General features: G+C 48.5%; 4 gene segments (V, D, J or C); all 4 read right to left on the bottom strand.

Moving 5' to 3' along the window:
* Window positions 1–11161: 11161 nt before the first annotated feature.
* LOC124098406 (immunoglobulin heavy variable 3-74-like) lies at window positions 11162–11604 on the bottom strand. The segment is given in 2 exon segments: window positions 11162–11385; window positions 11490–11604. Coding segments are annotated over 2 exon segments (258 nt in total).
* An 8078-nt stretch (window positions 11605–19682) lies between these two features.
* On the bottom strand, window positions 19683–20210 carry LOC131424491 (immunoglobulin heavy variable 4-61-like; the record flags this gene model as incomplete). The annotated part of the segment is given in 2 exon segments: window positions 19683–19999; window positions 20085–20210. Coding segments are annotated over 2 exon segments (363 nt in total), but the record flags the coding sequence as incomplete, so codon positions are not given.
* Window positions 20211–21769: 1559 nt separating this feature from the next.
* Window positions 21770–27363, bottom strand: LOC124098420 (Ig heavy chain V region 1B43-like). The segment is given in 3 exon segments: window positions 21770–21882; window positions 26906–27232; window positions 27318–27363. Coding segments are annotated over 3 exon segments (486 nt in total).
* Window positions 27364–42657: 15294 nt separating this feature from the next.
* Window positions 42658–43205, bottom strand: LOC124098422 (immunoglobulin heavy variable 3-23-like). The segment is given in 2 exon segments: window positions 42658–42995; window positions 43100–43205. Coding segments are annotated over 2 exon segments (384 nt in total).
* Window positions 43206–71387: the final 28182 nt, after the last annotated feature.

A 71387-nucleotide genomic window follows, 5' to 3' on the forward strand; every position in this document is an offset into this window, starting at 1 on the left:
CTGAACTTTGGGTAACCCTGGGGCTGTTAAGACAGGGGTGACTCTTGAATGTGGCCTCAGTGCATTTTGAAATGTGAGATGTGCCTGAACATTGGGGGCCTGGGGAAGAACACTAAGGTTTAGAAATGGAGTGTCCCCAAGAGATCGTGTGTGGCAATGCAATGATTTGTAGAGGTGGAAAGATTAGATCCTGAGCATTGGATCCTAATAAGTGGACTCATGCACTGATGTGGATCACCTGGGTGGTAACCAAATATGGTAAGGCTGTGTTGGTTGAGGTAGGTCACTGGGGTGTGCTTTTGGAGTTGTGATTATGTCCCTGGTGAGCAGAGCTCTCTCTAAGCTTCCTTGTTACCATATCCTGAGCTGGTTACCCTTCTGCCATGATGGTCTCCCTCACCTAGGACCAGAGCTGTGCAGTCAGCTGACTGTGCACTGAGACCTCTGAAACTGTGAGTCTGAATAAATGTTTCCTCTTTACTGTGGTGAGCTGCTTCTGCCGTTTCTGCAGACTATGGTCACCATTACAAGATGGCGCTGGCTCCGCTGTGGTCTGTGACAAACAACTCCTTATTTGGGAGAGTTGGCGCATGGTTATTCACCACCCTATGAGAAAGCTCCACGTGGCAGCTTCGCATTGGGGCTTGAGATGCTTTATTAAGGCTGGGAGGGGCATCCGAGGGAGAGAAGAAGAAATATCAAGGGCCTGAATAAACTGCTGAAAGAAGATTCCTGAGTTGTGTCTTCCTTGCGGGCAAGGGGTCGCGACAAGTGGTGCCGAAACCCGGGAACCAGAACTTTCAGCAGTCAGGGGTGGTGCACCGGTTAGTCCCAGGTAAGTGGGATCCGCGACCAAAGCGGGGTTAGTCCCAATAAGTGGGATCCATGATCAAAGCGGGGTTAGTCCCAGGTAAGTGGGATCCGCGACAAAAGCAGGGCAGCTCCTCTGTAAAGAAAGAGAGAGCATTACATTTTATTGCAGCTGCACTGTGTACTTTCGCTTTTGTTTTCTGTGTTTCTTTTGTTGTGTCATTTCGCTTTTGTTTTTTGTGCTTCTTTTGTTGTTGTGTCATGGGTGCCGCATCTTCAAGTCCGCTTCTCCTGGCCCTAGATGGCCTGTTACGTTCCAAGGGCCTGGAAGTGAAACATAGTACTTTACAGAGATTTTTACAGAAGATAGATATCGCTGCACCGTGGTTTGCATTTTCGGGCAGCCTTACTGTACCTAGTTGGGATAAATTAGGCAAAGATCTTGACTTTGCTTCTGAGCAGGGCATATTAGAGGGTGGGGTGATACCCCTTTGGAAAATGGTCCGTAGTTGCCTTACAGATGGCAGATGTCAGGAAGCACTTACTAAAGGACAGGAAGTTCTAGAGCAATTACATGAGGAGAAATCGGAGACGGCAGGAAGTGAGGTGCCTCAGGAGGATGGGAGTGTGCGGAACGTGAAACAGGGGAGGAGACGATTGTATCCAGATCTCAGTACGCTGCGCACACCCCCATGTGAAAGTGGGTCAGAGGAAGAGGAGGATGAGGAGGAAGAGCTCAGGAGGCTGTCTCATCAGCTAGAGAGTTTAGCTATAGGAGAAGGGAACAGAAATAAACAGGGGCTTAAGAAAAGCGATCCCCCGGATCCACCGCCGTATGGTGGGGGTGTTTCGGGGAGAGCTTTCCATGCCCAAACATGGAGGGCTGTTAACGCTGAGATGGGTCTTGCTTATCCAGTTTTTCAGGATGACAATAGGGGAAGATTCCATGAACCCTTAGATTTTAAAATTGTGAAGACCCTGGCGGAGTCTGTGCGCACTTATGGGGTGGATGCCGCCTTCACACTAAGTCAGGTGGAGAGTCTGTCTAGATACTGCATGACTCCCTCTGATTGGGCTAGCCTTGTTCGGGCTTGTGTTTCCCCGGGTAAATATTTGGACTGGAGAGCATTTGTGCTAGAGGGCGCAATAGAGCAGGCCGCCCAAAACCATGCGGCGGGACACCCCCATTGGGACAAGGATATGCTTTTGGGGCAGGGTAGATTTGCAAATCAACAGACAGGATTTCCTCTTGAGGCATATGATCAAATTAACAACATTTGCATTCGGGCATGGAAGTCGCTTCCAAATAGAGGAGAGGTGTCTGGTAATTTGACCAAGATTCTACAAGGCCCTACAGAACCCTTTTCAAATTTTGTAGCAAGGATGGTGGATGCCACTGGAAAGATTTTTGGGGATCCTGATAGAGCCATGCCCCTTATCAAGCAATTGGTCTTTGAGCAATGCACCAAGGAATGTAAAGCGGCAATCACTCCTTATAAAAATAAGGGCATAGAAGCATGGATGAAAGTGTGTAGAGAGATTGGAGGACCTTTAACTAACGCAGGTCTTGCAGCTGCTGTCCTTCGGATTGCAAAAGGGGGCAGTCCTGGTGCCGGAACATGCTTCCATTGTGGTCAACCCGGTCATTTCAGACGTGAATGTCCCAAAAAAGACAATTTTACTGGACCTCCTCACGGTGGCCCTTCCAATGGCCTTCGTCAACCGGGGCTGTGTCCAAAATGTAAAAAGGGGAAGCATTGGGCAAAAGAGTGTAGATCAGTGAGGGACATCCATGGACAGCCTATTTCAGCTGGGCCAAAAAGCGGCCGAAGGGGCCCCCGACCCCAGGGCCCACAAATATATGGGGCAGTGGAGAATGTCACACCCGAACCTGAGACACGGCCATCTCTACGCCATCCCATGAGATGCGGAGAGCCACTACAGGTGCCGCGGGATTGGACCTCTGTTCCGCCTCCAGACTCGTATTAACACCTAAGATGGGAGTCCAATTGGTGGAAACTGAGTTCAAAGGGCCTTTACCACCTGGCACTGTAGGTTTGCTAATTGGACGTGCATCCTCTATCTTACAAGGTCTTCATGTCTTTCCCGGAGTCATTAGCCCTGATACTGTAGGGGCAGTGAAGGTTATGGTGGAGGCTCCAAGGGGCATTGTGTCTATCTCCCCAGGGGATCGGATTGCTCAATTACTAATTTTGCCTAGCTTACATAATCACTTCCCTGCTGACTCAAGGTCACGGACGGGAAGTGAGATTGGTACCACCGGAGGGAATTGTGCCTATTTGTCACTAGATATGAGCAATCGCCCCACTTTGGAATTAAGCATAGAAGGTAAATCTATTGTGGGATTGCTGGATACAGGAGCAGACCGTAGTATCATAGCCCTTAAGGACTGGTCTAAGGGATGGCCAGTGCAGACTTCTGATCAATCCCTGAGAGGACTTGGATATGCCCAAGCCCCTCAAATCAGCTGTAGACATCTATCTTGGAAGGACCCGGAAGGACACAATGGCACCTTTCAGCCTTATGTACTTGATTTACCTATCTCTTTATGGGGCCGTGATCTGATGAAAGACATGGGGTTCACTCTTAGTAATGACTATTCCCCAGTGTCTCAACAAATTATGCAAAATATGGGGTATAGGCCAGGTCTAGGACTAGGAAAACACCTACAGGGGCGTAGGCATCCTGTGCAAGGTCATCAAAAGCTTAACAGATTTGGTCTGGGTTTTTCCTAGGGGCCACTGGGGCTCAAATACCCATGACATGGCTCACCGAGGAGCCTGTTTGGGTGCCTCAGTGGCCTCTTCCCTCGGTTAAATTGGCAGCAGCCCATGATCTAGTCAAAGAACAACTTGACTTGGGTCACATCCAACCTTCTACTTCTCCATGGAATACTGCCATATTTGTTATTAAGAAAAAATCAGGAAAGTGGCGCCTACTGCATGATCTATGAGCAGTTAATGCTCAAACGCAACTTATGGGGCCCATTCAAAGAGGGCTGCCTCTGCTCTCCTCTGTTCCTCAGGGCTGGCATATTATTGCTATTGACATTAAAGACTGTTTCTTTTCTATTCCTTTGCATCCTAAAGACTCACAGCATTTTGCCTTCACCCTTCCCTCGTGTAACCACGAGGAACCAGATCAAAGGTTTGAGTGGGTAGTGTTGCCACAGGGAATGGCTAATAGTCCCACAATGTGCCAGATGTATGTGGGGAAGGCACTCACACCTCTCAGACATAAGTATTCCTCCATCAAGATCATTCATTATATGGATGATGTGTTATTGGCCGCTAAGTTAGAGCAGACAGTTAATGAGGCCTATAAAGAATTAGTAAAGCTGTTAGCTCAATATGGGCTACATATCACACCTGAAAAGGTTCAAACGGGGAATTCTATTGAGTATTTGGGAGCGATAATTGGGTATGACAAATTAAAACCACAAAAAATCACCATAAGAACTCAGGATCTCCAAACTCTAAATGATTTTCAAAAACTGCTGGGAGATATTAATTGGATAAGGGGATATTTACATATTCCTAATGGTGTGCTCCAGCCTTTGTATGCTACCCTTAAGGGTGATCCAGATCTTGCTTCTCCTCGTAGCCTCACCAAAGAGGCTAGAGCGGCCCTTATAACAGTAGAAGAAGCTATACAACATGCTACTCTATGCAGGCTCCAGAGTGATAAACCTTTCCAGTTATGTGTGCTTGCCACTATGCGGCAGCCTACTGGAGTACTGTGGCAAGATGGGCCTTTACTACGGATCCACCCACATGTATCCCCAGGAAAATCCTTAGACTACTATCCTGATGCTGTTTGCAGCGTTAGCACTTAAAGGGATTCAACAAAGCATTCAATTTTTCGGACAATCACCTTCTTCTCTTATTATACCCTATACTAAAGCTCAATTTAATGTTTTGTGTGCTACTCTAGACAACTGGGCTATTCTATGTTGCTCGTTTCAAGGGGATATTGATAATCATTACCCTTCCCATCCATTATTCCATTTTTTTAAAGAACATCCCATCATTTTCCCTAAGGTAACCTCACCCAATCCAATTCCGGGGGCTGTTAATATTTTTACTGATGGTTCCAAGTCTGGAATGGGAGCTTATGTAATTAATGATTCTCCCCCTGTTCAGCATCAATTTGCTCCTGGAAATCCACAATGTGTGGAACTGCAAATTGTTATTGAGGTTTTTAAACAGTGTTCTTTTCCTTTTAATCTTATTTCGGACTCCATCTATGTGGTACAAGCACTAAAAGTCCTGGAGGCCGTGGGAGCTATTAGTAATGCCCATAATGTATCTGCTTACTTTAATCAGCTTCAACAGCTTATCTGTAGCCGCACTGCTCCTTTTTATCCAATGCACATCAGGGCTCACACCTCTTTTCCTGGTCCGTTATCACAGGGTAATGCCTGTGCGGACTCAGCCACTAGAGGTCAGTTGATATGCTTGGCTTCCTCCTTAGAGGGGGCTAAATTATTTCACCAGAATTTCCATGTTAATGCTTTAATGCTGCACAGGCGTTTTTCCATTTCAAGAGCGGATGCTCGTCAGATAGTATTACAATGTCCCCATTGTGTCACATTTCTTCATCCCCCTAATTATGGAGTGAACCCAAGGGGATTGAAGCCATTGGTTGTCTGGCAAATGGATGTGACACACATACCTGACTTTGGTAACCTCAAGTATGTGCATGTTTCTGTTGATACGTGCTCTGGAGTTATTCATGCTTCTGCTTTATCAGGAGAAAAGGCACGTAATGTTATTACTCATTGCCTAGAAGCATGGGCAGCATGGGGTGCTCCTGCATCCCTTAAGACTGATAATGGACCTGCTTATACTGGCAGACAATTTACATCCTTTTGTTCTATCATGGGAGTGCAACTTACTCATGGTCTGCCTTACAATCCTCAAGGACAAGGCATTGTTGAGCGTGCTCATCGCACCTTAAAGGAAACTTTACAAAAACAAAAAGGGGGAATAGGAGCTGAACACACTCCTAAAGAACGCCTGTCCTTAGCTCTCTTTACCATTAATTTTTTGAATTTGGATATTCATGGTCACTCTGTGGCTGATAGACATGTGTCCCCTCAGCCCTCTGTGATTGGTTATGTTAAGTGGAAGGATGTTCTTACAGGCCAATGGAACGGCCCCGACCCTGTGCTGACATGGACGCGAGGATCTGTATGTGTTTTTCCCCAGGATCGCACGGAACCGTTGTGGGTCCCTGAACGCCTGACAAGAAGAGTCTTGACATCAACCGACCAGCAACAAGAGATACCACAGCAATCCCGTGATGAGGATCTTCACTCTGCTACGTGCTCTGGTTCTGGTGCTGGTGCCGATGGCACAGACGACACCAATGCAGTGGTGGGCAGTGGCACGGGCTTGGCCAATGCCGATGCCGGTTCATAGTAATTCTAGTGTCCTCCCCACTCTTTTCTCTACCTCATGTGAGATGTCTGCTCCCTGTGCCTCTCCTAGAGGGGACATGGAGAGCATTTTTAATCAATCTCAAGTTAATCTCACAGGAGTTTTTTGTTTCAGCCTTGGAAACGCTAATTGCATCAGCCTTAAGACCAAAAATTTGACTAACTGGGAGGACCCATTGCGGTCCAGTCAGGTCTCAGGGAGCATTATCAGTGCCGTACTGAGCCAAGTAGTTTCGGGGAAGCAATCAGGCTCAGGGACCCCCGCAAATAGCTCTGCTTTTAACATAACTACCTTGGCTATTATCTCCAAGGTACTAATCCCAGTGCCTCCTTCTTCTAATAGTACTTACAATGCCACTCATTTCAAGGCCTCCCCTTACTGTACCCCTAATCTTGGTTTCCCCCCAACATTTACGCCTTGTCAGGATCATTCTTGGGAGAAACATCAAGTTGCTAAAGGTTTCTCCCTTTCCCCCTCTCTTAAGAGGCATGTTTATAACTTTAACAACAGTGCCAACTCCTCTACAGGAGTAGGTTCGTCCTGGTTTCAATGGCTGATTTCCAATGAGAAGGGGGCTTCAGCCGATATTTCTGCATTAGCTCAATTGCTGGGAGCCAAAAGCTGGCTGGCTAATGTTTCTGGCACTGTTAGGGAGAGTGAACGAGGTAATAGACTTACATCTGTTTCGTTCAACTCTCTGCTATATAATGCCACATTGCCCCCTGCAATGGTCTGTGTCCAATCCCCGTTCTTGCTCCTTTTGGATAATGACACCTCGTTGGGGATGCTGGATTGTTCTAATGTTACCTGTCTCTTATCTGAGTGTTGGAATGGTTCTTGGAGTGTAGCAGTGGTTATGAAAATTCCAACTTTTGTCCCAATCCCAGTCACTGCGGACCCAGATAAATTCCCCATTGTTGAGCTACTTAGAGTCCGCAGGGATTTTGGAATTACGGCAGCTATAGTGACAGCTGTGGCAGTGTCTGCTGCTGCAGCGGTTACGGCCGGAGTGGCCATGGCCAGTCAAGTACAAACTGCTGCCACCATTAATCAAGTTGTTCAACAAACTTCCACCATACTTGAATCCCAAAATACAATTAATCAACATATATTGTCAGGGATTTTAGCTGCCAACCAAAGAATAGATTTACTCCAAGCTCAGGTAGAAGAATTGGCTGACTTGGTGCTTTTGGGTTGTGTTGACCAACGTGCACATTTATGCATAACCTCTGTCAGATTTAATGATTCCAGGAATGCCTCCCGCATCATTGGCGAATATTTGGCCGGAAATTGGTCCATGGCAGCGGAAGACATGATCCAGTCTCAACTAACCCAGATAGCTGTCTTGAACAGTACCCGTGTCGATCCCGTGACTTTGGGTCAATTCACCGATTGGATATCTTCTGCTTTTTCCTTCTTCAAAGAGTGGGTGGGGGTAGGCATTTTTGGTGCAATGCGTTGCTTCGGTATGTTCCTCTGTTTGTGGTTTCTCTGTCGCCTTAAGGCCCGCAGTGCTCACAATAAGGCTATGATCATACAAGCTCTTGCAGCTTTAGAAAATGGCAACTCACCTCAGGTCTGGCTTGCGCATCTTAAACAGTAAACCTTTGACATGGTCGTTACACCCCAAGTTATTATAACATTGCACTGGGATCGACATGACTTTCCTTGTTATTCTCTTAGTGTTGGAAAGCCCTTGCACTCTGCCGGTCTTACTGCCATTGCACGCAGATGGGTTTCCACACTAGTGCTTTTCTATCGCCTTAAAGTCCGTGCCTTTCTTTCAGGGTGCTGTCAACTTGTTTGTCATTATAAACAGCCACAGTTCAGCCTCAGCTATCCCCCTTCGTCCACCATCGTCACGATACAGGATGCGAGGCAAGGCACTGCACTTGAGTGATCCTTGACGTGGACCTCAAGGAGAGCATGTCCTATTGCATGCGGGTTAGACGCGTCCACGCCCCGCTCCATGAAAAAAGGCGTCGGCTGATATGGCCTCAGATCTGGGGAAGGGCCCTCCTTAGGACTGAGCCATACTATGCAGCCACTTCTGCACAGTGGAATAGGACCTCTACTCTTTCCTGTATTGTTTTAAGAAAACAGAAAGGGGGAACTGTGGTGAGCCGCTTCTGCCGTTTCTGCAGACTATGGTCGCCATTACAAGATGGCGCTGGCTCCGCTGTGGTCTGTGACAAACAACTCCTTATTTGGGAGAGTTGGCGCATGGTTTTTCACCACCCTATGAGAAAGCTCCACGTGGCAGCTTCGCATTGGGGCTTGAGATGCTTTATTAAGGCTGGGAGGGGCATCCGAGAGTGAGAAGAAGAAATATCAAGGGCCTGAATAAACTGCTAAAAGAAGATTCCTGAGTTGCGTCTTCCTTGCGGGCAAGGGGTCGCGACATGTAGGCAGCTATTTTCATATGTTTTTCACACATTGACTATTTTATAGCTTCTTAAAGCAATTCCCCATGTGAAAAGACACAAATAATTTTCATAAAATTGTCTTTAACAGAAAATAAAAACTACAAATTTTCATGTTAAAAAAGAATGCTTCATGATCTGATAAACATCTTTATCACTGAAGCTGAATACATCATGCACACATAAATAAACCACTTTGCTATATTTATTGGAGTGAGCCTGCTGAGAAAGAAATCAGGAAAATGGTCCCATTCTAAATAACCTTAAAAGTACTTTGAAAAAATCAGCTAAGAACATGAAAGATTTTGACATTGGAAATAAAGAACATCACAGGGAGAAACTGAAGACCTTAGATAAGCAAAGACCCACCATGCTCTTGTACAGTCAGAATGAATATGATCATAGACCAAACCAACCCAAATGTCACCAGAGTCAATGAGATCTCCAACAAATACCAAAAACGTTCAGAAAGGAATCAGAAAAAAAATGTCTTTATATTTGTGTGGAGAAATTACAAACACACAATAGCCAAAGCAATCCTAAGCAGAGAGAGCAAACCTGGAGATGACAATATCTGACCTCAAATTATGTGACAGAGCTGCAGTAACAAAACCAGCATGGCACTGGTACCAAAGCAGAAGACCCATGGGATAGAGTAGAAGGTACAGGACAATCCAACCTAAGTGCAGTCATCTGGCACTGGACAAAGCTTCCAAAATCATGTTGAAGAAATGACAGCCTTTTCAAAACATAGAGTTGGAAAAACTCAATATAATCATGTAAAAGAATATAATAGGTCACTGTCCTTCACCTTAGAAAAAGTCACCTCAATGTTGATCAGAAATTGAAGAATTAGACTAGACACTCTGCAAGTGTTAAGAATCCAATATTGCACCAACCCTCCTCTGTACTGACACAGGCTCCCACTTCCTCAACCAGGTTACTAAAGTGCAAGAAATAAAAACTAAGAATCGGTAAGTTGGACAATATCACATGAAAAGCTTCAGCACAGCAAAGGAACAGCAAGAGTGTGAGGAGCAAGCTTGGGAATGGGAGACTGTGGTCACCTGCTCTGAAGTAGGGCACTGACATGCTGTGTATGTAAAGATCCCCAAACACTTAATGACCAGACCCAATAACCCAATGAGTAAATGGGAAAGAACACAACTGACTTCTCAAGGGAAGAAACACAAGTGGCCAACAAATACAGGAAAACATACTTAACAATTCTGGCCTTTGAGATACGCAAATTGAAGCTACACTGAGAATTTATCTCACACTAATTAGAAGGCAATCATCAAGAACACAAATAATAACAAATGTTGGCAAATGTGGGAAAGAGATGAACAGATGTACTGTTGGTGGGACTTCAAATTAGTGCTGCCATTGTAGGAAACAGAATGGACACTTCATGTGAGACCAGGAATGGAGCCATGATATAACCCAGCTCTCCCCTCCTCAGATTTATCCCAAAGAACAGAAGTCACACACCTCAGCTGTAGAGCCACATGAGTGTTTCCACCAGGGCTTCTCACAGCAGCTTTAATACGGAATGTTCCCAGATGCCACCAACAGATGGCGGATAGAGGAACAGGGGTGGGTAGACCGAACAGTGTCCCCCTCAGCCAGAAGGAAGAGTGCAGATGCAGCCTTTGCTGGTCAATCGATGGAACTGGAGAATCAAGGTAAGTTTAATAATCCAGATTCAGAGGGGGACATTTCAAGTGTTCTCTCCCAAATGCAAATTCCAAACCAAAAACAGAAGAAGGGCTGGGAGGAATCTCATGGAAACAGGAGAGGGAGGAGGGAGGAAAGGAAGGGGGTCAAGGATGAGGAAGGAGGAATTGAAATGGGAGGAGAAGGGGAAGGAAATTGACCAAACTCTCCTGTGCCCCTGTGTGAGGACACCACAGGGGATATTCCACCTGTGTCCTCTAAGAAGCACTAACGTAAACAATGTTATAAAAACATCTGTGGGGAAATGTAGAGGCAATGGGTAAGGAGGAAGAATGAAGAGAAGGGAGGGAAAGGGAAATGGCAGGGTGCTGCAGGGAAGGAAACCGTATTCCATGACCATTAGTAATGTCTAATTGAAGTGCAATATTATTTACAATTAGGATCCACTAATAAACATGGAAATGCAAATTAAAAACCACATTGTTTCATTCAGTGACATCACAGACTACTACAGTGAATATGTACATAAAGCTCCCTGGGAAGCTGGATAATGAGAGGTTCCGAGAATATAGAAACCAGCCCTCAACCCCCCTCTGCATCTGCTCCTGGCTGACCTGAGGTCCCTTTCTGCTGAGCGCCCCCTGCTGGCCCTGGGCGCCTGGCAGGAAGTTTCTGTCTGGGCTCACACTGAGGTCCCCTCCCTGTGTCTCTAGCACAGTAATAGATGGCAGTGTCTTCGACTCTCAGACTGCTCATTTGCAGGTACAGCGAATTCTTGGAGTTGTCTCTGGAAATGGTGAATCAGCCCTTCACAGAGTCTGGGTAGTAGGTGCTACCACCATTTTGGTTAATTTGGCCAACCCACTCCAGCCCCTTCCCCGGAGCCTGGTGGACCCAGTTCATCCAGTAATCACTGAAGGTGAATCCAGAGGCTGCACAGGAGAGTCGCAGGGAACCCCCAGGTTGCACCAGGCCTCCCCCGGACTCCACCAGCTGCACCTCACACTGGACACCTGCAAACACAGAGGCAGCCTGGTCAGGACACTGTCACTCATCCACTCTTCCTCTCACTCCTGTCCACTCACACACTCAGGATCTCTGGTTCTCCATTCATTACCTTTGAAAACAGCCACCAGGAAAACCCAGCTGAGCACACTCTCCATGGTGAGCAGCTGTGTTCAGTCCTGGTCACTGAGTGGGCTGAGCTGGGAGTCCAGGGCTGGGCTCCTGTGCAGAGCTGCAGGGTCAGGTGGGCTGGTTTTCATGAGCAGAGGGAGGCCCTATTTGCATGTCCTCCTGCGCTATAGCAGCTCTGGGTGGAGGCCCAGGTAGAGGAGCACTGAGGGCAGACGGGAGTGTTACGGGCAGCATGGTGGACAGAGGAACCTTCAGGAAGGTAGATTGATTTTTTTATTTTGATTTTATTGTCTTTTAATTTATTTAGTAATAACAACAAGATCATATAATGGAGGTATTAGTGATAACTCCCTGGTGCAAATGTAAAGTCACACAGAAGTCTGAGTGCTGGTTCTGTATCCTAGAGTTCATGTGTGGCAAGAGTGACTGGTGTGAGGTCCTCAGAACCATCCTGAACTGGAAATGTGCTGTGTGTCTTTTCCCCTCTTCTGCCACCTGCTATCCAGGGAGGCATCCAGCTGAGGGCCTCAGAGGCTCCCTGCAGGGGGAAGGCTGTTCCTCCCTGTGAGGGCCTCCGAAGCTCAGGAGCATCCAGTTGGCACAGAGCCCTCAGGTCCACATGCTGCTGCCATCTGTGGTGGGCACAGGGCACTAGTGTGGGCAGAGAGAAACCCAGGCTCTGTCCTCACTTTCAGTTGTCATGGGCTGACTCTATAGGGGGCCAGATATGAGGAGCCCCCCTGTTTTAAGGGCCTGGGAGAAGTCCCAGCGAACATCCCCATGGACTTGGTGCTGTGTCAAGGCACAGTTTTAATTTATCCTCTTTCACTCTCAGGTTCTATCTGGGTATCTATCATCCACCAAATAACTACCATCTCCTACCCATCTATATAAGATCTATTAACCGTTCTCTATCTATCTATCTATCTATCTATCTGTCTATCTATCTATCTATCCATCCATCCATCTATCTTCTGTGGTCTCATCCTCCATTTCTCCCCTGGGCACTGTAGGCTTGTGGGAAGCAGGGTCTCTCTCTGGAAGAACTGCCTTGGTGTCTTTCAGGAAAAACAGCCACCTGCCACCAATGTAGCTGTCCTGTCACTCTCAGCATGTCCATGAGGGTGGAGAGAATGGAGAGGACAGCTGACACCCTGGTCCTGGCCACCTGGGTTCCCCCAGGGCTGGTAGAGCCTTTCTGGCACCCTGAGCCCCAGTGGGACCCCAGAACCACTCAGGGGTCCAGCCCCATCTCCTCTCTTGGCCTCCTGCCTCCTGCCATGTGGTACTGCAGCCTCAGGAGCCCTGGTCAGGAGCAGCTACTGGGTGTTTGCACCCTGGTCTCCAGAACCTGCTGCAGCACAGCTCTCTCCTTGTGAACCCTCAGCCTCATGAGCTGGTCAGAGCAGCACAGACTGGACTCAGCCACACTGGTGCTGGGGCCTGAGGTGGTCATAGTGAGCATCTAAAGGTGTGGACACAGCCCTGGGACTGGGTAAAGGGTATGTCTGTGCCAACTCTGATTTGTTTCTAGAAAAGTCACCAAGCAGAAAACCTGGAGCACCATGGGACAACTCTGCAGTCCTACAGGGTGCCAGAGTGTAGAGGTGGGTCTTTGTCCACCTGCATTTCATAGAATGTCCTGGACTGAAGTTTTCTCAGGCAGAGCTTTGTCCCAGATGTGACCCATACACAGAGTTTTCCCACGACTAGAGGATCCTGGAAGCAAGTCCTCCTAAGACCCCTGCACTGTATGTCTACGAGCTGCAGGACCAGCTTGCATAGCAGTGGGCAGGAGAGTCCACCATATGCAGCCTGGTCAGAGACAGCAGAGACATGGGTTGAAACAACCTGAGGGTTTGGAGGGTGGGGGTGGGAAGGACCTCTGCCCAGGTTTCAAAGGAGATGGGATGTGGAGTCCAAGAGGCCTGTGCTTAACTCCTTAACTCCATGAGTGTTAAAGCACTTTCCCTGATCACCGTGTTGTCCCTTAATTAATAAGGGGAAAATATACTATCCACAGAGGATACATGTCATTCAGCCAACAAGAATCACATTCTGCCCTCCTGGCCCTGGGCATGGCCCTGGAGCACATGGACCTAGCTGAAATGGGTCAGGCAGAGGGAGACCATCACCACACCATCCCTCATGTGGGGAAGCTACTGCATCAGGTCCTGGAAAGAGAGAGGACAGTGGCCCCTGGAGATGGGAAGGTGCAGGGAGGGTGAGGGTGAGGGTGGGTGGTGAGGGCCATGTGCAGAGAGGGCCTTGTCCTGAGGGTTTGCAGCTCACAGGGCACCTGTGGCCCACAGCCAGGCTGTGCTTCACAGTGACTGGGGCAGAGCAGCTGGTGGCTCCCCACACCCAGGAGAGACAGGTGATGGACAGTTGGGTGTGCATAGTCTGGGACCCACCCATCATGGCACCTGGCACCCCTGTGTCAGGGTGCTGTCCTCTGCCTAACTAGGTCTAGGTTTCAGTGTGTGAAGATACAGCTGGAATGGCCAGCTGTTGTCTTTTGGAAAGAGATGCTGACATTCTTAGTGATGTGGATGTTGTAACACCCTCACATGAGAAAGACCACAGCATACAACATATCAATGCATATTCAGGTTTTTCAAAATATATTCAACTGTCAATTCCTAAATGTTTTTTTTTCTTAACTATGTACAAATGTCATAATCAGAAAAGTGATCTTAAGGAATCAGAGACAGAGTCTGTACAAGGGAGGGGCTTTATATTAAAGGAAAGTGACCCGAGCACCCCCCAGGCCTCAGGAGGGAGCTGATCAAGGCCCCCAGTGCAAGACCTGGGGTTTCACTGAGGCAAAGGAAACAGTCTGGACCACAGGGGAAAACAGACATTGGGACAATTCTGTCTATGTTTAGATGCAATATCTAATATTGTTCACTAAGGTAAAAAAATGTATAATGCTAAATTATCATTCTAGTATTTCTCGGGCCACAGAGTCATACAACAAATGAACATCATTGTTTTTATGTTTAATATGAAGAAAAATAGGTAATAACTCAAAGAGATGATACCAGGTAGGAATTATAGGCAGGAAGCAACGTCTCTGCTGTAAAATTGGCTAATGTATCCATGAATACATCAAAATGAACCACACATTTTGCATGATTATACTCACAAATTAAATACTGAAATAAAGAAGATGTTGGAAGTTTTATTGACAGAAATATAAGGAGCACAAGTGGTTATAAAACACAACACTGTAACATGGCAATGTACAGATGTATAATACAAAATCATGACTATAGCTCTAAAAACATATACTGAAAATATACAAATGTTTTCATTTTCAGGAATAAATCTGGTTTAACTTAGAATTACTTGGGATATAAAAATGGCCACTGCTCATCCTTGCCCAGACTGAAGATGCACTCTCAGGACAGGGTGGGCGCTGACCTGAGCAGGGACAGAGCCCAGGGCATCCCTGTCTGTGACCTGCAGTCCAGCCTCAGTGGCTGGAAACACAGGCAGGCACCAAGCTGCCTCCCCCAGTAGCCAGGTGTCCTGGGGCTTCTCAGGCTCAGGGTCACCTCTCAGCAAGATGAGGTTAGAGTGGACCTGGGCACAGCATGCCTTCAGGGTCCTGAGGCCAGTGGCAGAGCTGACCTGCAGTTTCCACAGTCCATGCTGAGCTGACCACCCTCGCTCCTGGGTCTTTGCCAAGGGAGCCCCTTTTCCTTCAGCACCTTGCTCAGGTCACCCCTGTCCCCAGGCCACACAAAGCTGCATGAGGGGTGGGCACCTCTGCCTTTGGGGCCTGGGTGTGGGTGTGGGCGTCACAGAGCCTCATCCTGAGAGAGACGGCTCACATCCACCAAAGTTCACTGTGACCATACACATTTCTGTGGGTTTAACAAGGTTTAAGGCTTTCTGTCAGTGTTCCTCAGCGCAGTCCATGGGCACTTGGGACAGAGAATCCCTAGCTGCCATGCTGTGCTCTGATGGCTGGAGGTGTGGCAGCCTCAATGACCTCTAACAACTGTTTTACTTGAACAACCCTGTTCCTAACATTGCCAAGGTCCCCATGGTGAAAGTTTCTCCCACTATTTGGGTTTCAGAATGGCATGTATATGATGACCTGATCTATCACAGGAAGACAGAGAGTGGACTGGGAATGGGAAGGAGTCATGGGAAGGATATAGGGGACCCACCTGAGCATGAGAGGATAAACATGGCAGCAGAGGTTCAGAAAACTGACCTGGACATGGTGGAGCTCACCTGCAACCCAGGTGCTCAGGAGGCCAAGGCAGGAGGACCACTATTTCAAGGGCAGTCTGGGCATCTTGGGGGAACATTGTGGTGAGCCGCTTCTGCCGTTTCTGCAGACTATGGTCACCATTACAAGATGGCGCTGGCTCCGCTGTGGTCTGTGACAAACAACTCCTTATTTGGGAGAGTTGGTGCATGGTTTTTCACCACCCTATGAGAAAGCTCCAAGTGGCAGCTTTGCATTGGGGCTTGAGATGCTTTATTAAGGCTGGGAGGGGCATCCGAGAGTGAGAAGAAGAAATATCAAGGGCCTGAATAAACTGCTGAAAGAAGATTCCCGAGTTGCGTCTTCCTTGCGGGCAAGGGGTCGCGACAAGTGGTGCCGAGACCCGGGAACCAGAACTTTCAGCAGTCAGGGGTGGTGCACCCGTTAGTCCCAGGTAAGTGGGATCCGCGACCAAAGCGGGGTTAGTCCCAGGTAAGTGGGATCCGCGACCAAAGCGGGGTTAGTCCCAGGTAAGTGGGATCCGCCACCAAAGCGGGGTAGCTCCTCTGTAATGAAAGAGAGAGCCTTACATTTTATTGCAGCTACACTGTGTACTTTCACTTTTGTTTTCTGTGTTTCTTTTGTTGTGTCATTTCGCTTTTGTTTTTTGTGCTTCTTTTGTTGTTGTGACGACACGGACGCTCCCCTGTAAAAGGAAGAGAGCGGGGACTTTTGTACTTTCACTTTCTTTATAGCTCTAAAAACATTATGGGCGTTGCTTCTTCAAGCCCAATTTTGTTGGCCCTAGATGGGTTGTTACATTCAAAAGGACTTAAGATAAAGCAGAGCACTTTGCAGATGTTTTTGAGAGAAGCTGATATAGCGGCTCCTTGGTTTGCTTTTTCAGGGAGTCTTAGGATTCCTAGCTGGGACAAATTAGGGAAAGATCTAGATTTCGCTCATGAGCAAGGCACCTTAGAGGGTGGCGTTATACCACTTTGGAAGTTAGTTAGAGGATGTATAACAGATGGTAAATGCCAGGAAGCTGTGAGTGAGGGTCAAGCTATTCTTGAGCAACTGCATGAGGAAAAATCTGAAGGATCATGTAGTGAAGTGGCGGAGAGTATTAAAAGTAACAGTAGTGAGAAGGCAAAAGAGCCTGAAGATAAAAATAGGAGAAGGCTCTACCCAGACTTGACCGAATTAAAAACGCCTGAGAACACAAGCGACTCAGAGAGTTCTGAGGACCTTGATATATTGTTACAACAACTACATAAGATAAAAATGAAACAGAAGAAAAAGGAGACACAGGGCACGCAGGCCTACTGTAAGAAGGGGAAGGGAGTTAACATTGGTCAACAAAACTCTGAGGAGGAAGAGGTAGAATATCTAGAAGAAGATATGGTGCCGATTGCCCCACCTCCGTATGTGGGGGGGAGCCAAGGTTCCGGGAGATCTTTTCATGCACAAGTTTGGAGGACAGTTAATACAGATATGGAACTTGCATACCCTGTATTTCAGGACAATAACAGGGGAAGATATCATGAGCCTTTAGACTTTAAGATAATTGAAACCTTGGCAGAATCTGTCCGCACTTATGGCATAGATGCCGCTTTCACTCTCACTCAGGTGGAGGGACTTACTAGATTTTGCATGACTCCCTCAGATTGGGCTAGTCTAGTCCGCGCTTGTGTTTCCCCAGGGAAATATTAGGAGTCCAAAGTTGGCTGTTTAATGTTTCTGGCAGTACCCAAGACTCGGAGCGAGGTAGGAGGCTTAAAATTTCTGCAAATAATTCACAATTATCTAATGCTACATTACCCTCCACAGCAGTCTGTCTCCAATCTCCGTTCCTGTTTCTTTTGGCTAATGTTACATTACAGGGGATGCTTAATTGTTCTAATATTACCTGTTATTTGTCTGAGTGTTGGAATGGATCCTGGCCTATGGCAATGGTTATGAAAATTCCAACTTTTGTCCCGATCCCGGTTACTGCAGATCCAGAGTCATTTCCTATTGTTGAACTGATTAGAGCCTGTAGAGATTTTGGAATTATGGCAGCCATAGTGACAGCTGTGGCGGTATCTGCTGCTACAGCAGTTATAGCTGGAGTAGCCATGGCCAGCCAGGTACAAACTGCTGCCACTATTAATCAGGTTATTCAACAAACATCCACCATACTTGAATCTCAAAGTAGAATTAATTAACACATTTTATCTGGGATTCTGGCTGCTAATCAAAGGATAGATCTGCTTCAAGCTCAAGTTGAGGAATTGTCTGACCTAGAACATTTGGGTTGTATTGATCAACGTGCACATTTATGTATAACCTCTGTCAGATTTTATGATTCCAGAAATGCCTCCCACATCATCGGGGAGTATCCATCCGGAACCTGGTCCATGGAAGCAGAAAACATGATCCAGTCTCAACTAACCCAGATAGCTGTCTTGAACAGTACCCGTGTTGATCCCGTGACTTTGGGTCAATTCACCGATTGGATATCTTCTGCTTTTTCCTTCTTCAAAGAGTGGGTGGGGGTAGGCATTTTTGGTGCAATGTGTTGCTTCGGTGTGTTCCTCTGTTTGTGGTTTCTCTGTCGCCTTAAGGCCTGCAGTGCTCATGATAAGGCTATGATCATACAAGCTCTTGCAGCTTTAGAAAATGGCAACTCACCTCAGGTCTGGCTTGCGCATCTTAAACAGTAAACCTTTAACATGGTCGTTACACCCCAAGTTATTATAACATTGCACTGGGATCGACATGACTTTCCTTGTTATTCTCTTAGTGTTGGAAAGCCCTTGCACTCTGCCAGTCTTACTGCCATTGCACGCAGATGGGTTTCCACACTAGTGCTTTTCTATCGCCTTAAAGTCCGTGCCTTTCTTTCAGGGTGCTGTCAACTTGTTTGTCGTTATAAACAGCCACAGTTCAGCCTCAGCTATCCCCCTTCGTCCACCATCGTCACGATACAGGATGCGAGGCAAGGCACTGCACTTGAGTGATCCTTGACGTGGACCTCAAGGAGAGCATGTCCTATTGCATGCGGGTTAGACGTGTCCACGCCCCGCTCCACGAAAAAAGGCGTCGGCTGATATGGCCTCAGATCTGGGGAAGGGCCCTCCTTAGGACTGAGCCATACTATGCAGCCACTTCTGCACAGTGGGATAGGACCTCTACTCTCGCCTGTATTGTTTTAAGAAAACAGAAAAGGGGGAACTGTGGTGAGCCGCTTCTGCCATTTCTGCAGACTATGGTCGCCATTACAAGATGGCGCTGGCTCCGCTGTGGTCTGTGACAAACAACTCCTTATTTGGGAGAGTTGGCGCATGGTTTTTCACCACCCTATGAGAAAGCTCCAAGTGGCAGCTTCGCATTGGGGCTTGAGATGCTTTATTAAGGCTGGGAGGGGCATCCGAGAGTGAGAAGAAGAAATATCAAGGGCCTGAATAAACTGCTGAAAGAAGATTCCCGAGTTGTGTCTTCCTTGCGGGCAAGGGGTGGCGACAGAACATGACTCAAACTAAGATACAAACAGGGATGGGAAGGAGGTCAGAGTTAGTGCACCTTGTGTTCAATCCACAGTACTAGAAAGATAAGTTTATAAAGTTCACTTAAAGGTCACTATGTGGGAAATGTCATTGTAAAATAATTAGCTTCACAAGGAAATATGGATGAGAAATCTGTGCTCAGAGTGAGAAATTCAGACAACCCTGACCCAGAGAAGGGGAAGCTTCAGAGGGTCTGGCAGAGGAGGGACCTCGAGAATCTGCAGGCAAGGTGGAGTCAGGGAAGTGCTGGCTGGGCAGGAACCTCAGGGCCTCAGGTGACAGCTCTCTCCTCCCTCTGCACCTGCTCAGGTGTGACCTGAGCTCCTGTGTGCTGAGCGCCCCCTGCTGGCCCTGGGCACCCTGCAGGAGGTTTGTGTCTGGGCTCACACTGAGGTCCCCTCACTGTGTCTCTGGCACAGTAATAGGTGGCTGTGTCCTCAGTGGTCAGGGAGCTCAGCTGCAGGGAGAACTGGTTCTTGGACGTGTCTCTGGAGATGGACACTCGGCTCTTGAGTGAAGGGCTGTAGTTAGTGTTACCACTATAACATATCTCCCCTATCCACTCCAGCCCCTTCCCTGGGGGCTGACGGATCCAGTGCCAACCATAACTACCAGTCGAGATGGAGAATCCAGAGACAGCACAGGTGAGGGATAAGGTCTGTGAGGGCTTCACCAGGCCAGGTCCTGACTCCTGTAGCTGCACTTGGCATAGGACACCTGGGGACAAGGACCATCACACTCTATTAGTCACCTGCAGTCACAATCTCCCCATGAACCCAAGTCTGACACTGGGGACACTCACCTTGGGGAGCTGTGACCAGGCACAGGACAAGACCCAGCAGCCTCATCTTCTAGACCACACCTGCCTTCCCAGAGACCTCAGCCCTGTGTGAGCAGAGAGCTGGGAGCTCCCACAGCCCAGAGGGCCTTTGAACCCAGAGCAGGAGGAGGGATTTGCATGTGGGTGAGGCTCTTCTGATATCTGGAGAGGCTGAGGTCAGGCTGCCCAGGTCCTCTGTGTTCCTGAGATGTGTCCCTGTCTTGAACCCAGGTGGAGCTTTACCTGTGAGAGGAGAGCAGGTGGTTTCAGGGGAGCTGGAAGGCTGTCAGAGGAGGATCCCACCCTCCTGAGCCCAGCCCCTTCCTCAGGACCCTGCTCCCTTCCTGGTGCCCAGTCTCACTCACCACATCCACTCAGGCTTTGGGTGCTGAGTGCTCAGTTCTGAGTCCAATACACTGCTTTGTCTCCCACTGTTTGCTACTGTGACATGGTCCTTCTGTTCCTGGAGAACTTGTGACACTGTCATGTTGGTTGTGTGACATAGGTACAGCCTTCCTCATCTTCTAAATGTCCTGTAATTGAGGACACTTCAGCACCAGCAGGGAGACTGGATGCAACATGCGATGGAGACCATTTGGGAAGAGGAGGAGACAGACTGTCTAAGTGGCTCTCGCCAGAGGAGCTGTGCACCTGACATGTGACTTCCTCTCTATGTCCAGCTCCCTATTCATCTGCAGAGTTTTCTGGGGATTCCAAGGGATCAGCTCAGCGTAGTTCCCAGGTGAGGAGAGCCATTAGTGAGGGAAGCCACCCTCAATGAACCTCCTTAAGTCCTGATGCTCCAGGTTCTGAACAGTTATTGCATTCAGTCAGGCAGTGTAGTGCCAGGTACAGTAACTTGGGTGCTCCCCCAGCTGGGATACCAGGGAGTGGCTCCAGGAGTAGGTGTCACCTGCTGGGGTTGTGTCACACTCACCTGTTCCTTTGTAATCCTACAATCCTACCCCTTCTGCTTTTTTAAGATAGAAAATTCTAAGGAACAGCATCACCCAAAATAAAAGCCCACTTCTGAACATGCCCCCTCTCTACTGTCAGCCTCTCTGACCTTCTCTTGTCCCCCCTTTGGGGAGCCTGAGGCTGGGAGATGGAGAAAGCCATCATGAAGCTTATAAAAGGTATTCTGTGTCTGTGTGGTACTTTGTGTCACCCCAAATTCACACAGTGACTTCAGTTCAGCTGCCTGTGCTGGACGGGGGTGGCAATGTAGAGCAGCCCAGGCCCAGGATGCTGCTGTCTGGACCCTCAGCAGTGACAGCCACCTGCCTGTCATATTCCAGCCCTATTGTCCCCACACGTCTCACTTGGAAATGTGTCTGCAGATCCAGGGGCCAGCCCTGCTCTGGTCCCAGGAGCAGTGCCCATTCTCCATCATCCTCAGGAGGGGGGGTGGAGGGAATGTGGGGAAACTCCTGCCCCAGGGAAGATGGGGTTCACAGCTGAGCAGTCCAAATGCTGCCAACAAAACCGAGGGTCCCTCTCAGCAGTGGGCTTAGGAGAAGACCCTGCTCTTTGGAGTAAGGGAACGTCTGACCAGCCGCAGTGCCCAGTCCTTGCCTTATCTCTGCACATCTCCATGGTACCTGTGGGGTCCTTTCCTGAGCAGCATGAGCCATGCTCCTGGTGCCCAGCCCGTTCCTGGGCAGAGCTCATTGTGCTGCCTGAGGAGGGTCCTCCTGCAGGTGGGCATCCACCTGGGGCCTGTCCTCTCCTGAGCCCCAGGTACGGCCCTCTGCTGGCTCACCCTGGTGCAGCAGAGCCACTGTGAAGGAGAAAGGCAGTTCCCCACCCTCCAGGACAGGTGGTCAGACAAGGGGATCCAGCTGTGTGTGGACCAACTCAGAAGCTGAGTGGCACTAAATAGAGAAGATAAATAAATAAATACCAGAAAACTAGGAGAGAAGAGGGAGGGGCGGGGGAGGGGAGGGTGGAGGAAGGAGGAAGCCCTGGGGAAAGAGTGCAGCCACCATGTCCCACCTGCTGTGACCATGTCAGAGGAGCCCCACTGTCCTGTGTGACCATTGGCACTGGAGAGTCCTCAGGAAGAGACCCAGGGAGTGTCAAGAAAAACCAATGTATCACAACAGCAGTAGGAGTGTGTGGGGCTGGGTTGAGGCCCAGTGCAGAGCCCTTGTGGGAGGCCTGGTCTGGTCCTCAGCACCCGGGAAACAAACCAGTAAAATAAGGCATTGTGCCCACCTACAGCTAAAAGTGTATTAAAATGAAAAGTAAAACGCCAGTGTGCTGACTGATGGTGTCCGTGCTGAAATCAAAGGGGACTGGTGGTTTCATGTCTTCCCACAGCTGCTGTGTTCTTAGGACCATCTGGGATGTAAACATTGCCACTGCTCATCCTCACCCAGACTGGAGCAGACCCTCAGGACAGGGTGGGCACTGATGTGAGCAGGGACAAAGCCCAGGTGTCCCTGTCTGTGACCCTGCAATGCAGCCACAGGGGCTGGAAACCCAGGCAAGCTCCACGCTGCCTCTCCCCAGCAGCCAGGTGTCCTGGGGCTTCTCAGCCTTTGGGTCACCTCACAGCAAGATGGGGTCAGTGTGGTTCTGGGCAGAGTGTCCTCAGGGTCCTGACCTGCAGCTCTCACCGTCCTTGCAGTGCTGACCAGTCCATTAGGTTTGAGAAAGGAGCCCCTGTCTCTCCAAAACCCTGCTCATGTCACCCCTGTCCACAGACCACATAGTGCTGCATTAGGGGTGGGTGTGTCTGTCCCTTGGAGCCCTGCGTGTGGGGTGTGGGTGTCACAGAGCCTCATCAGGAGGCGAGACAGCTCAATACACCAAAGTCCACTCTGAGCATACATGTTAATCTTCATTTTAAAAAGGTTCAGGATTTCTGTCACTGTTCCTCAGCTCACTCCATGAATATTTGGGTCAGATAATTGCTTGCTGTCAGTACTGTCCTGTGATGGCTGGAGGTTTGGCAGCCTCGTTGGTCTCTAAAAGCTGGATTCCAGGACAATTCCTCCTTAACATGTGAGAAAAACAGCTGCCTCCAGACACTGTCAAAGTCCCCCGGAGGGTAAGATGTGACACTAAGTGGGCTCCAGGGAGAAGTGTGCACTGTGAGCTGCTGCATCCCAGGAAGGACACTGGGTGGCCTGGAAGTGGGAAGAAGTCATGGGAAGAGGACGGGATCCCCCTGAACAGGCAGGAAGTAAGTCAGGGTGTCAGGATTTCATAAAGTTCAGGCAGGTGTGAACCAGGCCTTCTTCCTCCTGTGTGCAGTCAGAACTGGGGGAAGAAGGGCCTCTGTCTGGAACAAGTGTCTTGGAATCCTCCTGGAGGCACAGCCACATGCCCTCAGTACTGGTGCCCTGTCACTCTTCACATGTCCACCTGGTCCCAGAATGTAGAGGACAGCTGACACCCTGGTCCTGGTCACCTGGGTTCCCCCAGGGCTGATAGAGCCTTCCTGGCACCCTGAGCCGCAGTGGGACCCCAGCACCACTCAGAGGTCCAGCCCCATCTCCTCTCTCTGCCTCCTGCCTCCTGCCATGTGGTGCTGCAGCCTCAGGAGACCTGGTCAGGAGCAGCAACTGGGTGTTTGCACCCTGGTCTCCAGAACCTGCTGCAGCACAGCTCTCTCCTTGTGCACCGTCAGCCTCAGGAGCTGCTCAGAGCAGCACAGACTGGACTCAGCCACACTGGTGCTGGGGCCTGAGGTGGTCATAGTGAGCATCTAAAGGTGTGGACACAGCCCTGGGACTGGGTAAAGGGTTGGTCTGTGCTAACTCTGATCTGGGAGCTGGAATAGTCACCAAGGAGCCAACCTGGCAGCACCCATGGTGTTAACTCTGCAGGCACACAGGGTGCCAGAGTGTGGGGGTGTCTCTTCCTCTAGAGGATGTCTGCCACGCGACCAGTGCTGGCTTCATTAAAGAATGTTCAATTCATGAGTAAATTCTAGGGCATTTTAAATTAAAGGGACAAGACTCTCATTACCTTTAACACCAGCTCCAGGATGGCTCTTCCTAGCTCCCACCTCCAGCCACCTAATGCCCTGGCAAGGTTTACAGAAGAGACTATCAAGAGAGAGAGAGAATACGCCAAGGAGTGGACTTTTATTGGGGAACAAAAAATTCCAGGGAAAATCCCATCCACTGAAGGTTAAGGGGGGAGCAGCATCCCAAGGTCAGGGGTGATGATTGGCTCTTCGGGGAAGTGGCCAGACCCACCTCTGCATGGACAAGCCCTGGGACCTGGAAAAGGGTGGGGAAAGCTCTGACACAGCTGTGTCTAAGCGCCTCTCACCCAGCCAGGGAGGTAACGCAAATCAAGTTCGAGGATGGCCTCCCACAAGGGTGCATTACAGAGGATTCTCTGGGTAAGCTTTGGGCTCAGGCAGCGCTTGTCAGAGGTGTGGCCCCTACAGAGTCCCCTTATACATTGTAGGTCCACCAGCTAGAGGAACAGTTTGAAGGGTAGCAGGCAGGAGACCCCACCCTGTGCAGTATCACCTGAGGTCAGCAGAGACATTGGATGGGACATCCTAGGGCTTAGGGACAGGACTTCTAAGCAATATGCACGTCAGTTGGGACATGTGTCCAAGAAGCCTGTCCTTAACTCCAGTCCCATGAGTGTTGAAGCACTTTTCATGATCACCGTGTGTCTCTTAATGGAGATGTGGTTAATATACTATCCACAGAGGAAGAATGTGATTTGCCAACAAGAATGGCATCCTGCCCTGGTGGCCCTGGGCATGGCCCTGGAGCACATGGACCTAGCTGAAATGGGTCAGGCAGAGGGAGACCATAACCACACCATCACTCATGAGGGGAAGCTACTGCAGCAGGTCCTGGAAAGAGAGAGGACAGTGGCCCCTGGAGATGGGAAGATGCAGGGAGTGCGAGGGTGAGGGTGGGTGGTGAGGGCCACGTGCAGAGAGGGCCCTGTCCTGGGGCTCTGCAGCTCACAGGGCACCCATGGCCCACAGCCAGGCTGTGCTTCACAGTGACTGGGGCAGAGCAGCTGGTGGGCTCCCCACACCCAGGAGGGACAGGTGATGGACAGCTGGGTGTGCACAGCCTGGGACCCATCATGGTGCCTGGCACCCCTGTGTCAGGGTGCTGTCCTCTGCCTCACTAGAGCTGGGTTTCAGTGTAAGTGTGAAAATACAGCTGGAATGGCCAGCTGTTGTCTGATGGAGAGAGATGCTGACATTCTTAGTTGATCATCAAACACCATCAGGTGTGAAAGACAAGGACACAGAACACATCACTGCATATTCATGTCCTTCAAAACATATTCATATGTGGATGCCCAAAATCTAACTCACATAACTAAGTGTAAATTTAATAACCACAAAACATGCTTAAGCAGTAAAATACAGAGTCTGTGCAAATGGCAGGTGTCCTGTTTATGGAAAGTGATGCCAGCATCCACCAAGGCAGAGGAAGGAGTTGAGCAAGGCCCTCAGAGCAAGTAACGAGGCTTCAATGAGGCAAAGGAGACAAGGCTTAAAGCATTGGGTGAAATCCTCAGTTTTCAGATGGGATATCATTGTTTTGATTATAGGTTAAAAACATTGTAGTTTTTAATAATAAAATTGTTTTCCAGGCATGACCAGGCACCCCTCTGATCACAGTTCCTCAGGATTTGAGGCAGGAGGATTGCAGGTTTGAGACCAGCTGGGCTTCTTAGCAAGACCATGTTTCAAAAGCAAAGTCCCTTGTGAGGGACCTCGGGATGCAGCTCATTGTAAAGTGCTTCTGGATTCAATCTCAAGTAGCAGAAATAATCAGGGAATAACAGATGATAATTGTGGGTGTGATGGAGAGCTGAGACAATGGAGAAGAGTCACATTTATGTCACAGGAAGGAAAATGGGTAGTAGATTGAACAGCAAGATATCACCACCCAGTGAGGTCCCAAATGTACCTCTGTAGGAAGCACTTGCTCTACTCTGAGAATCTAGTTTATTGACATAAAACCAAAGAGCGTGAGTCCTCCTCTTGTTTGACTTTTACTGGGGACTGATCCAGAGTCCAGAACCACGTCTACAGCACTTTTTGTTTTTCATTTTGGGAAAGGAAGGAGGGAGAGCATAAGGGAAGAACAGTGGAATGAATCTTAGCAGTCTTTCTTATTTACATATTAGTACAGGTAAGTGATGACCACCATCAGTATATCCAGAAAACACTAATAAAAAAAATCTATCATTAAATTGCAGAAAGATCAGTAGAGTTGAGGGGAGGAGGCAGGAGGAAGGGTGAGAAGAGGGAAAATGGACTAATTGGGGCCCAAATGAGACAAATTATATTTCATGCTTCTACCATTTTGTCAAAAAGAATGCAAAAGTTACAAATAAAAAAGGACAAATAGAAATAAAATGAAAAATGATAAAATAATGGGGAGAATATAATATAATAATAGAATAGTCAGCTGCTGGAAGGGAGGCCCTGGAGATCCATGTGATGTAGAAGGAGAAATGAAATGTCACAGATTTGCATAAATGGCACCAGGTTGCAGACACTATGGTAACCAAAGTCCTCATCAGAAAACTTATTGTGTTAGCCTTTTTAATCATGGGAAACTCAGAGAAACTTGATGGAGGAACTTAAAAGTTTGTGGTGTCCTGAGACACGGGCATCTCCAGAAGACTATGGATGGTCGTGCCCCAGAAGGAGCTGCCTGGAGAGAGAGTATGTGACTGAGGTGAAGGGACCCCACCTCCTTCTGCACCCGCTCCTGGGCTGACCTGAGCTCCTGTGTGCTGAGCGCCCCCTGCTGGCCCTGGGCACCCTGCAGGAGGTTTGTGTCTGGGCTCACACTGAGCTCCCCGCAAAGTGGCTCTGGCACAGTAATAGGTGGCTGTGCCCTGGGTAGTCAGGGAGCTCAGCTGCAGGGAGAACTGGTTCTTGGATGTGTCTCTGGAGATGGACACTCGGCTCTTGAGGGTAGAGCTGTAGTAAGTGTTATCATTATAACATATGCGGCCTATCCACTCCAGCCCCTTTCCTGATGACTGACGGATCCACTTCCAGCAGTAGTTACTGGTGATGGAGTAACCAGAGACAGCACAGGTGAGGGACAGGGTCTGTGAGGGCTTCGTCAGGCCAGGTCCTGACTCCTGCAGCTGCACCTGGCACAGGACACCTGGGGACAAGGACAATAACATGCTGTCAGTCACCTGCAGTCACAACCTCCCCATGGACCCAGGTCTGACACTGGGGACACTCACCTTGAGAACCTGTGACCAGGCACAGGACAAGACCCAGCAGCCTCATATTCTAGACCACACCTGCCTTCCCAGAGACCTCAGCCCTGTGTGAGCAGAGAGCTGGGAGCTCCCACAGCCCAGAGGGCCTTTGAACCCAGAGCAGGAGGAGGGATTTGCATGTGGGTGAGGCTCTTCTGATATCTGGAGAGGCTGGGGTCAGGCTGCCCAGGTCCTCTGTGCTCCTGAGATGTGTCCCTGTCTTGAACCCAGGTGGAGCTTTACCTGTGAGAGGAGAGCAGGTGGTTTCAGGGGAGCTGGAAGGCTGTCAGAGGTGGAGCCCACCCTCCTGAGCCCAGCCCTGCCTCCTCCAAGCCCTTCCTCCCTGCACCTGGGAGGGTGTCAGAGTGGCAGGAACGTGCCCAGCATGCAAGAGGCCCAGGTCCACCTCCCAGCCCTGAAGGAGAAGCCCTCAGTGATGACTGAACAGAGCCCAGGGCTGAGGATGGGGTTCCCCACATCCAGGAGAAGAGCCCCCTTTGTTCTCAGGACGAGTTCTTCTCTTTCATCTCTGTGAGATTTGGGGGCTGCAGACTGAGCAGGAGAGGAGGGAGCAGGGTCTCAGGAGGGGAGGGGCTTCCTGCTGTGTGCCCACTGCCCTCCCCACCCTGTGCCCTGCTTGTCCTCCTGACTGTCCAGCCAATGCCTGTGGACAGCAGTGGGTGGGAATCTGCCCTGAGCACTTCCCCTCACCTGTGCTGCCCTCTGGTCTCCACCAGGAGAGGACAGGATGGAGGTGCTGGGCCAGGTGAGAGTCCTGGGAGCAGAGGCAGCTCTCAGCTGCAGCCTGAGGCTGAGAGCCCCTGAGTGCCCCAGAGCAGCAGAGCCAGGCTGACAGCAGACAGGACGGCATGCAGGGCAGGCTGGGTGAGGGAGGAGGCCCAGTCCCCTTCCCTGTGCAGCATCCCTGCAGTGAGACCTGCCTTGCCCACAGCCCAGCATTTGGAGAGAACAGTGGACACTGTCTTTAGTGAGGTGGGGTCACTGAGAGGGCAGGTGTAGTTGCTGACCTCCTGATGAGGTTCAGGAATTGACCTCCTGCCTAACTGAGTGAGCACAGCCCACTAATAAGACATGTGGGCTCCTCTCCGTGTTCCCTGTGGTGTTGACCATGAGCTCCCTGCAAACACTGAGCCTGCAGCACCCACCTCCTGGTCCTGGGGTGGCTCAGGTAAGACCTGCTGGTCTCCATGTTTTCACCACCTGCAAATCCAGTGGAGCCCCTGGGTGAAGTTTCCAAGTCCTAACAAATCATCTGATTAGAAAGCTGTTCTTCCAGGCATCTGACTAGGAGGCATCCTAAGATGATTCTACCTCCTGACCTCGGGATCCTGGAGCCCTGATGTGACAGTCTTCCCCACGTCACCTGTGCCAGGTGTGGGGTCTTCAACACCTCACCTGACAGTGCATCAGTTTGCTTTCACCATTCAGCACAAAGTGTTCACGAAAATCAGAGAAACTGAGTGTATGTATGATGTGGCCATAAGAAAACCTCCTAAAATATATCAGTATTTGACAGCATTTTTGCACTTAACCAAAATTCTGAGAATACAGAAGAGGAAAAGCTTCCTTAGGGTCATGACTTAGGATGTTGGAGTGCATGATTGCAAGTCCTTAGCTCCTGCCAGGGAGGGAGAACACCATGGCAGAAGGGTGTGGAGGAGGAAACCAGCTCAAGACATGGCCACCAGGAAGCAGGTGAGCTCCATCTAACAGGGACACAGAGTGTCCCTCAAAGGCACACACACCCCAGTGATCGAAGTATTCCAGCCCACCACTCCTACCTACAGGTGCTGCAAGTCAATCCATGTTAGTGGATTAATCCACTGTAGGTTAGAGTTCTGGCAATCTAGTCCTCTCTTCTTTGTCTCACACGTGAGCTTGTGGGCCACCTCATATGTGAACCATGACAGCAAATTCCTGGTCCTGGTAATCCTTCCACCTGGTCAGTTTCCAGGGGATTTAATCTGCTCATTTCATATTGACATAAAGATCCCATTGAAATAACCGATTGTGTGAGAGGCTCATGTGCAGGGAGGGGCGATGTGTGTCCAGGCTGTTGCTGTCCATCACCAGCACCGTGTCTGCCAAGCCTGTGGTCTCATGTGGAGCGTGCAAAATGCACCTACTGTGTCCACACAGACGCAGGGCACAGAGGATGGGAAGATGTCATGGGCAGGACCATGTTGATGTCTTGGATGAGAGAAGAATTACCCAGGAACAGGTAGTGACTGTGGACAGAGAATGTGGACATGTCCTCCAGGGAAGGCCAGGCCTGAGGGAAAGGCAGCAGGTGTTCCTCCTGGAAGCTCACTGCAGAATAGAGCCAGCAACAGCCACAGCAGCCAGATCTCCTGGGCCAGCTCCTGGGGTGCTGGGGCCTGAGAGTCGGAGCTTGCACATGAAACTGTGGGTCTCTGTGTGGTTGTGCAAAGTGGCCCAGATGCTCTGGGCCATCAATTAAACTCCTGTTAGTAATGCCAATAATTGCACCCTTAGTGACTTCAAATTACTCTTTGAGGAAATATATTGTATATTCAGGAAGCTTTATGAATTTAGAATTTAGGGACATGAGACTAGAAGGTATTTCTCTCTGAACATTCATTTGAGGACTAAGGAATTCAAGGTTATGCCATCAACCCTTTTCAATCCATCCCAGTTAATCATTATTTTTTAAATTGAAAACATCTATTGAAGGCCCAGAGGTATAACTGTGGAGGCCTTTCTCAGGAAGTGTGTCACGTTTACAGAAAAATGAAAACCATAACTGGAAAAAATCCACTACTCAATCAGCAACTCCTTGCTCCTGAGCGCCCCCTGCTGGCCACAGGTGCCTCCTGAGGGAGGTTTGTGTCTGGCTCACACTGAGGTCCCCTGAGTGACTCTGCACAGTATGAGTTGGCCATGTCCTTGGCTGCATTCTGCACTCCTCCTTGGGGGCACTGCAGTGTCCCTAGGGCCTCAGTCCTTTGAGGATGACCTTGTGGAGGCCTCTGCAGGGATTCCCTCCTGCAGGGCTCCTTTCCTGTCCTTGGGGTTTCTGTGTTTTCTGAGGACTGTGTCATGCTGCCATGCCCCACAGATCTTGGACTCTGGCCCTGTCACTGTGAGAAGCACATGGACACCATCTCTATGCATGCACTGGACCTTGGTAGGGGCAGCCACAGAGGCCCCCACTGCCCCTGGACACACTGAGTCACAGCTGCTGTGACTACATAATAAAACTAGTCATCTGTGGCAAGTAAGAGCCAACACTATGGTCCTGTGGTAGGTGAGGGTCTCCCATGGCAGTGGTTGGTGTCATGCACACTGTGACAAGTCATACTGCCTTGTGAGGTGAACATCCGAGTCTGCAGAAGAACCTCTCCAAGTCCTGAAGCTCAGGACTGCAGGAGAAGCCTTGCCTGTGGCCAGGACCAAGGGGACAAGCCCTATGGCAGGGGAGCAGGCACACTGGCTGGGCTCACCTTGGTGCTATGAATCACAGAGCTGTGGACAGGCCATGACCGGAGCACCCAGTGCCCACTAAAAGAACCAGGGTATCCATATTCTCCCTCGCCTCTGAGTAGCCCAAGCGGGTTAGACATTAATTTCAGGGACCCATCCTCTGTATCTTGACATATACCCTAAAGTTCGCTGTCAGACTGAACCATCAAAAATTTATTCTTTTTATCTGAAAAGCTGTGGACTTGTGCTTCAAATGTAAACCTGTAATCCAGTTACTTTCTAGATGTTTACAAAGGATGCTTTCTCTGTGTTTGCGTGTTCTTGAACCAAAAACGTCCACACACTTAGCACATGTGAAATTTGCACTTTAGTTTACACGGCCAGGTCCCTGGAGGCTGCTTAGTGGATGAGGGAGCTGCAGAGGCCCCTGCTCTTCTCCCTGCCCATAGGCCTGGGTCAGTCTATGGCCACTGGTGCAGGACAGAGCACTGTGGAGGGAGGGAGGGCTCATCCTGCCCCCATCACACAGAGCACATGGGTGACAGGCAGGACCTCTGCGGAAGCCACACTCAGTTGGGACCCCTTGTGCAGGTGCTGCCTCTGCCCCTGCCACACAAGCAGCTGTCAATCATCCTTCACCCCTGACAGGGGGCACCTGTGCTGATGGAGCCACTGAGCCCCACAGCCCTCAGCACAGTTTGGGAACTTCCGGGAAACAGGCCCCAGCAGTGGTGGGGACAGAGCAGAGCCAGCCTGGGCCCCACACCAGGCTCCACTGCACAGAACCAGGCAGGGCCCCACAAAACGCTCCACTGCACAGAACCATGCAGGGAACCCACAGTACTCTGTCCTGCACCAGTTCCTCCCTGACCAGCACACAGCTGGCTGGCTGCTCTCTTGAACCTCCCTCTCCAGCTGTGTGCTGGTCAGGGAGGAACTGTCCATCCACCTGCAGACACAGGACACAGCTGGCCATAAGTCCACACTTGTACAAAGGAGGGAAGAGCCCTGGGCCCTCCCTGAGTGGCAGGGCATGCTGAGAGCAGGGCCAGCTATAAGGGCCACACACGTTTCCCAGGACCCCAGGTGGCATTGCAGGAACCTCTAACCCCTAACAAGGTCCCCAGGGCAGCTGAGCAGGCCCTGAGCAGCCACTGCACAGAGTCCCTGTGGAGGTGCAAAGCCAGCCCTGGGTGCTGAGAGCATCTCGCCCTTGTCCCCAGGTGCTGCCTGCCCTGTGCTGTCCTCTAATCTGACAGCCACCTCTGCACTCATGGGGCCTGCTGCATTGCTGACCTGGGCCTGCGGGAGGGCCACCCCAGGCAGCCCTTGGGGACAGATGGGCTGCACCTCTGCTGCTCTGCCAGCAGCCCCTCAGCTGTCCAGGCTGCCAGAGTGGCCCCAGCACCATGCAGCCCCCAGGACTGTGAGGCCCAGCTGCTCCAGGAACACCTGACCAAGGTGCAGTGAATGCACTCCTCAGCTGGAAAGAACAAGGAGCCCATGGGACTCTTCAGCCACCATTTAGGAAAGAATTATTTATGTTATGGGTGACACAGAGGGGGGAGAATGAAAGACGTAATACCTGCTCAACCAGGTGTTTCTGAGCCCTTAGGAATACAAGTGGTCATGAGGCCACCTGAATGTATTTTCCCAGTCACAGGGGGACATACAGGAGCAGATGAATGTCCAGAAATGTGTACCATGCCCAGCTGAGACTAGCAGCAGCAGGCAGCCTAAGCAGAGCAGGGACAGACACAGAGGTCACATCATGTGTCAAATCCCAGGGAAGACAAGGCCAAGTTCAATGCTGCACAGGAAGACTGTTCCAATTATTGGAGGACAGCCAATGCCACGTTCACTAGTTAGTTTGGATTAATTTTATTCAGCCATCATCACCTGGGCATTTATGACCTGGGACATTCTGCTGAGCCCACACCCCTAGCCCACATCGTCTGGCCCCACTTCTTAGCACGGTGCTGAGAAAGCCCCTGGGTGCCTCTTCCTCTGGTGCTGGCTAATGTTAATCATCCAGGTGGAGCTTTCCCTGCTGAGCCCTGACACTGACTCAGCTCTCTCCTGCTCCCCCCAGGTCAGCTGACTTCTGCTGCACCCACCCACATCTCTGTGCACATCACTGTGGGGGACTCAAAGGGTCCCTCAAATTTTCTGCGTCTGTGGATGATCCACAGACTGAACGTCACAGTGGAATGCCATGAGAAGTCCCTCCTGATTCTGCAGGAAGGTCTTAACACAGGGCTTAGGGCAGGACAGGGCACATGAGCCCCATAACTCTGGGGACCTTCTCCTCTTGCTCTTTCTGCTAAAGGGCTCTTCTCTCTGGAGGGATCAGGCTCCATGAGCTCTGCCTGTGCACACTTGTGATGGGGGCCACACTGCCCTGTGCTGGACTGTGGAGCCCTCCTGAGTCTCTGTGACCTGATGATGGAAGAAATTCTGATTACTGGTTGGCTTCAGGATCAGGATATGAAATAAGTCCCTCCCTTGGTGGCCACTGGTGATGTACCTGAACTGTGAACTCTCTGTGTCCTAGAGTGAGCTGTGTCCCAAACCACTGTCCATATTGTCTGACTCTGAGTCCAGAGGAGCAAGTCACTCTGGAACTGATTGTGTTTCTCAGCAGGTGTTTTTCTCAACTCTGAAGAGGGTTCAGGAGACCATGTGGCTTACTGTGACGTCACTCATGGGAGCAGGTGTGGCCTCACCCTGTGCTTGTACAGGGTGAATCTCTGCTCTGTTGCAATGGTTATACCAATTTAAAAGTGGAGCAGAGGACCAGGAATCTCTATCTGAAAAGGATCCACTGGGGATCTATGGGTGAAGACAAAGCTCCAGCAGTGTGGATGGAACCAGCTTCAACCTCTCTCTGCACCTGCTTTTAAACCAAGCCTGTGGTTTGGGGCTCTGAACAGCCATATGTCCTGTCACTTTCCAAAATAACAAAGTGAAAATCTTATTCAGAATCTTCAGATATAAAACTAAACCATGAAATAGAGAAATTTACTGCCTAGGACTCTGGGATAGAGAGGAACCTCCACAACCAACAGGGGAGCAGCCATCAAAGTCCCTCTGCACCTGCTCCTGGGCTGACCCAGAGCTCACTGTGAGCTGGGCGCCCCCTGCTGGCTCATAGCATCTCTTCAGAGGTTTGTGTCTTGCTCATATTGAGGTGTCCCCAAAGATTTCTGGCTCATTAAGAGGTGGTCTTGAGCTGAGGTTGTGGCTCAGCAGTAGAGCATTTGCCTAGCATGTTTACAGCCCGGGTTGGATCCTCAACATCACATAATAATAAACAAATAAAACAAAGATATTGTGTTACAACTAAAAAATAAGTATTAAAAAAAAGAGGTGGCTGTTTCCTCTGCTGTCAGACTGCTCCTTTACAGGTACAACAAATGGCATTGTCATCTGGAGATGGTAAATCGACCCTTTATGGTATCTGGGTTATAGATGCTACCACCACTACTACTAGTAACATTTGAGATCCTCTCCAGCCCCTTCCTAGAGCTGGTGACCCAGTGCATCCAGTAGTCACTGAAGGTGAATGTAAAAGCTGAAGGGAGACTCACAGGGACCCCCAGGTTGCACCAGGCCTGCCCCAGACTCCACCAGCTGCACCTCACACTGGACACCTGCAAACACAGAGGCAGCCTGGTCAGGACACTGGCACTCATCCACTCTTCCTCTCACTCCTGTCCACTCACACACTCAGGATCTCTGGTTCTCCATTCATTACCTTTGGAAACAGCCACCAGGAAAACCCAGCTGAGCACACTCTCCATGGTGAGCAGCTGTGTTCAGTCCTGATCACTGAGTGGGCTGAGCTGGGAGTCCAGGGCTGGGCTCCTGTGCAGAGCTGCAGGGTCAGGTGGGCTGGTTTTCATGAGCAGAGGGAGGACCTATTTGCATGTCCTTCTGCTATATAGCAGCTCTGGGTGGAGGCCTCCTAGAGGAGCATTGAAAATACAGGTGAGTGTCATGGGGCAGATAGGTATACCAATAGCACTCAGAAAAGTAAAATTTCTTTTGTTTATTTTTTCTGTTTTACATTTATCATCCATTAACTTGTTATACACATGCACATAACCATAACAGAGGGATCAGAGTTAAATCTATGATGCAATTCTACAATCACACAGAAGCAGGTGTGGTGGTTCAAGGTGTCCAATGGATCATATCTGGCAAGAGCAAGTTGCATATTTGGGCTTTGCTCTCACTATGTACATGACTGTTGCCCTGTTTCTCCTCCAGCTCCCAGGTGCACACACCAGGTACCATCCTCAGAACCTCTTTTGTAAATGACACAACACTTGGTGGGAGCTGGGCTCACTCAGGCTGCAGCAGACTGTGGGCTGGACAATCTCAAGGGCACAGGTGAGGCCCTGGCGTGTGACCCCCTGACTGATGTCAGACCATGTGCAGGACAGGGAGGGGCAGAGAGGGGCAGTGCAGGCAGAGCTGGGGCTTTGCACTTTGGCCAGGAGAGCAGCACACTTGTGGTGCTGCCCAGGAGCTGTGGCCAGGAGGGGGAGGCCAGCAGCTCCACTGGGAGCAGCCCAGGGCTTTGCACCCAGAGGATGGAGGGTGTTTCAGGATCCCAGGGATCAACAAGGCCCAGCTTCCCCAGCTCAGAGGCAGAGATGAAGACCTGAAAGACCTTCCAGGGCAGGGCCTGTGGGAGAGAGCTCTGGGCTCCTGACCCAGGACTCCCCAGGGCATGGTTTCCCCTGTTCAGCCAGCAAGGGGCTCAGAGGTTCCCAGCCCTGGTTCAAAGGATGCCAGGACCTGCTCCCTGCTGAGGGTGGCGTTGTCCTCAGCAACACCATGCTGGCTTTGCAGGGGGCAGACTGTGAGAGCTACAGGGTCAGGGAGGCTTACATGAATACTTTAAAGGAAGGGCTGGGAGGTCAGATGGGGGTCGGGGGTCAGAGTCCCTGCTGACAGCCCTGGCAGGTGATGATGGGGCTGTGAGATGAAGCCAGGTCTTCTGTGGAGACCCCTGGATCAGAGGAGCCATCAGTGAGCAACACTTGTCAGGAAGCTGCAGGCCAGGATCACTAAGCAGGAGGCCAGGGGGTATGTCCAGCTGCACTGTTTGATGGGGCTGCCAAGTGCCCTCCAGTATAACTTGGGAGTATGGAAGCCTTCATTGATTTCAAGGCACACAGTAGGGTTTCCCTGAATCTTTTGGAGTCTGTGGACTTCGCTTCTGAGCTAAGATGAAGTATTTGTGCCTTCAGGGACTCAAGGATGAGGACTGAATGTGTCTGCATTATGAGATGCAAGTGAAACTATGTGTCCAGGGATAGAATGACTATTGTGCATAATTGTCCTTAAAAATTCATCTGCTAAGGTTGTTCTTCAGCCCCATGGGCTGTTGGGGAGTGGGGATCCCTTAGGACATGGGGACTCATGGAATATCTGTAAATCACTGTGGATATGCCCTGCAAGGGGACTCTCAGAACCCATCTCTGCTTCCCTCCATTTGGAGTCCTTCAAACTAGGTGAGTGGCTGTCCCCACAGTGGGGAAAGGTGTAAATGCAGTGGACTCCGCTCTTCATGGACTAGAGCACTGGAAGTCATGAGCCAAAGGAAAACTCCTCTTCATGTGTTGATGGCCTCAGGCACTTGCCACAGGGGTGCACAGCTGAGGAACCCAAGTTAGGTTACAGTGTTAGGAGAAAAGGCCAGGCCTGAAGGACAGCCTCTTCCTGGCCTCATTCTCCTGTCCATGTAAGAAGCTGGCCTCACAGGGGCAGAGCTGGACAGTGGCTGTGCTGGTGAGCAAGGTCAGAGAGGGAGGGGCTGAGACAAGAAGCACATGGCCATGGCTGACACAGGAGCACTTGTCTGTCCTCACCCAGAGGGTGGCTGTGGGCAGCATGCTCACCCTGCAGACCCAGCAGAGCCAGCAGGAGGGATCAGGAGGGCACTCCTCCCAGGAGGGAGAGTGTTGTGTGATGGGTGGACCACGTGTCCTGAGCTGACCAACATGTCATGTTCAGGCACCTGGACTTTTTCAAGTGAGGTCAAGTACCTGGCATAAGTTTTGAAACATCTCAATATGTTTATTTAGATCCTCTGAAAATCTCCCTGAATTTGTTCTTATTTTTTAAGTGGTGGGGTGTCATCCCCTTGATTTCTCTTCCTCAGTAGGTGATTCCTTGAGGCCTTCTCTCCTGGGAGAAATTGAGGTCAGGCTGACAACACACGGAAATGTGCTACTTTCCTGATCATTTGTAATTTCCCAGGATGTCGACCAGTGGTCAATCTACACACTGACTTCAGAGAGAAGTTCCCACCTAAGTGATGGAAATTTAAGTTATCTCCCTCATCAGACAAACCTCTTTATCCGATATACTAGAAACATTTCCCTAAACCTGAGCTTCATTACCTTCCAGAAAACCCATCTCTCATCACCTGGCTTTGCCAAAGTTATTTCTGGCCTCCTTTGACAAAGTGCTAAGGTCCCATTTTCCCATATGTCAGAGACCCTGGGAGGATTCAGACTTAAGTGCATTACTGCTCTCCTCCCTGCCACTATAACTCTTGATTATGAAAAAGAGCATAATTGTATGTGTGTTAACCTCTTGTGCCTAACTGCTGTCCTGTAGACTAAAGGAATCTCCTGAGGGTAAAGGGAACATCTCTTGGTTGTTAACCAAACACTCTTTTCCTGAGAAGTTTACAAGAGGGTTTGGTTTAAAGAATGCCTCCCTGTAGCAGCTTAAAGAGAACACAGCACATTTTAAGCATCAGAATGGTAATGCTGAAATTTTAAAAGAGACTAGTGAAAGTTACCTATGTGCATGAGGGGAACCTGGCCACCTTCTTAGTAATCACCCCACATCTTTCTCTCAGTCCTACAACCTGAATTGCTAGTGTTTCTGACTGGCGAAGGAAGGGAGCATCCAGGAGGGAATAGATGCTGGATTGGGAGTGTTGGGTGGCCCACACATAGGCAAATATAATTGGGGATCTCCCTCTGTGCCATTCATCTACAGATCACCCTAGATTCCCCTTAGGGTTGTTGGGAGAATGTTCAAGAGAAGAAACCTTAGGATTTTTGCCTGAGTGTAGCCCAAGCCAGAAATTCCACAGTTGTTCCATACTCCTTCCTCCACCTCCATGCATCCAAGGCTGATCAGGACTAGGGACACTGTGTACTCACGCCAATTGCTCTCTGGCCTGGACAGAAGATTAGGAAGCAGCTTCAGCAGAACCCAACATGCCTGCTCTCTATTGAACAGGAGATTGAGAGCTGCCTAGGCCAGGAAAACTTTCACCTGAGTCTTGAAGAGTAGTGGCTGCATTAACTGCATTTAAATAGACAATGAGTGCCCATCATCCTCCAAAATGAAAGAGACAGGAAGATGCACCTCAAAAAGATGTGGGGTGTATGGAGGAGAACTTACCTCACTGTAGATCTCGGTGTAACCTCCAAATATGATTCTGCTGATTATTGGTGAGGAGTCCTGCTTTCCCACATGTTGAGGTTTGAACGTTAGAGAAAAACACCGAGGCAAGTTTATAAAGCAGGGTTTATTTAGAAAGAGTGGCCTCAACTTCTCCTGAGAGGGAGAAGGGGGCATAGCTGGTATCCTGGTATCTCAAGAAGCAAGGTGTTCCACCCCTGTTATAAGTCCTAGGCTTCCTTTGTTCTCCTGTCTTTCCCCTGTGCTGGTCATGGTGGTGGCTGTTTTGTGTGCCACAGTCCAGCAGGGCAGCAGTGGAGGACATCTGAGTCACCCTCTCAGCAGCTCCTGGTACAGTCTCATCACACTCCCTCCCTGGATGCCCTTCAGGTCTCCCCTCTGCCCCTCCCAGGACTGCTGTGGACAATTCAGGTGCAGGGCCACCTACAGTCTCAGGCAGGACCTGAGCACTCGGGCTCCTGTTCTTAGGTGCCAGGTCAGAGGTGGTCAGTCTTTGGTTAGGACAGGGCTTACTGAATGGGCTAGTCAGGGGCCCCCTGTCACTCACTAGGGCTTAGCTGCTTTCGTGACCCAGCCTGGCTGCCTGTCTCCATGCAAAATCCTTGCCTGATCCTCAGGCCCACTCCTTCCATTAACAAGGAGTAAAAGTGCTAGAGGACCAGTGCTGAGTCTCAGGGACTCCTTGGGATCCAGGAGGACCATGAGCCTGAGGTTCACCAGGTGTCCAGGGCACCAATCCAGACTGACTCCTTTTTGCTATAGAGAGAATCTCAATTTTGACCCTAATCATGGAATCCCAATGTAGACCATTCCTTGAGATGATGGAAAAGACTCACCAGGGTCCTCGGAGCTTCCTCAGCCTCTGTCCCTGGTGACCACAGGGAAGTCACTTCAGCCTCAATAAAGCTGTTCTGCATGTTGTTCATGTGAAAATGCTCCTGCATCAAAGTGTGCAGTACAGGACCCCAGGGAATCAGAGTGGGAGAGTGGACAGTGTTGTTCTGTCCAGAGCCGAGAGGAATTGTTATCTCCATTCAGATGGTGGTGGCCTTGGGTTTGTCATTTATAGTCTTCATGAGGTTTAGGTCAGGTTCCCATGCCCCTTGATTCTCCAGTCCTTACACATGATTGAGTGCTGGACTTGGTCCAATGCTTTTTCTGCATCCTTTGATGTGAGGGTGTGATCCTTGTCCTCAATTCTATTTATGTGGTGAGTCACATATGAAAATTACATTATTGGTCTCCCAACCCTGTGAGGAAACCCACCTGATCATGGTGCACTACCTTCTTATCTGCCCTTGAATGCGTGTGCCAATGTTTTATTAAGGAATCTTGCATTTATATTGGTCTGAAGTGATGTTGTTCTGAAGCCTTCTTTCCTGGATGTGTGTGTGTGTGTGTGTGTGTGTGTGTGTGTTATGTTTTGGTACCAGTGTGTTACTGGCTTTTTAGAATAATTTGTTTCAATGTTTTCTCCTTTTCAAATCCATGGAATAATATGAGGAAGTTTGCCTTATCTCTTCTTTAAATTCTCTTTGAATGAGCTGAGAATCAACCTGTTTCTGGGCTTTTCTCTCTTGGAAGGACTTTAATGACTTTTCAACTTTATTGTTTGATATTTTTTCTGTCTTAGATTTTTATATTTTTGTGTAGGTCACATGTGTTTAGAATTTTCTTCAATCTCTCCAAGTATTTCTAGTTTACTGAAGGATATTTTTCAAAAGAGTTTCAAATAATTTTCTGAATTTTAGAGTAGCAATGTGTTCTATTTCATCACTAATTCTGTTTATTTGGATCTTCTGTTTTTCATTTTCCTTAGTTCATCAAGGGTTTTTCAATCTTCTTCATGTTTTCTAGGAACCATCTCTTTGTTTCTTTGATTGTATTGTGAACATGGATTCTAAAAACCCTTAATCAGTGTAATTAAGCAAGAGAAGGAAATTAAAGGTTAAAGAAGAATGAAGGACAGAAGTCTGAATATGCTACCTGCTGGTGATGTGATCCACTCTCTAGAAGAACCAACGTCTCCATCAAAATGCTTCCAGATCCTGTAAACAACTTTAGCAATGTAGCTGAATACATCACACACACATAAATAAACCACTTTATTATTCAACTAAAATAGGTCTACTGGGGCTGGAGTTGTAGCTGAGTGGTTGAGCACTTGCCTAGCATGCATGAGACACTAGGTTCAATCCTCAGCACCACCTAAAAATAAATAAGTAAACTAAGGGTATTATGTCACCTACAACTAAAAATAAAATAAAATAAAATATGTCTGCTGATAAAGAAATCAGGAAAATGATCTCTTTTTAAATAACCTTAAATATACTTGGAAAAATACAATCAAGGATGTGAAAAATCTCTGCAATAGAAACAGCAAACCCCCAGAGAGAAACTGTAGAACTTTGATATGGGAAGACCCACCATGTTCTTGTACAGTCAGAGTGAACATTGTCAAGTTGCCAAACTAACCCAAGTGTCACACAGATGCAATGACATCTCCAAATAATACCAAATACCTTCTTAAAAGGAATAGAAAAGAGAGTCCTAATATTTGGGTGGAGAACTTACAACAGCCAAAGCAATCTTAAGAAGGAAGAGTGAACCTGGATATGACAACATCTGACCTAAGATTACTTGACAGACTTACTGTATCAAATACAGGATGGTATTGGCTTCAAAGCAGACATGAAGACCAGTGGGATAGAGGAGAAGATACAGAGACAAACCAACATAAGTGCAGTTTTTTGGGTTTTTGACACTTAGCAATGTTTCCAAAATCATGTTGAAGAAATGATAGCCTGTCCAACAGATAGAGCTTGGAAAACTGAATATAAATTTGTGAAAGAATATAATAGTTCCATGTCTCTCACCCCACAAAAGTCAACACATTTGATCAGAAACCAAAGAATTAGACTAGAAAATTTGCAAGGGCTAGAATCCAACATTGCACCAATCCGCCTCTGTATGACACAGGCACCAACTTCATTTACCAGGTTACTAAAGTGCAAGAATCAAAATCAAGAATCAGTAAGTGGGACAGTATTAAATTAAAAGCTTCAGCACAGCAATGGGAACAGGAGTGTAACAGAGGGATTTCAGGGAGATCTTTGCCACCTGCTCCCCAGTTAGGGCACTAATATACAGTATATATAAAGAACCCAAATCACTTTATGATGAGACACAAATAACCCAATAAATAAATGGAACAGAACTGAATAGACTACTCAGAATAGGAAATAATAGTGGCCAACAAATATAGGAAATCATGCTCAATAATCTTAGCAATCAGGAAATGCAAATCAAATTACATTTAAAATTCATCTCACACCAATTAGAAGGCAATCATCAAGAACACAACTAATAACAAATGTTGGCAAAGATGTGGGAAAGAGATCCACGGGTTTAATGTTGGTGGGACTTTGAATTAGTGCTGCTATTCTAGAAATGAGAATGGACATTTCAGGAAAGACCAGGAATGGAGACACGATGTGACCCAGCTCTCCCCTCCTCAGTGTTTGTCCCAAAGAACTAAATCCAGCATAGCTCAGCTGTACAGCCACATCAGTGCTTATACCAGAGGGTCTGAAAACAGCTATATACGTAATGTCCCAGATGCCCATCACAGATAATTGGATAAAGAGAAGGAGGTGTATACACAGAAGAGGGTCTCACTCAGCCACAGGAAGAGGGAAATTAGGGCATTTAATGGTCAATGGATGGAACTGGAGACTATCATGTTTATTAAGCCAGATTCAGAGGGTGAAATGTCAACTGTTTACTCTCAAATGCAAATTCCAGACCAAAACAGAGAAGAAGTGCTGGGAGGAATACCAAGGAAACAGAAGAGGGAGGAGGGAGGAGAGGAAGGGGGTCAAGGGTGAGAAAGAGGGACAGAGATGGGAGGGAAGGTGGAAGGAAATTGACCAACCACCTGTGCACCTGCATGAGGACACCACAGTGGATTTCCCCTTATGTGCTCTAAGAAGCACTAATGTAAACAGATCACTAAAAAGATGGTTATGAAAAGGAAAATGAAGAGGGTAAGTAGAGAGAGTAAAGAGTAGGGGAGGGAAAGGGAACTGTTAGGTTGTGAAGGGAAAGAAATTTTATTCCATAATTATTAAATTATGTCAAATTGAAATGCAATATTATTTACAATATTGATGTGCTAATAAAAATGGAAGTAACAAAAACCCAAAGGTTTACTTTCAGAGAAGTCACAGGTCAGTACAGAAAATATGTACATAGAGCTCCCCTGGGAAGCTGGTTCATGAGAGGCTCCAGATGCAGAAGTCCAGCCCCACCCTCTCTTGCACCTGCTCCTGGCTGACCTCAGCTCCCTGTGTGCTGAGCGCCCCCTAGTGGCCATGGGTGCCCTGCAGGGAGGTTTGTGTCAGGGCTCACACTGAGGTCCCTTCACTGTGTCTTTGGTACAGTAATAGATGGCTGTGTCCTCGACTCTCAGACTGCTCATTTGGAGGTACAGCGTGTTCTTGGAGTTGTCAGTGGAGATGGTGAATCGGCCCTTCACAGAGTCCGGGTAGTAGGTGCTACCACTACCTGGGTAAATTTGGCCAACCCACTCCAGCCCCTTCCCTGGAGCCTGGCGGACCCAGTTCATCCAGTAGCTACTGAAAGTGAATCCAGACGCTGCACAGGAGAGTCGCAGGGAACCCCCAGGCTGCACCAGGCCTCCCCCAGACTCCACCAGCTGCACCTCACACTGGACACCTGCAAACACAGAGGCAGCCTGGTCAGGACACTGTCACTCATCCACTCTCCCTCTCCCTCATGTCCACTCACACACTCAGGATCTCTGGTTCTCCATTAATTACCTTTGAAAACAGCCACCAGGAAGACCCAGCTGAGCACACTCTCCATGGTGAGCAGCTGTGTTCAGTCCTGATCACTGAGTGGGCTGAGCTGGGAGTCCAGGGCTGGGCTCCTGTGCAGAGCTGCAGGGTCAGGTGGGCTGGTTTTCATGAGCAGAGGGAGGCCCTATTTGCATGTCCTCCTGCTATATAGCAGCTCTGGGTGGAGACCTTAGAGACATCTATGCTCGGAGCAAACTTGAACATGTTCGAGATGATTGGTGGCATTTTATTCATGAAAGATTAACTCAGTATTAAGCATGTTGTTCATGCTATCCAGGAAGATGTAAGTGGCAGGAATATCCCAGAATCTAAGCATGTGCTTCTCCCTTCAATTCCTCTGCTCCATGAAGCAGCTCATGGACAGTACTGGGCAAGGCTTGTGGGGTCACTGGAGCCCCTTCTTGGATGAAAAACAAAGTGTGGGTTTGCTGCACCCAGTGTCCATCTAAGGACCATGAAGGTCCTGGTGGATGACAGTCCATCTTCAGAATTCTGGGACACTTTCAGATCACTGGGTCTGCCTCTGGCTTCCCACTCCCCTCTGCATCTTTGGCTGACTTGAAGCAGCTGTACTGATACATAAGAGTGTGAGCACAGCTGTGCCATTGTCCCCACCAGGGTAGCATTGAGGGCAGTGTGGAGCACAGGTCCCTGGTCCCTCGTCCTCTCAGACTTATTCTGTGATGTTGCAGATGAGGAAAGTCCTTCAGCTGGGACCACAGATGTGGAGGGCTCATCTTGTCCACCTCTCCCCTCTGCTCTGCAGACCCATGTGCTGTGTCCCTAGGCGGCAGCAGGTCCCCGCTGTCTGCAGCAGCTACAGCATCCCAGATGCCAGGAGCATCCCTGCAGAGCAACTGGATTTGGGCTTCTCCTTCATCCTGGAACAAAGTGCATGGACACTGTGCAGCCCTCCCCAGCCCACCTGTGAAGCTCCTGTACTGCCTTCCCTGGTCTCTGGGGCCTCTCTACCTCTAGGGACATCTGGCTTTGGCAGAGCAAGTGGAACCCAGGCTGCTCTTCCCAGAGTCACTGATGCTGTCCCTCAGGGTCAACCAGATGCTTGGTGTCTGATCACCTGGGCAGGATCTCAAGTGTGATCAGACATTGGGTTCCCTGGCCTGTGGTTCTGGGGGCAGAGCTAGTGCAGGAGAAGCCATGGGTTACACAGGGTCAACCAGGAGAGGACAGGTCCTCCTCTCAATGTCCTGGGCTTGAAGAGGGTTAATCAAGTGAGTCCCTGTCACTGGTGGGTCAGCTCCAAGGTGGCTTTGTTTGACCACAGATGTGCAGTGGGTCTCCTTCAGTTCAGACCATCACAGGATAAGGAAGGTCACCTGGTGGAGGCAGCCCTGTGTATCCTTCATGGTCATGGTGGAGATGCCCTGGCATGTCACAGAGGTCACTGTGGGAGGCACAGCAGCACAGCTGGTCACTAAGGTCGCAAAGCTGTGATCTCCTGCTCTCTCAGACCCAGGAGAGAACCTTCCCATTACGAGGAGATTTTAGTTCCCTTTAACTATTGTTGTGTATCATGGAGACCGCAGCTGAACTGTGTCCTTGTGAAATTTGATGACATCTTTGTCAATGCAGATAATTAGGAATCTAGCAGATGATGGGGTTTACTGGTGGTGCCCCAGGTGTGGATCAATGGCACTTCAATGGGAGACTGTCTAGGGCTGGTAGAGCCTTCCTGGCACCCTGAGCCCCAGTGGGACCCTAGCACCACTCAGGTGTCCAGCCTCGTCTGCCTCTGTTTGCCTCCTGCCTCCTGCCATGTGGTGCTGCAGCCTCAGGAGCCCTGGTCAGCAGCAACACCTGGGTGTTTGTACCCTGGTCTCCAGAACCTGCTGCAGCACAGCTCTCTCCTTGTGAACCCTCAGCCTCAGGAGCAACCTAGAGTAGTAGGGAGTGATGCTGGACAGGACCTCTGCCCAGTGCACACAGCTGTTGGGATGCACAGTCCACAAGATGTGTCCTTACTCCTCTCCCAGGGCTGTTGAGCCTTATTCTTGATCACATATTGGCCCTTAATGCATTTGTAGAAAATATGCATTCTATACAGGAAGATTGCAATTTAGCACAGAAGAATGGCATCCTGTTCGTCCTGGCATGTCCAGGAGCACATGGACCTAGCTGAAACATGTAAGGCAGAGGGAGACCATCACCACACCATCCTTCATGTGGGGAAGCTACTGCATCAGGTCCTGGAAAGAGAGAGGACAGTGGCCCTGGAGATGGGAAGGTGCAGGGAGGGCGAGGGTGAGGGTGGGTGGTGAGGGCCACGTGCAGAGAGGGCCTTGTCCTGGGGCTCTGCAGCTCACAGGGCACCTGTGGCCCACAGCCAGGCTGTGCTTCACAGTGACTGGGGCAGAGCAGCTGGTGGCTCCCCACACCCAGGAGGGACAGGTGATGGACAGCTGGGTGTGCACAGCCTGGGACCCATCATGGCACTTGGCATCTGGCACCCCTGTGTCAGGGTGCTGTCCTCTGCCTCAGTAGAGCTAGGTTTAGTGTAAATATGAAAATTCGGCTGGAATCACCAGCTGTTGTTTGGTGGAGAGAGATGCTGACATTCTTAATGATATGGCTGATGAGATATCATTACATGTGAAAGAAAAATATAACATATAATTGCTCATTCTGCTATTGAATATAGCTGAAGAAGGCATTTTTCATTATATCCATGGCTTTAGGTTTTGAGATAGAGAAGCACTGAATGCCTGGGGTTTATATTTAATAATGCATAGGACAAATTGGGGTAATTGAATCCACTAAACTACTGATGAGATCAACATGGCATAAAATAAAAACAAATGAAATGGACTATTATTCCATGTATGGCTGTGAACTAATCTGTAGCCTAGTCCAAGGAAAAATTTGTGAAATCCATTATTTGCCCATGTAAGTAACCAATTGGTTTATGTTGGAATAACTTTCCATTTACAGCTAGCAGCTAGCAGCTATGAGCAGCTCAGAGTGCTTGAAGAATCTGCACTCGTTCAGGCCTGATAGGAAGGCCTGCAGGATGGGATGCTCTGCTCTAGTGAGCCGTCAGTGAAACCACATCCTTAGCTTTGTGGTTAGCATTGCCAAGCTGCCAGGCCAGGAAACTGATAGCTAGTGTTAAGACCAGGACACAAGAAAAGACCACTGACTCCAATTAAAATCAAATTAAAGCAAGCTTATTATTTTGACCAGCCGGGCTGCCTCTCCCAACAAAAACCATGGAAACAAACAGTCCTGCATCTTTCTTGCAGCCCAGCCTATAGCCCAGAAAGTTATACAAAGGGGGGTTACAGATAACAAAACTTTGATGAGCATAACATTTTTGCTGGCCTTGGCATCAGAATTTATGAAGGTCATTAGAGCCTCAGAGAGGGTCATAATCTGGCCAGGGAAGGCCAAGATTTATGAGGCCTCACTAAAATTTCAGAGAGGGCTGGTATCTGGTCGAAGAGCCAGGCATGGGTGAGTTCAAGGCATGGACAGGCATTCCAAGTAGGCTCAAAATTTGCAGTAATTTATAATAAAGCTTAAATTAGCTTTTCCTGGCTTTGTGGTGAGATGGCTCCCAATTTTAAGAGAAAATCGGGTTGGGTCTATCACTAGGAGCTTCAACATAAACTCTTAACATAGAAACCCCCTCCCCTAGGGACAAGACCCTTCCTGATGATAGCAATATTTAGAGCATATTCATACTGTGGTTACATTAGGCATAAGATGATTGGCTTATGGATACTATCTTGCTTGTGTATGATTGATGGACATGCCCCATTTAAACCCTATATCCATTGTATGCATTCCAAAAATAAACTGAGCTACTGGACGATGAACTGAGGTGGGTCTCCAGCAAATTCTCTCACCAGCTCCTGGAGTCTGTGTGTTGATTCCACATCTCTACCCCCCCACCCCCACCCCTGTTAGACCAGGACGCAAGAAAAGACCACTGACTCCAATTAAAATCAAATTAAAACAAGCTTATTATTTCGACCGGCCGGGCTGCCTCTCCCTCCCAAAATGGCAGGAACAAGACAGCACCCCACCTTTCCTACAGCCCAGCTTTATAGCCCAGAAAGTTACACAAAAGGGGAGTTACAGATAACAGAACTCTGACAAGCATCACACTAATGGTAGTTTACATTTTTTTTTTTTTTTGCTGGCCCCAACATCAGAATTTATGAGGACCATTAGAGCCTCAGAGAGGGTCGTTGTCTGGCCATGGAAGGCCAATATTTATGAGGTGTCACTAAGTTTCAGAGAGGGCTGCTATCTGGTCAGAGAGCCAGGCATGGGTGAGTTCAATGCACGGGCAGGCATTCCAAGCAGGTTCAGAATTTGCAGTAATTTATAGTAAAGCCGAAATTATCTTTTCATGGTTTTGTGGCGAGATGCCCAATTTTAAGAAAAGATCAGGTTGGGTCTATTACCCCCCCACTAATCCCCACCCCTGAGACAAGGTAGTTGAGCAACTGATTGACAAGAACCACAGCAGATTTATCTGAGCTGGAATTTGTATATAATGATTATGCAACTCTGAGAAGCTAAAGCTTTAAAAACATCTCACCACATTTATCTTATCTTCAATTTCTTTTCCTAAGTCATCATAATTATCTGAATGTAAAGAAAATCATTTACATATCAACTAATGTGTTCATATTTTTAAAAATTCTTCTTTTTATAAAATATTTTTTAAAAAATCTCATTGATTTCTAATTATTAAATTGTGCACTTTTGTTTGTTGTGAGATTTTAGGAAGTTTGCAATTCTCAAATACTTATTTACTATGGAAATTTGCTTAAAATTTATACTAAATTAAATTGCATATACTTGCAAAATATTTATGAGTAGTCTATCTACTAGCAGCTTCTTTCTTTAATCCCATATGTTGAGATATTTAAAACTGTTGATTTCCTTTCAGGAAAGCAATATTTAAAATTTTTAAAGAAAAATGTATTTATTGAATTATATATGAGCCTATGTGTTTTTATTTATGTTCATATTTGGAACTTAAAAGTGCAATAAGTAATTTGTTTAGATAAAATTAATTGGATATGAAAGAAAAAAAATCTTCAACTACAAATTCCTGAAATCTAATTTACATAAATACATTCAAATATTATACTCAGAAAAGCAGGCTTAAACTCTAATACAGACTCTCTGCAGATGAAGGAGGTCATGTTTAGGGAGAGTGACCACAGTATCCACCAGGGCTCAGGAAACTGCTGAGTGATCCCCCTGAGCCAGTCCTGAGGTTTCAGTGAGGCAGAGGACACAGGAAGTAGATCATTGTGGAAATTGAAGCACTCAGAAAATGCCCTGTGGATGCAGATGCAGTATATACTGTTTTGCAAGAGCAAAACGTTTTATTTAAAAGATAGAACAGAGAGAGAGGGTCAGAGGGTCCTGTGCAGAGGAGGGGTCCAAGTTGGTGCCTGAGAGAGTGGGGGTCCTGCCCCTTATATAGAGTTTAGATTTCCTTTGTTCTCATCCCTTCCTCCTCCCAACCTGACCCTGTGACACAAAAGGTGGAGGGATCCAGGGTGGGAAAGGAGCTCCCCAGGGGTGCAGCAGGAAGGGAGCTGCCCAGGGCTATGCACTAACAACTCGAAGCAGGGAGGAGCAGGTCCCTGGAGGCAGGGAACCTTGGCAGCAGCTTGGGGGGAGGTGTCCTGGAGGTGTTAGCATTTTATCTCCTGCAGAGTCAGCCCCCATTTTCTGACCCAGTCACTCATCACCTACACTGAAGGACCTGTTGCCACTGTCACCTGACATCAGTCCCCCTCTGAAAATGGAACCCTGACTGCTGTAAGGGGAAATGGGTGACTGCCTTGGCTGATTCTGGGTGACAGGGGGTGACGTGGGGCAAGCAGTTTGGGTTTCCCTTTAGGAATGGTTTGGATTAGTCAAAGGATCTGTGGCAACAGTCTGGAAATATAATTTTTGTTCCCTTAAACACTAAAATACAAAAAATTATATATTGTATTGTTATGGTCAGGCTATATGGGTAATGACCAAACAGACTCCACTTTGCCCTGAGACTCCACATCATGTAACACATGCTTCTCCCAGGAAAGCCCCACCTCTGTCCCCATCAACAGTTGCTTAGTATGTTTGGCAACACACAGTGGCAATTCTTATACAATGTAACAGTGTTCTTCCTTTGGTTGCTGTTTTTCTTGGACAGTGTGCCCTGTCAGAGATTGAGTGTGTAGACACTGGTAACCAATCTTTAACTTGTGCCCAACTGGGGACGTGTTGGCCCACTCTCTTTCTACCTATGATTTTAGATCTCATGATGTTTGTTTATGGTTTTGAAATATAACAACAACCCCTTATGCTTTAATGTGGTTTTGGACTATAAAAGGTGTACTCAAAACCCAGGATGGGGTTAAAGGGTGTAGACTTGAATCCTACCCCTTGGCCCACACTGGTGGATATGTACCTCCAACTGGTGAACAAATGCTCCATCTCCTGCTTCAAGATTGACTGAGGGATTTATTGCAATCTGACTTGAACATTTTGAAGGCCCCAGTGAGATGATCCCTGGAGTCAAGTTGTGGCTCTGGGATACAAGGGAATCCTGGATCCTCTGAAGCAACAAGAGGTGACCCCACTTCTAGTTTTGGAGCTCTCTGTGAAGTGCTGGACATTTTGTGGTGACTGATTTGAGTCTTCCTTTGAAAGCTCTGGTGTGATGCACATCTGTAAATCCAGAGGCTTTGAAGGAGGATAGTGATACTGCAGGTTATCTGTGAGGAGTACTGCTCCCACACAGGTTGAAGTTTGAACATTATAGAAGCACAGGGAAGCAAGCATGTGAAGCAGGGTTTGTTTAAAAAGGGGTGACCTAGACTTCTCCCGCAAGGGAGAAGGGGGCCCTAGCTGGTGTCCTGGTATCCCAATAAGCAAGGTGTTCTTCACTTTTATATGTCCTAGGATTCCTTTGTTCTCCTGTATTTCCCCCTTATCTTTCTTCTTCCTGTGGACATGATTAGGCCCAGGAGTGCTGGGTGGGAGAGCCAAAAGTTGGGAACCAGGTGGGCTGAAGGGGGGAGGGCAGGTGGTGCAGCCAAGGACACATTAACAACCCTAGAGCTCCCTGGAGGGAGGGGCAATTCCTGGGACATGTTACCTTGGCAACAGGTTGGAGCAGGGGCAGGTTCTTTATAAGATCCCACAGGGGACAGTCTCCATCTTCCCAGAATTGCTCAAAATTGGCATCCTTGACCGACCTGACTCGATTTACCTGTCTACACTGACTGCCTGTCTAATTCTGGCTTCAACAGAAGTGCATGTGTTGGGAGGTCCCTCATTCACTCTATCTGTGACTTAATTGTAAAGCCTTAGAGGTTCCAAGTGCCTGATAGTAAATCTTTTGAAGTGTGTCAGGGGCTGTCTGGTGGGTGTATCAGCACTTGATTGCAAATCTTTCCAAGTGTTTCAGGTGCTTGATTGTAAAGCCCACAAGTGTTTAAAGTGACCTTGAGCCTGAGGAGGCCTTGGTCCAGACCCAGCAGAGCTCCCATAAGTGGATCCTGAGGAGGGTCTGGAGGCTGGGATTATATGGAGGAGAGTGGCTGTCTTGTGCTTTTGTTTGTCATATTTGTTGTTTGCTATGGTGTGTTCCCATGTTGTTTGTTTAGGTTAACCACCATTTCAGTTTGCTTGTAACTCCCCCCCCCTCCCCCAACTTTTTCCCTAGTGAGACAAGACAGGGACTGGTGACACACCACCTTTGGACTCAGTCACACTCACTGCCTTGTTAAATTCTTGTCTCTCACCTTCCTCTTATTTCTGCCCATTGTTTGACTGTTAGCCTCCTTGTGGGAAACCTAATCCCACCTGGCCTGACACCTATTTAAAAAACAATGGTTAAAAAGGTTTTCAACTATGCTGACTAAATCTTGCATTGAAAGGGCTGACAACAGATGTTAATAGTAAAAGCCAAAGGTCATAAAGCATGCGGAGATTGCCTTCATTTAGGAATTGGGCCAGGTGGCCAGCAGAGTAGACAGTCAGTTCCTACAGAGGGCAGCTTAGAACTAGATAGCTTTTAGGTTCATTGTTTCTAAGATATGTAAAACTATCCTTTGTAAGGGTAAAAGAAATTGAAGTTAAAGCGTAAAAGTTAAAGGGTAAAAGACAGGGTATTGTAAAGTTTCTAAGCTGCAAGGTCTGAGTTAAAATGTAAAGGATTAGGTATTGTTAGGTTTCTATGCTACCTGCAAAACCTGAAATCCCTGTTGCTGTTAGGACAATACCGGAACTGCCCAGTAAATATTCCCACTGACTCCCTGGTTGTCTAGTAACCTGGGACTCTGTGTAACTTGTCACGTAGTCATTTAGGCCCTAAAACCAATCAGTTTGAATGTGTACCCCTCTTAGGAGTGACCAATCACCCCCGTCCAACCTGTTCCCGCCAATGAATGAACTAATCATGTTTAGGAGTTGTTGTTCAATTTTCCCGTGCCTCATGATGATTTGTTCTGATTTATGTAAAATCCCCGCCCTCCCCAAAAAGTGTACTTAAGCACTGCTTGACCTCTGCTCTGGGCTCTGGGCTGCTTTCCCTTCCTAGGTGAGCCTGGAGCCTCAGCGCGCTGAATCGGATACTCAATAAATCCCCTTCTGCCAATTGCATGAGTGGTCACTTGGTGGTCTCTTTCTCCAACGCTTTGCTGGACCCTTACATTTGGTGCGTTGGCCGGGAACTGCAAGAGACTCCAATGGACTCCTTTAGAGGGTAAGTAAGGCTCCTCTTCCTCTTCTTCTTCCTCCTCTTCTTCTCCTCCTTCTTCTCCTTCTTGTTTTTCCTTTGAGATCGCTTAGAGCTTTTTGGTTTTTGGCTTGGTGGAGAGCGTAAGTTCTCAGAGCTTTTTGGTTCAGGTTTGGTTTTGGCTTGGATTGGTTGGTTGGGTTGGCAGCGTGGCCGCCAGTGGAGAGCGTAAGTTCTCCCTGGCAGTGGTGGACAGATGTATCCTAATGCCACAGGCCACTCCTCTTAAGGGATGCCTTGGAGGATTCGGGGAGGGGCAAAAGTGCCCCCAGTTGGTAGAGGGACAAAAGTGCCCTCGTTTGTACTCTGCTGCCAACCCATTTGGTTTCGCCGGCAATTCTTTCTCTCAGATTGGATTCACTGTCTGTCTTTAATCATTGCTTCTGAATTTGTATTAAATGTTTACTGTGTGTCCATGTCACGTTTGTATCGTCTCTGTTTGAGTAACTCCCTCTAATCCGCAAAGTCAGAGATATTGTCTTTCAGCCGGGCCACGTGGCCATCTAGATCAACAGCCATGTGTTTTAACCTGGCAGGACCTCTGCGAATCTCTTCCTGCATGGGTGGGGTCCGCACAGTCCGCCCGGAGGATTCAACTCGGCGGTATGGTGGATCTTTCCTGCCCCTGTTCCTCCGGGCCCCTCCACCCGTCTGTCCTCTCCTCTCCGCCCCGTTGCCGTCTCCCCTCTCCGGAAGGGGGGGGGAAACGCTCCGGCGGGTGTGAGGGGTGGGCGGGGTCAGAGATAGGGTTGGCAGGGGACCCCTCCCCCTCCTCTGGGTCGGCAACCGGCTGCCACTGGGCATATTTCCACCACAGCGAGGCAGGTGGGGTCGGAGGTGGAGTCGGCGGGAGATTGCCCCCCCTTCCCACTGCAGAGGTCACCAAATCCCGGGGCCAAAGAAGCGAGCGGGTCTTCCTGGAGCCAAATTGCTTGGAAATGCAGCCCAAAGTGGGTGGTAAACTTTACCCCCCTTTGTTAAGCGAGATTAGAGAAGCAGTGTTTTCTTTTCTTCCCATAGTTGGCTTGAGCACGCCCACTGCAGAGGGAAATGCTTGGGGTCTAAAAACTTTGATATCTTGCTTAAACTTTTATCAAACTCGAAACAATTGCAAGCAGAGGATGAACTTTTTTGGGAAGCTGACTACTAAAAAGTTAGGAGATGTGAGAAATGCCTGGTGCCTGGGGTCAGACCAAGCCAGAGGAACTAATCCTATAAGTAAAAGGTGGAACTAAGGGGCTCCCAGCAGCTGCCAGAGCCATTTTGCTTTGGGGAGTTTCCTCATTCCTTACCTGCACTTTAAGGATTACTCCACCTCTGTTTACAAAAAAAAAAAAAAAAAAGAACAATGGATGCAGTAATGTGTTGATATTATGGATTGTTTCTTGGAAATGATCTGGGTTGAATGTGTATCTAAAAGATGATTTTTTTATTGTATCAATCTGGTATCTGAATGGGTTTCTAAAGCATTGCACTATCTTACAGTTAAAAGTTGGGTTTAAGCAATTGTTTAGCCTGATTTCAGATAGTTCATGTTAGAAAACTTAAATACTTAGGATAAAAAAAATTAAATAGTTTCAATTTTCAACTGGGTAGCCCCAAAAAATTTCACTAGGTATTCCAGTGCATTAACTTGGGCAAAGATAATAAATTATGATATGATATCTGTTCCCCTCAGTGTGTAAGATTCAGGAAAAAAAAGGGGTGCTAAATTAAAACGTTGGTCTGGCTTATTGAAATGACATTAATTAGCAACAGTCTTGGGAATTTTTAAAGCTTAATTTTGGATATACATGGTAGAACTTAGTACTACTTTAGGAACTTCAGAACAAAGGACACAGCTTAATGATCCTGAGGGAATTTCCTTTATATTATCAGAAAAAAAGATCCTATTTTCAGTTTTGTTTGAGCAAGTTTTTCTAATGTAAAGAGATATAAAGATATAAAATTTTGAGAATTGCATGTTAAACCTGGAAATTATGACTTATAGCTAAAATGCCTTAGGCATGAGGTTTCTGCTCAGAATTCCAGTTTTCCCAGTTCCTTCCAGACCTCAGCCAGGACTTAAGTTGATATGCAAATAGAAGAAGCCTGGGGCTCAATAGAGGACAGATTTGAGATCCAAGGGAAAAAAAGAGTAAAAGTGTCTTTTTACCTGAACTCAAACTAGACCCCAACCAAAAAGTAAATTATATGGTATTTACTAATTACTGGCCAGTCATCTTTTTTAGGACTCTTGCTTTTTCTTAGATTCTGTATTTTTTTTTTTTTAGCTCATGATTTTGGTCCTACAAAATGTTAATGTTTTTCTGATCAGTGGAGTTTTTGAAACATTGCAATGGAGATTTCACCTGAAAAAGCTACAAGGGTGTTACACTTGTGTTATGTGTTGTATGTCGGTATGTCTGTATGTGTGTATGTCCATATATCCTGCAGTGATATGACAATTGACAGATGAGGAGCGCTCATAAAAAAAATTTAAAAATGGATCCAAATATCTTTGATTCACGTGATTCAAACGGTTCAATTTAAATTGGGTAAACTGATAAAAATAAAGATGTCTTTAAAATTAAGCTTATAAGTTTTTCTAGGTGTTCAAAAAGACCCTAATAAAATGTTGATGTCTATGAAATAATCTGCCTAAATTCAGAAATTTACAGACATTGTTTTAAAGTGTGAACAGAAGGAGGTTAACAGATGGAAAAGAGAAACTAAAAGGTTCTAGATATGGATTTAATAGAGGGAAAATATGTTTCTGGATAAGAGAGTCTATGTGATTAAGTAATTAAGAGGGTTTAAGTAAGTGATAAAAAAGGTTTGTGTAAGTTGGTTATATGGTTAAACTATGGTGTTATTTTTCAATATTTTTCTTGTGCTCTCTTACTCTGCATAATAAAGTTCTTCCAAACCCAATTACAGAAAGTATCTAATTAAACTTTCAACCAGCTTCTGCTTAGGTACTACCAGCCTCTTATGACTGATGAACCCCCAACATCTTCAAGAGAACTAATTCCTGGGCTCTGGAGCTGATATCTGGAAGAACTTACCAATAAACGGGTTGCCTGCCATTTATCTAAGCCCTACCATCTCCCCCTTAGTTCTATATAAGCACACAGCTTTTTGCAAGGTTAATTATGGTGCTATTAATGTGTTCATATCTTCCAGGTATACAAGTATGTAAGGTAAAAGCTTCAAAAGAACATTGTATCAAGCTGGTGTTCTAAAGTTGTATGGTAATTTTAGGCTTAAAAGAAAAAAAAAACATGTTGGAAATTTGTTTATATCATTTGTGTTCTATAACTGGACCTGTTATCAATAAGATATGTGAAGTTCTATGTTACTTTTTATACTGAGATACAATTTAAATGTATTTTTAAATTAATGAGAGCCTAATCTGTGTGAAGGTTTTATTGCAAAACACAAAAGTACTTTGCTACTTTTCTACAAAAGGTTAAAAGCTTTCAGCCTTTCTTTAATTCATGTTTTAGGTGTAATATTATATTATGTTAGCTAATGTTCATGTAAACTTGAACAACAATTTATGTAGGCTTTATAAAATGATCAGCTTCAGAACTATAGTACTTGAGATTTATAAAGAGCCCTGCCTTACTTGAGATAAGGCTCTGTCCCATCTCACTACATGTGAAAGTGACTATGAAAAAAGTAAGCCAGATTTCAGTACAGTTAAAGTTGTGTCCAAAAGTAGGTTTTTGCCAAGATTACTAGGATCTCAAACAGGGGATTATGATATATAACCCTGCTAGAATTCAAGGCAGCTCTTATATAAGCTAAATATGTTTTTACCCTAGTTAGTTTTGTTTTGTAGTTTGCTTATAGATAGTTTAAGGATTGCCTGTTAACGTTTTAAAGAGATACTGCTTTAAGAACTCACAACCTGGGTCAACTTAAGATAAGGAGTTATCACCTACAGGATAGAGAGATAGACATTAAAGCCCAGTGCTCTTAATAGAAGGCTGTTAACTTATTTGCTGGATGTTTAAGATTAAGTTTTAAAATTAAAAATTTGGCTCTTGCCCTCTGAGTCAGTCTGAATCAGGGAATAGGGGACTTCTCCAAAGGGCTCTGCAACTCTAGGCCACATAACCTCCTGAGCAGGGAGATTAATGAGACCAGTGGAGGACAGAAGGCCAATCGGTGCATTTGCTGTGAAGAGGAGGGTCATCAGAAAAGGGAAACATCCCTGATGCTTCCGAGGGAAGCCACATGGTCAAGCAAGGCCTAGACCCATCCAGGCGCAAATGGCACTAGCAGAACTGAGAAGCTGCTTTAAGTTCCCCGAGGACTCCCAGGGCAACTCAGCTGACTGTTAACAATAGATAGAAACAAAAGTCAGTTTGACTTGCTTCATCTTAAACACTTAGCAAAGACAGTCAAAGCCTGAGCACAGCTGTTCCTGGGCATTTTAAATGATAATAATAATTAAATGTAACTCCCCAAAATAAGTAAACTGGAGGCTATAAAAGAGATTCTCAGACAGGAATGCCTGATAACCATCAAAAGGAACTGCCAGAGTAGTTTTTAGTTTAAGGCCTTTATTCCTAACCTACACAGGTAGGCTTGGTGTTTGCTAGTATGGTTATCCAGCCCTAAGTAACAGAATTAAAGGTTTCTCTATTAGACACAGAGGTCATACTAGTAAAAGGGATTTTGCAAGATCAGATGGCATTAAATTATTAGACTATATCTTAAAGGACAAAACATCTGTAAACCTAAATGTTAGTTGTTGTGTTTACATCCCTGACATTTCTGGCAAGGTGACAAATATCCTTAAAGATTTACATGCTCAGATAGAAGCCATGTCCTCAGCAACTTTGTCGTGGAAACAGTATCTTAGCTCCTGGTTCTTGGTACTTCCTGGTGAAAAACATTGTTAGTCTCTGTCTTGGCCATTATACTCATTGGCATATTCCTGTGCTGTGACATTTATTGCTGCATCAATATGGTTCCAGTACTAATGAATTCTTGTTTCTCTTATAGATCACCTATCCCTCAAATGGCCCTCAAGCCTAATACTTCTCAATTGGACTTTTATCATGGACCACTCGATAGACCTGATATTTTTAAAGGGGGACTCCAAACTGCTTGCCCCACACCGTCCCATTTCATCCTGAAGAAGCCAGAAAGATCCTCTTCTCCCGCCTTCCTTACAGCAGTAAGGAGTTCCCAAATTAGGGGGGGGGGATGAAGCCAGATTTAAAGTTAGGTAGTCAGTTAGTTAGATAAATCGGGGTCTAATACCGAGTGAAATCTAAAATGGAGGCCATGCTGAAAATGATTCCAGGGAACACAAAACAACTCATGAAATGTGAAACCCATCAATAATCATGATGCATTACTTTTAAGATTAAAAGTAGTCAGAAAAAGGAATGGGGAATGTAAGGGTAAAAGAAATTGAAGTTAAAGCGTAAAAGTTAAAGGGTAAAAGACCGGGTATTGTAAAGTTTCTAAGCTGCAAGGTCTGAGTTAAAATGTAAAGGATTAGGTATTGTTAGATTTCTATGCTACCTGCAAAACCTGAAATCCCTGTTGCTGTTAGGACAATACTGGAACTGCCCAGTAAATATTCCCACTGACTCCCTGGTTGTCTAATAACCTGGGACTCTGTGTAACTTTTCACATAGTCATTTAGGCCCTAAAACCAATCAGTTTGAATGTGTACCCCTCTTAGGAGTGACCAATCACCCCAGTCCAAACTGTTCCCGCCAATGAATGAACTAATCATGTTTAGGAGTTGTTCAATTTTCCCGCACCTCATGATGATTTGTTCTGATGTATGTAAAATCCCCGCCCTCCCCAAAAAGTGTACTTAAGCACTGCTTGACCTCTGCTCTGGGCTCTGGGCTGCTTTCCCTTCCTAGGTGAGCCTGGAGCCTCAGCGCGCTGAATCGGATCCTCAATAAATCCCCTTCTGCCAATTGCATGAGTGGTCACTTGGTGGTCTCTTTCTCCGACGCTTCGCCGGACCCTTACACCTTTTGTCTAGGAAACTTGGCTTTTGTCTCTCAGCCCCAGATATTCACAGCAACAACTACAAAAACCTCCAAAAACTTAAAGAGTTTACAGAATCACTTCCAACTATTGGAGGTGACCCAGAAGATTTTTTAACTGTGACAGTCCAGCTGCTAAATATGTTTCAAAATGCCAGGCTAAGATTTTTGTGGCCCCTATGAAGAGACCAGAAAAACCAGTTTAGAATGGGACTCTGACCTGCGGGAACTCTCCTGAGGGGACCCATGGAGCTGCCTATTGAGGAAGTTCCTTCAGGGATAAATAAGTCCCTGGCCTTTGTCTTAGTTGCGTTAACTCTTGTCACCATATTATGCTTGAATTCGGTACCCCCAAAAGACCACCGGAGACCCAAGATCGATGTAAGCAGCAAAGAGGTGTTTATTGTGAGCTAGCTCGGTCCTCCGCACATACACACAGCAACTGGTGATGCTGAGAGGCCCCGAGCCCAGGGTTTGCAGCAGTTTTATACATTCTTTGGAGAAGGCAGGGACTTCACATACATCATAGCATCTCTGAGCAAATCATCACACACCATGGGAAAATCAAATAAAAACTCTAAAACATGATTAGCACATTCACTGGCGGGAACAAGTTGGGTAGGGGTGATTGGTCAGTACAAAAGGGGTATTCATTTGAACTGATTGGTTTAAGCCAAGAGGGGTGTATGTGCTGAACTACATGGTTTCCCAACATGTTATCAACCACCATAAACTAGTGGGAGGGTCATCTGGCTTTCCAGGTATTTCCCTGTCTCATGCTCATTGGTGGCTGCTAGGGGGTTGCTATGGATCCCCACCTAGCCTGAGTCAGGGACACCTGGCACAGCAGATCTTTCCTGTTATTTGTAGATAAACAACTTAGCAGGGTGGGAATGTGCTTAGGAGTGCTCTGTAGGTTTTTCCAAGGACAAAGGTGATGTCCCTTCCTTGGACAGGCTTTGCTCTGAGGTAGAGGCTGGTTTTTCAACCTCTGATGACAAGACCCCTTCAGGAAGGAAGCCAGGAAAGCTTTTAAAATTCTGACCTGAGGTAGGTGGAGAAAGACACTCCTGACTCCATAGGAGAACAGCATGGGATGATCTGAGGGAGGAGAGACCTCCAGATTCTCCATGATAAGATCCAGAGAGATGCTGATCACCTGGAGAGAAACCATCCACTCTCCTCTGCTGTTCTGAAGGTGGCACCTGAGCTCCTGTGTGCTGAGCGGCCCCTGCTGGCCCTGGGCACCCTGCAGGAGGTTTGTGTCTGGGCTCACATGGATGTCCCCTCACTGTGTCTCTGGCAGAGTAATAGGCGGCTGTGTCCTGGGTGGTCAGGGAGCTCAGCAGCAGGAAGAACTGGTTCTTAGATGTGTCTCTGGAGATGGACACTTGGCTCTTGAGGGATGGTTTGTAATTAGTGCTTCCATAATAACTTATGCATCCTATCCACTCCAACCCATTGCCTGGGGGCTGACAGATCCAGCTCCAGTCACAACCACTGGTGATGGAGTAACCAGAGAGAGCACAGGTGAGGGACAGGGTCCACAAGGGCTTCACCAGGCCAGGTCCTGCCTCCTGCAGGTGCACCTGGCACAGGACACCTGGAAACAAGGACAGTCACACTCTGTCAGTCACCCGCAGTTACAACCTTCAAATGGACCCAGGTCTGACACTGGAGACACGCACCTTGCAGGGCTGTGACCAGACACTAGACAAGACCTAGCAGCCTCATCTTCTAGACCACACCTGCCTTCCCAGAGACCTCAGCCCTGTCTGAGCAGAGGGCTGGGAGCTCCCACAGCCCAGAGGGCATTTGAACCCAGAGCAGGAGGAGGAATTTGCATGTGGGTGAGGCTCTTCTGATATCTGGAGAGGCTGAGGTCAGGGTTCCAAAGTCTTCTGTGCTCCTGAGATGTGTCCCTGTCTTGAACCCAGGTGGAGCTTTACCTGTAAGAGGAGAGCAGGTGGTTTCAGGGGTGCTGGAAGACTTTCAGAGAGGGAGCCCACCCTCCTGAGCCCAGCCCTGCCTCCTCCAAGTCCTTCCTCCCTGCACCTGTGAGGGTCTAAGAGTGTCAGGAACCTGCCCAGAATGCAAGGTTTATCTCCCAGCCCTAAGGAGAAGCCCACAGTGATGACTGAACAGAGCTCAGGGCTGAGGATGGGGTTCCCCACATTCAGGAGAAGAGCCCCCTTTGTTCTCAGGACGAGTTCTTCTCTTTCATCTCTGTGAGATTTTGGGGGGGGGGCTATAGACTGAGCAGGAGAGGAGGGAACGAGGTCTTGGGATGGGAGGGGCTTCCTGCTGTGTGCCCACTGCCCTCCCCACCCTCTGCCCTGCTTGTCCTCCTGACTGTCCAGCCAATGCCTGTGGACAGCAGTGGGTGGGAATCTGCCCTGGGCTCCTCCCCTCACCTGTCCTGCCCTCTGGTCTCCACCAGGAGAGGACAGGATGGAGGTGCTGGGCCAGGGGAGAGTCCTGGGAGCAGAGGCAGCTCTCAGCTGCAGCCTGAGGCTGAGAGCCCCTGAGTCCCCCAGAGCAGCAGAGCCAGGCTGACAGCAGACAGGACGGCATGCAGGGCAGGCTGGGTGAGGGAGGAGGCCCAGTCCCCTTCCCTGTGCAGCATCCCTGCAGTGAGACCTGCCTTGCCCACAGCCCAGCATTTGGAGAGAACAGTGGACAGTGTCTTTAGTGAGGTGGGGTCACTGAGAGGGCAGGTGTAGTTGCTGACCTCCTGATGAGGTTCAGGAATTGACCTCCTGCCTAACTGAGTGAGCACAGCACACTAATAAGACATGTGGCCTCCTCTCCTTGTTCCCTGTGGTGTTGACCATGAACTCCCTGCAAACACTGAGCCTGCAGCTCACACCTCCTGGTCCTGGGGTGGCCCAGGTAAACCTGCTGGTCTCCATGTTTTCACCACCTCCAAATTCAGGTGAGCCAGTGAGTGATGTTTCCAAGTCCTAGCAAATCATCTGATTTATATTGCTGTTCTTGCATCACATCTGTGAACCTGGACCCCTATCATGACACTGTTTTCTGTAGCCCTCATCCAGATATCACTCACTGGGTTCTAGCATTCACTGCTTTTCATGGCCCTACCTGAGGTCACTTGGCCATTCACTGCATTCACAACAGCCTCACTCTAGTCTATGCTCTGCATTACTGTATATTGAAGATTTTATGGATCCAACATCTGGGTCCCTCCATGCTCCTCCATGACTTCCTCTCCTATGACTTGTGTTGTTTTAAATTTCCTGACTGGCCTCATGCTCAATTCAGGTGGCTCTTCCTCCCACTCATGGATGGTTAACATTGCAGACCTGTTAACACATGGCCAAGATTTCTGAGTTACACTTGATAAAAGTTCCTGTTCCCCACATGCTTTCTGTGTAAGGCACATTCCAGTGTTCTTTCTTATCTGAAGCCCAGGATTCCAGAGCAGAATTCTTGGGACCATTGGAAACAATAAAATCACAATGCACAGACATTACAGAGAACATGGTCCTCCATTGCTGGTCAGAAGAACATTTGTTCACAGCATGAGACAGGGACAAGAGGAATGGTCACAGGGAACCTCCTGGGAATGAGGCCCTGGGGGGAATTGCCTTCCAAGGAAGGTCATGTCCATAGTCAACTGCAAAAATCCAACAGCTTTGAACTGGAGTTTGACCTGGCTCCCAGGACTGAGGGGGTCTGACGTGGCCACCAGAGCTGGGGCACTCTTGCTGTACAAGTCTGCATCACGACATGTTTCAGGTTCTGTTCCATGTCCCTGTGATGCTGCTTCAAACACAGATATGTGGCTCCTCCTCTGTGAGCACAGCAAATTATGAGAAGGAGTCACACAGAATTTAAATTCCTCAGTCTTATTGGGATAGTCATCAAGGCTCAGGACTTAAGGTCCATATTCAGGAATATGTTAAGAATCACAAGAATTTGAATCTAGACTAGGAAAACAGAATATTATTTACTGAAAATATAATTGAAATAAATATTAAGAAGTGGAATTAGACAGAATGCTGGAAGAATTGCTGACTTTTATCAGGAAACTACAATATATAAAGCAATCCCACCCAGGACACTTCTCTATATTCTCCTGGGGCTGAGATGTGAAGCTGGTGGTCCTGAGCTTCCCCTGCTGATCCTAAATATCTCTGCTGGTCTTCACTCTATGTGCTGAGCCTGAGCTTCCTTCTGACCCTAAGGGGCCCTGGTGGTCCTGATCCCACTGCTGGTCTTGAGCTCCCCCTGCTGGTCCTCAGTCTCCCTGCTGCTCCTCAGCTCCCCCTGCTGCTCCTCAGCGCCCCCTGCTGGTCCTCAGCTCCCCCTGCTGGTCCTCAGCGCCCCCTGCTGGTCCTCAGCTCCCTGCTGGTCCTCAGCTCCCTGCTGGTCCTCAGCTCCCTGCTGGTCCTCAGCTCCCTGCTGGTCTTGAGCTCTCCCTGCTGGACCTCTACTTCCTGATGGTCCTCTGCTCTCACTGTTAGTTCTCAGCTTTGACAGCTGGGCCTCACTTTCCTTCCAGTCCTTAGCTTCCTGCTGGTCCTCAGCGCCCCCTGCAGGCAGGTGAGTGACTGGGCTCACACTGAGTTCCCTCACTGGGTGTCTCCCACTGGAATTCACAGCCATATCCTCAGGTTTCACCCTGTTGAGTGCTTAATGAAACCTGGCTCTTGGAAGTGTCCCTGGTGAATCTGACTATCTACCAGGCAGGTCCCAGTCCCTGCAGCTGCAGTAGGTCAAGGACACCTGGGGGAAAGGACCAGCATGTGCTCAACTCCATCAAGGAGCACTGAGGAGCAGCAGGGACTCAGGACCACGTGTGGAATGGGATCTGTTCCACCTCCATCCATCCTTCTAACCCACTCCAGGCCCCTCCCTGAAGCCTGGTGGGTCCAGCTCACACCATGGCTGGGTAGAGAGAATCAGAGTCAGCACAGGTGAGGGACAGGGTGGGCAGGGATTCACCAGGCCTGGTCCCAACTTCTGGACCTAGACATGGGTGGGGACATGAGGGGAAGAGCAGCCTCACTTTCAGTCAGTCACAGAAGAACTGCATGCCCACACCCTGCTCCTGAAATCCCTGGACATTCACACAGGGTGCTGTCCCCAGGCCGAGGAGCAGTGTCAGGACCTCAATGCTACAATGAAGGCCCCATGAGGAGGAGACAGGGCTGCTCAGTCAGGGCTGGGATTTCAGCCTGAGACTGAAGATGAGGATAAAGTGGGGGGCACAGGGCAGGACCCCATCCTTCCTAGTGAGGTGTTTGTCTCCTGCTGCTCAGAGGCACTGGGGGCTGCGGTGGAGGAAACTGGGGGCTCCTTCCTGCTTCTTGCTGGTCTTCCTCCTGCCAGCCTCCAGGAATTGGGAGGCCCAGTGGTCAGGGGTGGCAGTACCACACAGAGGGGGTGTTCCCTGCAAGAGTGGACAGCCATGCAGAAGGAGGACACAGGGAGTGGCCTCCTCAGGGCCTTTACTCTGCTCTGTCAGCCACACAGGAAGGTTCAGGATGGGAGGTGTGGTGTGCTTGTGGGGCTCTTGCAGGTGCAAGGGCAGCATGGTCAAGGGTCAGCTCCCATCCTTGTTCCCCAGGGTCAGTGGGGTCACTGTATTCTGCAGCTCTCATGCTTAAACCCCTCATGATGAAGCTGCTCACACCCCTGGGATCCCTGAGATTCTCAAGTTCTCAGAGGACGTCTGAGGGCTGCGTGTGTCTGTGCCTGCAAGGCTGCTCCATGGGGACTCTGGGCCTGGGGTCACCTCCTACCATTCTCTCCCCCAGTCTCTCTCCCTCTCTCCCAGAGCACATAACACAACAGGAGTTACTTAATGTCCTCATCTGGTCAGTCACAGGTAGGGTGGAAATCAGGGATTTTAGAGTCTTCTAAGAGTGGCCAGGGGAGAGCTGGCTCTGCTGAGGTGCCCAGGGCAGGAGGGCAGCACTGAGCAGGAATTTGTGTCCACACAGAGACCAGATGCCTGTGGTGGCTGCCGTGACAGCACCAGCAGGGAGAGAGTCTGAGGTCATCAGCTGTGGTGCAGGACCTGGCCTGCGCTCCTGAGGCTGCAGAACCCCCTGTGGATGGTGAAGGGATGTTGGCACAGAGCAGAGGCTGTGGAGGCTCCATCTGGGCAGAGGCACCCACAGGAGGAGAGCTAAGTGGGAACCCTCAGCACCCCATGCTGTGCCCTGGGGAGCCACACTTAAAAGAGGAGGACGGGGTCCCAGCCTTGAGCAGCTGCAGAACCACCTGTGGGAGAGGCCTGGAGAGCAGGGAGGTGGGAAGGATGTTCAGCCAGCTCAAGTGTGTTCAGGGACCAGGGGACTCACCAGAGGGCAGCCTCCAGGGAGCACTGAGTGCAGCGGCCTCTCACAGGGAAAAGGCACCAGGAATGGAGAGCATGTGGGCAGCTGCTCACCATCAGTCCAGCCTTTCACTCTCCAGATAGAGCCCACTGGACAGGACACCCAGGTGTAGTGAATGTGGAAAGTCTTCAGCAGAAATGCCAATCACATTGCACACCTAAGGGTCACACTGGAGACCAGCCTTTCCCATGCAGTGAATGTGGGGAGGGTTTCAGGCAAATCCCACACCTGCTCAGCACCACAGGCTCCATGGTGGAGAGAGGCCTGTGAGTGCAGTGATGTGGGAAACCCCTCAGCCAGCACTGACCTTCATCCAGCAGCAGAGTCCACATGAGAGAAACATCCAGATGCTTCACATCTGGGACGTCCTTCACCACACCCACCACCTTTTCACAACCTGGAGAGGACGGGAGCTCACAGGCATTGAGAGAGCAGTGAGTGTGGAGAAGACTCTAACCACTGCTCTGCTCTGACTCAGCTGCACAAAGGTCACAGCCTGAACAGGCCCTGGGAGGGCAGTGAGTGGACAGAGGCCTCAGCCAGTGGGGCCCCGTGTTCCACACCAGGTCGTCCATGCTGCAGAGAGGCCTGAGGTGGGACCTGACTCAACTGTCACATTCCAGCTTATCTTAATTAACATAAACTAGATACAGCAGTCAACCAATAAGGAATCTCCACACTTAATGTCTCCCTGGCCTTACTTCACAAACCACTCCCTCTGGCAAAATGCCAGGTACCATCTTGACTTGTTTACAGACCCTAACACCACCAGCTGCACCTCACACTGGACACCTGCAAACACAGAGGCAGCCTGGTCAGGACACTGTCACTCATCCACTCTTCCTCTCACTCCTGTCCACTCACACACTCAGGGTCTCTGGTTCTCCATTCATTACCTTTGAAAACAGCCACCAGGAAAACCCAGCTGAGCACACTCTCCATGGTGAGCAGCTGTGTGCAGTCCTGATCACTGAGTGGGCTGAGCTGGGAGTCCAGGGCTGGGCTCCTGTGCAGAGCTGCAGGGTCAGGTGGGCTGGTTTTCATGAGCAGAGGGAGGCCCTATTTGCATGTGCTCCTGCTATACAGCAGCTCTGGGTGGAGGCCCAGGTAGTGCAGCACTGAGAGCCCATGGTAGTGTCATAGGTAGCATGGTGGAAAGAGAAGCACTTAGGAAGATAGAGTGTCTTCTAGTTTAATCTTGTTGCCCTTTAACTTGATTCATTTTATACAAGCACAAAATCATATGATGCACATACCTGTGTTAACTCTGAAGCTAGATTTAAAGATAGGTAGTTAGTGTAGCTAGTAAATTGAGTGATGGAGAAAACACAGTTCTATTTTGGTCTGGGAGATACGAAACTGCTTCTGGGTATTTACCGTTAATATCCCCAAAGCCCAGTCTTTAATGCCAATCTTAAAGAATTATGAATGAACTGGATTATTGTCTGGGTTTTAGAGATGTCTGAGGATACCTTTTTTTTTTTTTGTCTCTACTTTTACTTGTTACAGTCTACTTTCCTAAACTTTTGGTCAGTTTGAGAAGTGGTCAAACTTGTCTATATTTTCAAAGAACAAATTCTTTTTTTACATTGAATCACTGGAATATTCATTTCTTATTTCATCCAATATTTCTCTGATGTTAACTGTTTCTTTGCTTCTACTGATTTGGAAATTTGTTTTTTCCTTCTTTGCATGATCCTGAGATAAAATACTAAATTGTTTCTTTATGATCTTTCTCTTTTTTATGTAGGCATTTATCACTATGAATTGTTTTCTATGAAAATTCTCATTACTGAAACTGTCAGTTATCATTGACCAGTTCTCCCCCCCACCCACATGGTGAACCATTAGAGAAACACACCCAGGAAGTATATAAAGCAGGGTTTATTTACAACAGGGTGACATAGACTTCTTCTGGGACAGAGAATGGGGTCACAGCTGGTATAACTAAAAGGCAGCTACTGTTGGGCATTGTTGAGGCTTTAGGTGACAAGGTGGCACCCCATGAGTGTCCATGACAAGTGCAGAGTCTCTCCATGAGCAGGTGGTGGTAAGTCCAGGGCCAGCCTCCCTAAGTTTCTGGGGCCCTCAGATGCTGCCCATGTGGATGGCTGCCTTTGTCTTCCTCAGCAGGGGTGGTGGGCTCCTGAGTGGTCAGCTTTGATATTGCTGTGGGACAGAGGAGGCTGGTCACCCCGCATTAGCAGGAAGCAGGTTTATTGGGTGCAGCCATGTTCAGAAGGGGGCCTTTCACCACAGTCCATCAATCCCTCTGAACCCCGAGTTCAGAAAGTTTCAGGACTTTATACCCAGTGTGTAGAGGAGGGGCTGTGGGGCTCGCCATCTAAAGAAGTTCATGCAGAAGCAGCTTTTCCCAGAACAGTAGAACAAAGGCCTGTATGCAAAATCAAGGACACTCTGCAATATCAGTGCCCAGGACAGGGAGGGTCCCCTTCCCTTCCCTCCAGCCTGCTAGCTCCACAGGACCTGACTAGTGTCCATGGAAATGCAAAGCCTCTGTGAAGGCCCTGGGTTACTTTGTGATCACATCCTGCGTCTGCTCCTCACCTCAGCCTGAAAGCTCTGTGCAGAGTTCTTGCTGATGGTCTAAGAACAGTCATGGGGAGGTCTCTGGAGAAACTTCATGAAGATTTTCTGTGGGGAGGGGATGGCACTACAATGTCACACTGCAGCTTAGAAGCCCTTCCCTCATGTGTCCTCACCTGGTGTGGAGAAGGGAGGACAGGAAAGGGTCGTGGTTCTAGGAAGTGGAAGGCACCTCCTCTGGGTGTCCTGACCTGAATTCTAGCTGACCCTGGCAGTGACATATGACCACCTCTAGACAGGGTCTGTCAGATGCTGGGAGCTGGGGGGCCTCAGATTCCAGTGCTCCCTGAGGTCCAGGTCAGTTCTTAAGAACCAGGAGGTGTAGTCCACTCTGAGATGATAAGTGAGCTACAGAGCTACCTATAATCAGGTCAGGATGAGGGTGATTCATCAATTGTCACAGAGGAGAAAGCATCTGGCAAGGTCATCTTTTCATAAGTGCATATAGTTATTTGAGGACCTGCTGCCCAGTCCAAACCTCCTGGACTTGTCATGAGGAGGAAAGAGGAAAGTTCAAAGAACACACACAGCAGGAGGGCAGCTTCTAGAAGTCATGGAGGGTCACTTCCTGTGGGGTGGACAAGCTCACCATCCCTGTCTTTCTCAACCACCTGAAGTCCTGAGCCCACTTCAGACGTGGTGAGGGTGTGTGAGCCTGTTGAGCAGTGACCAGGCCTGGTGCCCAGCTTCAGGGGGAGCCAGTGTGTGGTGGTGTCTCTTGTTCTGTGATCATGGCCCCCAGGTGTGCACTTCTCCCCTCCCACACCATCCTCCCTTCTCTGTTCTGGAGGCTGTTAGGAAACTCCATTTCCCACGTCCTCCCCATCTGAGCTGCTGCCAGGGAGGCCCAGGGAGTCCTGGGAAAAAGTAAGAGAGTAAGAGCTGCTGTGCCTGTGAGCAGGCCTTCACTGCCTTTCCTCAAAATCACGATTTAAGACATAAAAGGGCCACTATTTGTTGTAAATGTGCTTTCTCCTGTGAAGATGGCCTGCTTCATAGCCATGATTTAACCCAGACATTCCCCAAGTAAAAGAAAACCACCTCATCTATTCCAAGATTTCTCTGATGCCCCACTCCCAGGGCAGGTGATTCCCTATGACACCAAACACCTCCTCGAATCTCAAAGCTGGTACTGGCATTTTCTTTGTATTTTTAGAATCATAACATTGATGTAACACAGGGAGCTGAGGTCCACCTGCCACACCACAATCTCCAGGTCTGTGACTGAGCATCAGCTGGTGGTTCTGTGAGCACATGGCATCCCATGACCACAGATGCCCTCCATGTAGGAAGCTCACCCTACAGGGCCTGGCTGGGCAGCTGCAGTCAGAGGAGAGCTGCAGAGGACACAGTCCTGAGGCCCAGCCCCCGCTCTTGCCTGAGTGTGTCAGGGTGGCCATGCAGACAGTCTGCCCAGCATCACTCAGGTCCAGTCCACGTCCTCACCTGCCTTTCCCCAGAGAGCTCACCCTGCCCACAGCTTCTCTTCTGCCCCCCTGCCCACAGCCATGATGCCACAGCCAACTACAGGACAGGGGGATGGCCAGTTTCCACCAGGTCTGCCAAGACTGCACCTGGGAGAAGTAAACAGCAGGCACAGAGACATGGCAGGATGGACTGATGGTGACTAACAATGAATGAATGAGCAGAGCCAGGGCAGGGGACCTCAGGATGGTCCTGCAACACATGAGAGGAGAACTGATGGGAAACCACCTTAGGAGGCCAGACACAGGCTGGTCCAAAACCCAGATGAGCACAGTGAGGCCAACTGCAGCCCAACAGCCATGATGAATCAGGGGCTGGAACTCTGCAGAGAAGTCCTGGCAGGCTGGAGCTGAAGGGCAGGGCACAGTGAGAGAGCCACACCTTGACAGGGGCCACCTGCCTGGGGTGCAGGGACAGCTAAGGGAGCAGCCCACTGTGGTTCCCTCCTCAGCACAGCAGAGGCCAATGTCACAAGAGCATCTCAACTAACCTAGTGTATACCACTGGGTGAAATCCAGCACTTTCCATGATGAAAGGAACCAGCAAGTTACTCAGAGGAAGAACAGCACAGTGAGGCTAAGTGTGAGGCCAGGGGCCTGTGTCCAGCTGGACTGTGTACTGGGGCTGCCCAGAGCCCTCACCCCTGTCCCCACAGTGGCCCTGAGGACAGAATTGGAGCACTGAGTTTAATGTCAGGCCTGCTGGGCTTCAGTCCCCTTCATCATGTCTCCGTATTTTTCCTTCTCAATGGGAGTACTCACCCTTGCCATAGGACTTGGGAGTATGGGACCCCTCTTTGATTTTAAGGCACATGGTAGAGAGTTCCCTGAATCTTGCAGAATCTTGTAGTGGTCAGACACGCTGACCTCTGCTCCTGCCTCCCCACATTGTGCAGCTGGTTTTTACAAACTAAAACCACAGGCCTCGGGTGTGGCTACTATAGAGTAGGCTTCAGTGTGCACAGGGCCCTGGGGTCCACCTGGACTGCTGGGCTCTGCTGGAGGATTTGTGACTTTAGGGACTCCAGGATGAGGACTGAATGTGCTCTGCCTTATGAGATGGATGTGACAGCTTTGTGGTCAGGGATAGAATGACTAGTGTGCATAACTGTCCTCCCAAAATAACATGTGCTAAGGTTGTTCTGCAGCCTGGAGGGCTGTTGGGGAGTGGGGGATTCCTGAGGACATGGGGAGTTGAGAAATTTATGTCAATCTCAGTGGACATGCGCTGCAAGTTGATGGTCAGACTGCATCTCTTCTTCCCTCCCTTTTGATTCCTAGAAACAGGGTGAGTGGCTGTCCCCACAGTGGGCTCTCTACATTGTCCCTGGCACACCCAGGAAAGGTGTGAATGCAGTGGACTCCTCTCTTCATGGACTAGAGCACTGGAAGTCATGACCAAAGGAAGCTCCTCTTCATGTGCTGATGGCCTCAGGCATCTGCCACAGGGGTGCACAGCTGAGGAACCCAATTTAGGTTACAGTGCTAGGAGAAAAGGCCAGGCCTGAAGGACAGCCTCTTCCTGGCCTCATTCTCCTGTCCATGTAAGAAGCTGGCCTCACAGGGGCAGAGCTGGACAGTGGCTGTGCTGGTGAGCAAGTCAGGAGAGGGAGGGGCGGGGACAAGAGGCACATGGCCATGGCTGACCCAGGAGCACTTGTCTGTCCTGACCCAGAGGGTGGCTGTGGGCAGCATGCTCACCCTGCAGACCCAGCAGAGCCAGCAGGAGTGATCAGGAGGGCTCTCCTCCCAGGAGGGAGAGTGTTGGGTGATGGGTGGACCATGTGTCCTGAGCTGACCAACAAGTCATGCTCAGGCACCTGGACCTTTCCAAGTGAGTTTGAGCACCTGGCATAAGTTTTGAAACACCCCAATATATTTATTTAGATCCTCTGAAAATCTCCCTGAATTTGTTCTTATTTGTTTTAATTGAGGGGGGGGAGGGTGTCATCAACTTGATTTCTCTTCTTCAGTAGGTGATTCCTTAAGGCCTTCTCTCCTGGTAGACATTGAGGTTAGGCTGACAACACATGAAAATACGGCAGTTTCCTGATCATTTGTAATTTCCCAGGATGTCGACTAGTGGTCAATCTACACGCTGACTTGAGAGAGAAGCTCCCACCTGAGTGATGGAAATTTTCAGTTGTCTCCCTCATCAGACAAAACTCCTTATCCAATATATTAGGGACATACCCCTAAACTCGAGATTCATTACGGTCCTGAAAACCCATCTCTCATTAGGTTAGGTTACAGTGCTAGGAGAAAAAGTTATTTCTGGGGCTTCCTTTGACAAAGTGCTAGGGTCCCAGTTTCCCCTGTGTCTGAGACCCTGGGAGGATTCGACTTCAGGGTGTTACTGATTTCCTCCCTGCCACTATAACTCCTGATTATGAAAAAAAGAGGAAAACTGTATGTGTGTTAACCTCTTGTGCCTAACTGCTGTCCTGTAGACTAAAGGCATCTCCTGAGGGTAATGGGGACATCTATTGGTTGTTAAATAAACACCCTTTTCCTGAGGAATTTACAAGAGGGGTTGGTTAAAAGAATGCCTCCCTCTAGCAGAATAAAGAGATCACAGCACATTTTAAGCATAGGAATGGTAATGGGGACATTTTAAAACAGACTAATGAAAGTTACCTATGTGCATGATGGGAACATGGCCATCTTCTTACTAATCTCCCCATGTCTCTCTCTCAGTCCTACAACCTGAATTGCTAGTGTTTCTGACTGGTAAAGGAAGGGAGCATCCAGGAGGGAGTAGATGCTGGGTTGGGAGTGCTGTAATTGTAATTAAAAATGTAATTGGGGCTCTCCCTCAGTGCCATTCTTCTACTGATCACCCTAGGTAACCCTTAGGGTGGTTAGGAGGAGGTTCAAGAGAAGAAACCTTAGGATTTTCACCTGAGTGTAGCCCAAGCCAGAAATTCCACAGTTGTTCCATACTCCTTCCTCCACCTCCATGCATCCAAGGCTGATCAGGACTAGGGACACTGTGTACTCACA

This window comes from Marmota monax, unplaced genomic scaffold, assembly GCF_021218885.2.
Source record: "Marmota monax isolate L192 unplaced genomic scaffold, Marmota_monax_Labrador192_F-V1.1 WCK01_AAM20220418_F8-fsc00395, whole genome shotgun sequence".
Classification (NCBI taxonomy): Eukaryota; Metazoa; Chordata; class Mammalia; order Rodentia; family Sciuridae; genus Marmota; species Marmota monax.